We start from the raw sequence: 72,089 nt of genomic DNA, 5'->3' as shown, positions 1-72,089 counted from the left end.
CACTTCCCTAGACCTGCTGGCCATGCTGCTTCTTATACAAGCCAGGATGCTGTTGGCCTTCTTGGCCACCTGAGCACACTGCTGGCTCATATTCAGCCGACTATCAACCAGTACTCCCAGGTCCTTCTCAGCCAGGCAGCTTTCCAACCACTCATCTCCCAGCCTGTAGCGCTGCTCGGGGTTGTTGCGCCCCAGATGCAGGACCCGGCACTTGGCCTTGTTGAACTTCATACAGTTGGCCTCAGCCCATCGGTCCAGCCTATCCAAATCCTCCTGCAGAGCCTTCCTTCCCTCGAGCAGATCGACACACGCACCTAACTTGGTGTCATCTGCAAACTTACTGAGGGTGCACTCGATCCCCTCATCCAGGTCATCGATAAAGATATTAAAGAGGACCGGCCCCAGTACTGAGCCCTGAGGGACTCCACTAGTGACCGGCCTCCAACTGGATTTGACTCCATTCACCACAACTCTTTGGGCCTGGCTATCCAGCCAGTTTTTAACCCAACAAAGCATACGCCAGTCCAAGCCACGAGCAGCCAGTTTCTCGAGGAGAATGTTGTGGGAAACAGTGTCAAAAGCCTTACTGAAGTCAAGGTAGATCACATCCACAGCCTTCCCCTCATCCACCAAGTGCGTCACTTGGTCATAGAAGGAGATCAGGTTCATCAAGCAGGACCTGCCTTTCATAAACCCATGCTGACTGGGCCTGATCGCCTGCTTGCCCTTCAAGTGCCGCGTGATGACACTCAAGATAATCTGCTCCATGAGCTTCCCTGGCACTGACGTCAAACTAACAGGCCTATAGTTCCCCGGGTCTACCCTCCGGCCCTTCTTGTAGATGGGCGTCACATTTGCTAGCCGCCAGTCGACTGGGACCTCTCCTGATAGCCAGGACTGCCGATAAATGATGGAAAGCGGCTTGGCCAGCTCCTCCGCCAGTTCTCTCAGTACCCTCGGGTGGATCCCATCCGGCCCCATCGACTTGCGTACATCCAAGTGCTGTAGCAGGTCGCCAACCATTTCCTCATGGATAGTGAGGGCCACATCCTGTTCCCCATCCCCTTCCACCAGCTCAGGGTACGGGGTATCCAGAGAACAACTGGTCTTGCCGCTAAATACTGAGGCAAAGAAGGCATTTTCCTCATCTTTTGTAACTAAGTTTCCCCCCGCATCCAGTAAAGGATGGAGATTCTCCTTAGTCCTCCTTTTTGTGTTGATGTATTTGTAAAAACTTTTTTTGTTATCTTTAACGGCAGTAGCCAGATTGAGCTCCAGATGAGCTTTGGCCTTTCTAATTTTATCCCTGCACAGCCTCGCAACATCGTTATAGTCCTCCTGAGTAGCCCGCCCTCTTTTCCAAAGATTATAAACCCTCCTTTTTCTCCTAAGCTCGAGCCACAACTCTCTGTTCAGCCAGGCCGGCCGTCTTCCGCGCCGGCTCGTCTTTGGGCACGTGGGGACAGACCGCTCCTGAGCCATTAAGATTTCCTTCTTGAAGAGTGCCCAGCCTTCCTGGACTCCTCTGCCCTTCAGAACCTCCTCCCAAGGGACTCTGCCAACCAGTGTCCTGAACAGCTCAAAGTCAGCCCTCCGGAAGTCCAGGACAGCGGTTTTACTGGTCCCCTTCCTGACTTCGCCAAGAATAGAGAACTCTACCATTTCATGGTCACTCTGCCCAAGACAGCTCTCGACCACCACATCTCCCACCAGTCCGTCACTGTTTGTGAACAGAAGGTCTAGCGGTCTCCCCTGGTAGGCTCTCTAACCAGCTGCATCAGGAAGCTATCTTCCACGCTCTCCAGAAACCTCTTAGACTGCTTTCTCTGGGCTGTGTTGTGCTTCCAGGATATGTCTGGGAAGTTGAAGTCCCCCACGAGAACAAGCGCTGACGATTTCGCGGCTTCTGCCAGCTGCCTGTAAAACTCCTCATCTATCTCCTCATCCTGGTTCGGTGGTCTATAACAGACCCCCACCAGGATGCTTGCCTTGTTGGCCTTCCCTCTGATCCTAACTCATAGAGACTCAACCTTATCATTCCCAGCCTCAAGTTCCTCAACATCAAAACACTCTCTAATATAGAGAGCCACACCACCACCCCTTCTGTGCTGCCTGTCCCTTCTGAAGAGCCTATAGCCAGACATTGCAGCACTCCAGTCATGAGAGTGGTCCCACCACGTTTCTGTGATGGCAACCAAGTCATAGCCTTCCTGCTGCACGATGGCTTCCAGCTCCTCTTGTTTGTTACCCATGCTGCATGCATTAGAGTAGATGCACTTCAGTTGGGCCATTGCCTTCTTCCCCAGCTTTGCCATTGTCCCCCCTGGTACAGCTCCAACAAGCCTAATTTCAGCCCCATCCCCCTTCTTTCCTAGTTTAAAGCCCTCTCAATGAGCCCTGCCAGCTCCTGGGCTAGGATCCGTTTTCCCCTTAGAGATAGGGACCCGTCTGCGGTCACCAGGCCGGGTGCTGAGTAAAGCGCCCCATGGTCAAAAAACCCAAAATTTCTGTGTTGGCACCAGCCTCTGAGCCATGTGTTAATCAGGTGGGCTTTCTGTGTCCTCTCGGTACCCCTCCCAATTAGATCACTCAAGGAATTAGATCACTCAAGGAAATTAAAAGGCCAAATCTGCTCTGCATTTCCAAAACAACTGGTGGAAACAAAAGCAAGAATGATTCCAAATGGTATTTTCTTAGGTTTCTTCATTATCATAAAACTATTCATTTTCAGGCAGTGCTTTGTCACAAGATTAAAACAAAAGTAGAGTTATTTATAGAAAGTGTTTAAATATGCATGGTCATGAAGCATGGCACAGCCTCATTTTATGTTATTCAGTCTCATAAGACGTGAAATAAAATGATATTTCCCCCCAATTCAGCCTTCTTAGAAAGGAAATGCTGACTAAAACAAAAGAATCATGCAAAACAGATGATTAGAATAAAAGGATCATCTGAACTACGGATGCTAATTGCAAAGCTTTCTTTTTTTTTCCTCAAAAGCTATTATAAATTTTCATCTAGAGTTTTTGTGTTGTTTTGTGTTGGATTATTTTTTTCATAAATAAAAGTTTAAACAATGGGCAATACAAATTTATATGTGAATTTTTTTAGACGAGAGTTGTAAATAGTCTTAAGAATTCAAGATGGTCAAAAATTAAATAAAAATAAGCCACCTGCTCCAATTAACATACCTAATTTCTTCTCTGCCTTATGTACCCATTTTTCCTATGAGCATTTCACATGCAAAAGTTAAAACTCTAATATATTCCCTTTTACAATAATATTTAGTCTCTCTGAATCTTCACTTAATTCTTATTTAAACAAAAAATCCAAGAAAATGTTAAAGATTTTTAAGACTCACTAAATACTGAAGTTGTTTTTCCTTTTTTTTTTTTTTTTTTTAAACTGATGTACATCCCTGTTGTACCGAAAACTTTTACTTTAAAGCATTGATTGAATTGTTCCCTTTACATTTACAACTACTTGGCTTTGAAACACTCAAAGCTGCTTCTGCTACTAGAGGGCTATATAGTCACCTCTCCACAGAAACCGATGAGCTGCGGCTGTGTGTCGTTGGTGCCCTTTCATGCTTTTTTTTTTTTTTTTTTTTCTTTCTGCAGCTTTTGTTGGGGATTGTTTTATTGTGTCAGTGACTAACAGGCCTCCTTGGATTGTCATCTTTTATTGCCTATTCCTGCCAGCTGCAAAAATACTGGCTTCCTTTCTTAATCATGAAATGAATTGTTGCAGGAATGGGGAATGCTACAGTTTCCTCCACATAACATTCTCCAATCAGAAAATTATAATTTCTCAGATGCATTAGCACAATATACTAGGAAACAGCTGCATAATTTAACTTAATTGTTAAGCAATACCTCATTATAGCTAGACAGTAAATTCAGCAGTTCACATTTTTTGTATGCCTCTCTTTTCAGTGCTCACATCATGTTCTCTTTTTCATCTGTCTTTCTCCTCCCAAAGGTGCTGAAAGTCCCATATTCGTGATAAAAATGAGTTTAACCTTATAAAATTCAGCTTAAATTCACAGTAGATGATTTAGATGCAAATCTATAGAAAAATAGTCCTTTCTAGATATCTCTGTAAAGTCTGGTAGCAGATATTCACCAGATCAAAAAAGCAACCTCCAAAGCCCAATATCAAGTAAGCACTCATATTTGAAATATGTCTTAATTTCTAAAGGCCTGTGATAACAGTAAACATTGCGCAGCAGGGTAGCACTGCAAGAAAAGTGCAATTCAATGGTAATGTGTGGCTAGCAGCTAAGGTACACTTGGAAGCATAAGACACTATTAGAAAAGAAACCATTTGCATTCACTACTAGTTCATCTAAGTGAAAATGCAATTGTTTGTACAAACTAGAGCAGGCAATGTTGGCAGGCTAACACCATCTCTTCTCTAGGTATTCGGTGAATCTTATTTTCCTCTGCTTTTCTTTGACATGTCTCAATAAAGGTTTCATCCCAAAACAATTTATTTTGTCTAAAATTTTCTTCACTTCCTAGATTTTTTTAAAAAAAATTCAGTACTTTATGAATCAATTTGAATATATTTATGCATTTATATTTGAGTCCAGCAGCCAGACTCAGCTATTTGCATTGTGTATTCATATATGTGTCTATGTGCTGATTCCTAACTCCTGTGCAAGTTATTAATTTACTGGCTCCTCTGGGCTGAGGGAAGAAAAAATTCAACTCAGTTAGTTTCTATATTAGACATAATCCATGTTTCAAATAACGCTTCCAAACATGCATCACTTTTATTGCTGCCATTGACTAACAACACATTTAGGTTTCTCTAAAATATTTATATTGTATCATAAAATAAAAGTACAAAAACTTACTGGAGTTGCTAGTAACTTACAGATGCACTATCAGGTCTTTCTGCTGTTGCTGGTTTCCTCCTCTCTGAACCAGAAGTGTTCTGGGTGTGGATTGAGACTGACAATGCAACTAGGAATGGCACACCGTACTCTGGTTTTAGTAGTTGTTCATTCCTCTCCCGTATTCTTAACCAAGGGTTCATCTAGTATCTAGGAGAATGAAAAGATTTTACCAAAATGGTGATACTCACCCTCTAGCCTCCCAGAAGAGATCATCAGGAGTGTGGCCTCTCCAAGTGCTGAAAATAAGGGAGGGAGATAGATAGCATCTCAATTAGAAACTCTACTTTAAGTCATGCACAAAGCATACAAAACTCATTTTGGGTAAGGCCAGAAGAGTAAATATTAAGAAAAACTGTTTACATTTCCCTCTGTAAGTTAGGGCTATTATAGAGATGCACTCAAGAGAGAGTAGGAAAACTTCAATGACCTTTCTTCTTGCTGGTTCTATGTAGTATGAGCAATCAGTAATTAAAGCTTTTCTATAACTCTAGTCAAACACGAAAATAAAAGCTTTAAAGGTTGAGCCTCTGTAAGAAGGTTTTGGGGTTTTGTTCTTTTGTTCTTGCTCTGGTTTGTTTCCTTTTTTTGTTCAAGGAGATTCGAAGAAAATCACATACAAGAAACAGCAACACTAGGAATCTGAAAGCGTTTAGTCGGAACATGTAATTATTGATAACAATCAATCATCCCTGTAGCTTCTGCTCTGTATAATTCTCCACCCACTGAAATACAGCTAGTTTCTAATAAATGCGTCATTACAATAAATAAATAAATAAATAAATAATTGTAAAGTAACAGATTTTTAGCATATTTATAACAGTTTAATGATAACAGCATCCTAACCAAATGTGATGCTTTTTTTCCGATTGCTGCACATTTTCTTGCAGCCTAACTTCAATTAATAGATTTAAGAACTTCACACCACTGTAGACCATCTTTTCTGCTATGTGATATCTGATCATCATAATCTGATTCTGATTTCGTGATATCTGTGTATTAAAGGTGGAGTTACTGACCCAAAACTGATGTTGGTAGGGAATTGAAACAGTTCTGTGAAGTTTCTTTAACGCAGTTACTTGTTTTCCATATCATGGACTAATACACTAGTCTTCCTTTTTCTCCTTCATGAGGAAATCAAAGGGACCTCATCTCTACACCTGGACTGTGGTAACCAGGATCTGACAGTTCAGAGTCTGATGCACAATGATGAAAATAGCTACCTGTGTATTAATGTACAATTATACAGCAGTTTCTCTGTGGTGATCACTAAGGGGAGTGACTAATTATCTTTCTAACCTGGTCATCTAATTAAAGTAGGCAGAACTAGGCTCATTATATTCAGTTCTTAGGAGAGCTGACTACTTTCTGTTGATAATTACAGGAGAATAAAGAGAAACAGGCTTGACAGTTCTGGTGTAAGGGGAAAATATTTCACTTTTGTATTAAGCAAGGGAAAGGAAAAGATCATTACAAATATGTGGTAAAAATTAATTTTGAAATGTATGATTTCTCTTTCTTCACTTCTTCAAAAATGCACCGTTTTATTTAGAAAAGACACCCAATTGGAGGAAAGCTGCAAGAAACCAACACCTGCTATGAGGTATTGTTGAGATAGAACAGAACAGCAATACAGCAGCCATGTCCACAGCTCTATCATTAATGTTTTCAATGTGAGATTAACCTTTGTGCTAGAGCCAGTACTGGGCAAGAAGAGATGAGGAGGAGCAGAGCCCAGCCCAGGGCAGGCTATCCTATAAGAAGCAGGTTCTTCCAACCTGTTGAAAGAGGCTCCTTCAAATGCAGAATAACGTATCACATATTCTAATACGTATTTTATATATGTACACTAATTACATATTCTTAGTATATTTCATGTATAGCAAGTGCTCTGCTCATGCTATCGACAATTTTTGTTTCCCCGTTCCAAAAAGAACTGTATTTTTGACCACGTCAGGCCCCCATTGCTGTTATTTCTCAACATGATTCAGCTGGTCTAAACGTGATATAATTAATCTGACTCTGTGTTCACTGTTCCCAGTTAAAATTCAGGAGTAGCTCAGATGAAGAAATTGCACCTGTTTAGCCGGGAGATGAGTCAGGTCTGCCATTGAAAAAATGTCAGAGAAGGACAATAAATTAGCAAATGGAAAATGCTAAAAAGTGACAGCTATTGTTTTTTTTAAGCCAATTCCCCCCAGAAAACTGTTTGTCAATCAGCTATTGTAAAAATATTTACAAATGGTTCTAGTGAAATCTGTGCATCTTCTTACAACAGGAAAAAAAAATGCAATCCTTCTGTGGTCAGCGTAGCAACTCTGAAAATAACATCTAAAAACAGAAATAAATCTGAAATGCAAAAGCTAAAAATAATTATTCATACAGTGTAACCGATGCCTAATATACTAATGTAAACAATAACTCCTTTAGCATATTTTGTGGTTCCTTGATACCCAACCAGACTTATCAACAAGGAACTGAGTTTTTGTTCTGCATGAATTAACCTTCATCTTTATCTCTCAGAGTTTTTGAATGGCAAACACTATAACAATGGTTGAGATTAAAATGTTAGCCTGAAGTCAGATACCTGATACAATGGATGAATCTTTAATTCACTTTTAAATTGCTTAAATAATGTTACATTCAAATTTTTCTGCAAGGATGAACATTAATTCTTCCACGAAAGACATGTTGCCATGTTTAATTCAATAGTTTTAAAAATTTAGTTATTAAAAGATTCTAATTTAGCATTTCCTTTGGTATTTTATGTCTTGTTTAGTGAGAAGATGCATCAACAGGCCATGATAAAGAGATTAAACAAAGCTGTAAAAATTCTGCTAGAAACAAGTATTTGCTTTTATTACAATTGCTTTTAACACAGACGATGACAAAAAAGAGTGACATAATTCAATTGCAGGTTAATACAATCACAGTCTCTGTTTCTGCAACAGTTCACTGATGGGTAGGTAACCACTAATACAGAAGTCTCTTGAAGCATAGCAGGTTTAACTGTGTAATTTATCACTAATTTGACACGTAGACAAACAGATGCTTTTGCTTGAAAAATAAAAGGTTGACCCTTGATGAGAAAGGTGCTAATCAAAGGCCTTATAAATCAAAACCTAAAGGTCTCAATTCTGATCAATGATATTTTACAAAATAAGCGTATTTTCATATTTTGAAAGCACAGAGAATTTTAAAATTCCTTAAACTGTTTTAAACATATGTGGACTTGAATAATTGTGAAATGAATATTTCCATGAAATAACGTGAATCGGATTTAATATAATATTTATTAAGGAAAAAATGGGAATGTGTAGAAACTATAGGCATTGAATATTTTGATGGTTTAGCTGTGCTTCGTATACAAAATCTTACATGTTAAACATCCATGTTCTGTGAGGTATTGTGCAATTACTAGAAATGGATCGTTCTCTACAAATCGGGAAACTCAACATTTTTATTCCTTCTTGAATAATTTGCCTTCATAAATTTTTATATTCGTTATAATAGATAGCACTCTTTAGCTCATCACCTTCCTCCTGCTGCCTTAGAAGTCTTGAAGGGGGTCTAGGAGAAATCTAAATTGAGGTGGTTGGGTTGGGTTGGGTTGGGTTGGGTTGGGTTGCGTTGGGTTGCGTTGGGTTAGGTAGTTGTTTTTTCTTTTAAGAGAATAAGCTATCCTGAATGACTTGGGTAATAAGGAGGAAAAGATTTTTGAGAAAGTTCAAAAACTTTCTTTCTCAACCTCAAATAAAAATATGTGATTTTAATCACTGGTATATCCCTGCTGCTCGGCTAGTCCCAATAAAATATCCCAGCTCTCTAATGTCAGTTCTTAATTGAGCTTTAGGAATCTTCTACCAAAACCATTCTTTTTCAAGCTGGGAAATTATAAAGAGAAAGCTGTATCAAGTACAGGTCCTAGAGTTAGGTTTGTCTGAGACACATTTTTGGCCTGCAGAAATATGACATTCATCCAGCAATATTAGAAAGTTGTCTCTTGAACAGAGTACTCAAGGTCATGGAAAGCACTGGGTTGTTTCCTTTCTGGCCAGAGCTTTTTGAGTGTCATCTGTTAGAGCACTCTTCGTTTTAGTGTTGGCTGGCATTTAGCATCCACTGTTCATTTTCATACTTGGTTTGCTCATGGCACAAGAAGCAATCTGTGAGGGGATGAGGATTCATTGGAGGCATCCTTCAGCTTGCAGGTCCCTCCACTACTACCGGTTGCTGTGAGTCTGCTGGGATAAGACATCCAGTCCTAAGGCAGCTTTTGTGATAGATTTGCACAGATAATCAACAATATCAAATCAAAACTGAAGCTGTATAACTTTTCTGTAGCTAATCATTCATGTCCTGCCTTTATGTAGACTTTCAGGGTATTCCTGAGGAATCACAGCACTTAATGCACCAACAAGTAAATGCCTGTCTCACAGCCTGGGGGTAGGAAGCTAAGATAAAGATAAAGTAAATATGACCCTGCATATTACAAGGTGCTTTTGGGGTGCCATTTGTACATTAGAAATGCACAGTGAAATCCCAGATCAACTGTGAGGAAACAACAACCCCCCGGTGAGCAGTCTGAAAATATTATATACCCAATGCTCTGTTATGGAACTACAGAAGGGGGGGGGGGGGGGGGGGAAAAAGGAAACAAAACATTTTTCTTAGGATGTGTTCAGTAAAAACCTCTTTTGAAAATCTTTTGGTTAATAGGGCAAAAATTTAGGACAGAATGTGAAACTTTCTTTTGTTTGTTTTGGTGTGTGGGTTTTTGTTGTTGTTGTGGTGGTTTGTTTTTGTTTGTTTGTTTTTATTTTTAAGCCGGAGACAGCTCATATTGTTCAGCTTCTAGCAAAAGATTTAATTAAGACTAAAAACTGTCCAAAGATTATTTTTGCTTAAACTTACTTTTTTAGCCTACCATCAGCAACACAGAAAGTTTCAGCTATTGTTAACTTGTCTTCTCCTATAAAAAGGATACATTAAACTTCAAGTATACGTATAGGTGATGTTAAAAGCTTACAAAACATACTAAACTTTTCAAAAGAGTTGATATGAACTTGCTTCTTCATTGTGGTAGAGCTAAGAGTCAAAATGCAATAAGCCAGAGGTGTCTAGAATCCTAAATATTCAATACAGTTTTTTCCACTCTCAAGTTGTCCTACACATAATCAGAAAGCTCACCATAAAATAGCATCAGAAATGTTTCTTTGAGTGCATGTGTGCCCACAATTTAATCATGTAACCTCAAAAATATCATCATCATTATCTTCTTCCTAAATTGGTCAGAAAGCTTGAATTGTATCTATGTGATATTTAACCAAGCCATAGGTTCATGTCCATACAGCAATATCTGTATATCTAGCTCCCAGTAAGTGGAGCTTCTGTCCTTACCTCATTTTCAAGCAGGCGTTTTATTGCAGGTTTAGTGTAAAGCAGTGCACCTTTAAGACCCAAGCAATGGTTTGTGGTGCCATGTAAATAACTGTGCCCATTGCATGTTATATTGGACTTTTTATTCCACTGTCTGTTGTGGACTGTGTGGGTATATTTTTGAAATATTTCAGCTGACAGAATGACAGAAATTATCACTTTCCTAATTGCAAAGCCAGGTTAAGGAAATTCAGAGTCTTGCAAAACAAGGAAAAGAAATTCTGGGTGTTCCTAATACATATTTGTACTTCCTCTCAGCTTTCATTAAATGCAAGTAGTTAGCACACAGCTAGCAGAACATGAGCCAGGATGGAAGCAGCATCTGTACTGGCCTTGATGGGAGGAAGAGAGGAAACCTGCCTCATCTGCACCCACGTGTCCTCAGATGATGGGGTCAGGCTGCAGCAAATGAGGCAGTGCAGCTCTAGATCGGTGTGTCACAGCTGCCAACAGTCTGCACAGGGGGATCTGGTGAAGATTCTCAGGGGGTAGGTAGGGGACGTGCTCTAAACATCAACAGTTTGTCCATGAGGTTTTGGGGGTTATATTTATTTATTTGTTTTAAAGTTTTGGAACTCCTTTGGGAAAGATCTATTCATGGTTCTGCATTCATTACAGAAGATCTGCTTCAGGAAAAATAAGGAACAAACAGCAATACACACTTTTTTCTGTCTTTTCAACCCTCTTTAATTTTAAAATTTGGATAATACATGACATTTACTCATGCATTGCATCCCAGGATAACCATATCAGAAATATTTGAGGTATAAAACACAAAAGGATAGGTGCTGAACTTGGTTACTTCAATTTTGAAAATTTAGTTTAGCAAAATATTTCTAAATAATGCAAAGAAATATAAGGGAAGTACTGATTTATTTATTTATTTATTTATTTTTAATTAACAGCTGGGGTCCGCTGATTTTGTGACTGGACAAGGAGAATTAAAAAATTCCTGTATTAGCAACTTCCTGTAATACAGCAATTTAAAAGAGAAAAAGAACAGCCCAGGTGCAGGATGGAATTGTGTTTTGTAAAGACCCTCTAGAGGATCCGGCAGATCTCAGGAAACAATAGCTAAATTTAATATACTAATACATTAACATTAAAAAAAAAAAAAAAAAAAGTTTACTGACCTGAAATATTGCAGAAAATTAACCAGCAGAAGCAAAATCATCCTGTTGTGCTGTATACATAATTAACCTAGCTTGGCTGAAGTCTTGTAAGTTATAAATTAAACAAAAGAATGTGTTGGATACTTAGCCTGGTTTTCTATATGACTTGTCCGTGTAATTGCAGGTCCATTTTGCATGTCAGTGCACATTCACCCCAGGACCCTGCCTATGGCCATACAAAAGTATTCTTGGCTGTAATTTATGTATTACTTGCACAGAAAAGTTGTGATTCTCCAGGACAAAGGCTAGGAGTTTTGCATAAAGAAGGGAGGAAGAGGAAATAATTGACTGATATTATTTTACATCATAAGAATAATTTATTTTGAGTCAGAGAAGGTAGTCTCAAAAATACCCTCTGCTATACCTGCAATGCAGCCCTAGCAATTATATCTAAGTGATAATCTAACATTAAAAAACAAATTGCCTGTTTGAATATTGCATATTGACACTACAGGTGTCAGTCCTCAGGTCATCATCCTTCAAAGGTGTGGATGGAAGGGCACATAGGAGGAACAGCCCCAGATTCCCTTTCCAGCACAAGGGCTTTCCACTCCAGTGCAAATCCAGTGCATATCAAAGGTTCAGGCTGTGTCATGCACTTGAGTGCTGAATGCACCTCATATGAAGGCATCAGAGGGAGAAGTCTCTGACAGCAGCTATGATTTGTTTTTGGCAGGTAGATATCTCTTTATTCTTTGAAGGGTAGAAATATGTCACCATTTAAAATGGAACCATATTGTTTAAGTAGGGAAAAAAATCTTTCTGCATCTTTGTGTATACTAAACCTGTCACTTCTGAGATGAATTCTCTTCCAGAATATGGGTAATGACTTGTCACCTCTTCAGTTTGATCCTCTGCCCTTTCACCGAGGCTCGCAATGGGAATGCAGCACTCTCAGCAGTACAACCACTCAGGGAAAGCCCTAAAGAATGGAGAAGACATACGACAAAATTATTGAAAATTATTCTGACAAAAAAAAAATTATTCTGACAAACCTGCGCTTCAGACTCATTCATTTCTGCATCCCCTGCCTCCTTGCCAAAAATGCTTCCTCCTGCTGTGCTCCCTCTTTGCCTGTGTCCCTCACACGTTGCTGAGCGGCCTCTCGCTGTGCTCAGCTTCATTTAGGGTGCTGCTCCCAAGGTGAAACTTGCTCCTTGGAGGTGTTCAGTGCAGTTCAGATTTATCTGCATTTCTTGCCTGGGGACCCAACAAGTAAGAGGAGGACAGCTGGTGAAGGTGAAACACAGAGGGTTTTCTTCTACTGAACTGTGACTTTGGAACCAGGGAGAAGATACTAATCTCAGCACTCAAAAAAAAAAGTGAAATGTCCCTCCCTCTGACTTTTAATACGGTAACACAGAATAATCTAAAATGTCAACATACACTCCTTCCTTTCAAGGCTACAGAAGATCAAGAACAGTTGGATTACAGGGACCAGCTTGGTTTAGGATAATGCTTAAAGCACACAGTGATAAGCAGGATAAATAGGAAACTATTTCCATCAGGGTACCAACACAAGATGTTTACATAGAATGTAGAATACAGACTAGAATAATGCACCATCTCCCTTTTTACCTAAGATAATGCCCCTGCCACCAGGATTAACTCCTGGATTGTACCCTTGGAATTACAAAAATAGCTGTGATGAGTAAAAGTCATTTTAGGTACTTTTTGGGATCTCTCCTGCACTTCAGGTCAGGAAGAACCAAAGAGATTTCATTTTAATTTGCAAGGGCAAATGTTATAATGGAGACCATCCACAGTTCTCAGAAGATAAAAGCAGGGTCTCACTTTGTTCAACACCAGAATGTGTTTAGTTTGTTCTCTTATAAATATTCTGAGATGATCTATCAATCTGTGAGGCATCTCTATCATTCAGACATGTAACTCCAATAGGATTGATTCGCGTTCCGTAACTGCTCTGTAGCCCCAAAATGAAAAGGCTGGTGTTAACAAGAGCAGTTTATAATCAATCACCCAGTGAGCCTATATCTGCAACTTCTGTACAATGAATTTATTTCATCGTTTTAATCTAACACCATCTGATTAGGTAATTTACAACCAACAGTTACAAATTAGACAGCTGAACCTAAACTATGTGAAAGGTTTCTTTTTAGGTCTACCTTTTACTTTTGTGAAAGTTTTTGGCTTTTTTTTTTTTTTTCCTGCAAGAGAGATATTGGTCTTCAAAGAACTGTAATTAAGGATGCAAGTAATATTCAGACTGGGAATGATTTACAGCACATCAGCTTTGTTCTAAAGCAAAGGCAGAAAACAACGGCGTGTTGGTGAGAAATGAATTTCTCTAGGAAAATTAATTATTAGACCCTGCATGCCAATAACAGTGAAATAATTCATGTAAGAAAATACTTTTATAAATTGTTAGAAGATGGGGTAAAAAGCTGATTAAAATATAGTACATTATAAGCATGGCATGGTATGAAGGAAGGTCCTCTTCAGCGCTCTGCTGAAGGATATAACGCAGTCACTTTGGGTATTTGGCACATTGCTCTGGGGTTTGTTCAGGTGTTGATATGATAAAACTACTGAAAATGTTTACTAGGTGAGGAAAGTACCCATATACATCAGCTTTAATAAACTTTTGCGGTTTTCAGTCTCAACGCCTTCTCCATACACGGTCTGTCTTTTCAACAGCAATGAAAACAATAAGAACCTCCAAGACATGTTTACAAGATGTAAAGGATAAAAATGAACATTGCAGAAAATATGTAGAAAATATATGGGCTATAACCAACCACAGAATCGGGGCCCTGCTTGTATGGAAATTAAGAAATGGCATCGATCCAGGAGACATTTTGTTTCGGCTTCTCACTTTCTCTTATAAAATTAACAGTCAATAGGAGGAAATGGATCTTAATTATTGCTCTGTGCCTTTGAAAACAGGGCTGTTCAGCATGACAGATTGAAAAGCCAAACTTTGAGCATTCATTTCTTTTCTTAGACTTAAACATCGTCTCTTTCTGCTTTTTCCAAGGTGACTTTTACCACAGCTTCAGAGCCATGGCAATTCTAAATAGTAAAACTTAATGCATTGAGTTTTACATTTTGGGCAAAGCTACAGTTACCAAGAATCACTTGGTACATCCATTAAAGCAACATCATCTAGAACAAACCTAACTGCTGTTGTAGTCAAACAAAATGGAAACTTTCATAAACAGTTTTTTCTTTTTTTTTTTTTTTTCTTTTCCATTTTTCCACTGCTTTTCAAAATCAGCTTCTGGAAAAGGAAAAGGAAAAACAAACAAATAAACAAACAAACAAAAAAACAGAACTCAGGAAAGGAGATGGAGGAGCAAAACATAACTGGGGGGATTCTTTTTGAAATCACCATGGTAAACGGGGAAAGCTAAGTATTTTCTCATATATGTTGTTCAGAATAATGCCAGCTTTTTAGGTGCTACAAAATTGCTGCAATAAATGTGATATAAGTATAAAGAAAGACAGGCAGACTTAATTCAGATCATATTCAAGTATATTAAGTGCTTGAATGCTGCATAGTTGTTAAAACTTCCAAGCTTCAAACACATTAAACTTCCCCTATGCAGGAGCCATGTTATCTACTGCTCTTCATGTCTTTCCTTTGAATTCTTCCTTTGCTAAATAGGAGTTGGCCAGAGCAAAACTGAATGAGCTGAAGCTGAGCAAGAGAGTTTTAACATTAAAAAAAAAAAGATAAAATCCAAGTGAGAAATAAAAACAGTTGCTTCAGTGTACAGATAAAAATTATGGGCAGAAAATGTTTTTAGAAATGCAAATGGCAGCTCAGCACCCTACATTTCCATGTACCCTGCTGAGAGTTTTCTGAAGCCTGGGTCAATCTGAGAGACTTGTCCTAGATTCTCCAAAAGTTAACAGAGAAGCAAATTAATCCTAAGTAAAATTACACAGTAGCAAATATTCTTTTGCTGAAGGTATAGGGAAAATTTCAGAAGTACAAACCTTCTATCAACCTGAACACTTAACAGTGTAAACATAAATATATAATATATATATATATATAAACAGTTTCTGAAAAAGACAGAAAGTATGTGAAGTTCCTTCCCTTAGACTTATTTCAAATCTATGAAAAAGAAAGAGAAAGATAAAGAGAAAAAGAAAGAAAAGGAAAAGGAAAAGGAAAAGGAAAAGGAAAAGGAAAAGGAAAAGGAAAAGAAAGAAAAAGAAAAAGAAAAAGAAAAAGAAAAAGAAAAAGAAAAAGAAAAAGAAAAAGAAAAAGAAAAAGAAAAAGAAAAAGAAAAAGAAAAAGAAAAAGAAAAGGAAGAAAAAGAAAAAGAAAAGAAAAAAGAAAGATTAGATAGATTGATCTGGAGACATTTTCCTCTTAATTTATATAGCTCTTAAAACCCAGTTCAAGCAAAAAAAAACAGAAAAGATTCAGTAACTAAGAAAATTCGTATTTTTTTCTGCTCAGGATCTTTAATTTCCATTGGGACTTTCAAGCTCTGCACCCAAAATTAGAGGTTAGTTAAGTAAATATTATACATGTGAACTTACCTACCTGAGTCACATGTACTCTTCAAGGATTCAAATTGAGTTATTTGTTAGAAAGACTAAAATTAGCTGGAGCTGTTCAAAACATGCCTCCCAAAACTAAATCACTTTGGCAGCTTGCAGAGTTAAGTATTGTTCTCCAAAAGCAGCTTTTATAATTCTGAGATGAAGTCAAGCAGCAGACTTAGTTTTAAGCTACGCAAAGTGACCAAAAGTTTATACTTATTTAAATTTCAATCTCATATCAAATTTAAAAAATTGAATTCATTTGCCTGCTTTTCGCATACATTTTCATTTATAAGATTGTATCTAATGAAAGTCTTTTATTGATTTCCTAATTCATTTTAAAATCCATATTATCATGTATTCTCCCTGAAAGGCTTGTGATGCATACCATACTTGCACAAATCTAATGATATTTTTCTTTACCTATTTAGCTGAATGAGTTATGCTCTATCAAGATTTTCAACAGCCTACATTTCATATTGCTTTACATTTTCTATTCTTTTTTCTCTTGCAGTATTACTAGCTTAAATCTTCAATTTCTCAACCATCATCAATAGCAAAAGTACCTTTCTTCTAATCTTTTTATTTCAATAGTTTCCACAATTTATTTTCAGATTTTAAAATCCAAAGTATTGAAATAGTTTTAATAGACCTAAGTTTAATATCAATAACAGTGTTGAAAAATGGTAGGGTGCATAAATTTAAGTTGTGAGATTTTTAGAAAAGGTGAACCAATTAATTCTTGAAAATAACTCCCCTTTACAGGTAATGCCACCTGAATTTCTTACTACTTATGAAAATTTTGGCTAAGCAGTAGAGACTCTTTGACATTTATTCAGTTCCTGTATTGCACCATCTTTAAAATAATCATTTGAGTATTTAACTATCATTGCCCAAGTGTGGAGGAACAAATATTGAATCATCTACTGCACTACTCCCCCCACTGGTTTGTCATCTTCACTGCTGATTATTAGATGTAGTGGGTTTACATGGCAAGGTTTTGGTAGCAGGGGGCCATAGGAGTGGCTTCTATGAGAAGGATCTAGAAGCTGCCCCGTGTTTGTTAAGGGCCCCACTGCTGACCAGAGCTGAGCCAATAAGCCATGTTGTTTTGCGCCTCTGTGAGAGCATATTTAAGACAGGGACAAAAAAACAAACAAACAAAAAAAAACAACGCTGTGCCACACAGCAGCTGGGAGAGTGAGAAGAGTGAGGAACAGCCTTGCAGGCACCAAGGTCAGTGAAGAAGGAGGGGGAGAGGTGCTCCAGGCGCCAGAGCGTAAGTCCCCTGTGGCCTGTGGTGAGGACCATGGTGAAGCAGGCTGTCCCCCTGCAGCCCATGGAGTACCACGGTGGAGCAGGGTTCCACGCTGCAGCCTGTGGAGGAGACCACGGTGGAGCAGGTGGACCTGCACCGATGGACGCTGTGGCCTGTGGAAGACCCCTGCTGGAGCAGGTTCTGGGCTGGAGCTGCAGCCCGTGGAGAGGAGCCCACGCAGGAGCAGGTGACCTGGCAGGAGCTGCTGCCTGTGGGGGATCCAGGTTGGAGCAGTTTGCTCCTGAGGGATGGACCCCGTGGTACGGACCCATATCTGGAGCAGTTCTTGAAGAGCTGCTGCCTGTGGGAAGCCCACGCCGGATCAGTTCAGCAAGGACTGCATCCCGTGGGAGGGACCCCACAGCACAGGGGACAAGAATGACTGAGAAGGAGCAGTGGAGAAGTGCTATAGACTGACCATAACCCCCCATTCCCCCATTCGCCTGCGCAGCTCGGGGGGAGGAGGTGAAAGAGGGTGGATGGAGGGGAAGGTGCTTTTGGTTTCTTTCCTTTGTTTCTCACTTCTCTAGCTTGTTAGTAATAGGTAATAAATCTTGTTCGGGGCTTGGGGAGAAAAGGAGGAGAGGAGATATAATAAGGAAGGGGTAATAGTTTTGCATTAATATCTCAAATTAGTTAATGACAATACATTTGGTCTGTGTGGTAAGATAATCACCATAATCTAACACAGTAGTTGAACATCTTTAAACATATATATATATATATATATAAGTGATGGTTATTCTTTATACCTTTTTTTTTTCTTCTTTTTTATGGTCTTTCTAGTTTTGTAAGTTAATTTGAATGTATTTTTTTAAAGATAAACATCAGCATGGGTTTTTACGAGAAACTGCCATATTGCAAAGTTCTTTCTGGCAATTTACTTCAGAGTCTCTATCCTTTGCAGCCTAGATTCTGTCTCTACTTTAACATTTTCAAATTTATATGCTAACAGGAACACATGACTTGATAAAGACTTTCCGATGTCCAGTCTGCCAACTCTGACATCCTAATTCCACTCTTAGCCTAACATCTCAAATGGAGGCAAAAGCTGCCCAATAGCACGTTCACCCAGTTGCAAGTAACCAGGGAATAGGGATGACCAAAATATCAAATAACTGAGCATCGAAAAGGTCAAAATGGTCTGATTTACAGTACCGCCGTGTTGTGCAGAATGTGGGAGGCATTTTAATCCTCATTTCACATTCTGCAATGACAATGCCTTTAATGAATAGGAAATGACATATTATGAATTCATTCTTGTGATGATAATTGTAATGAAACTAGTGAATGGTACAACAAAACTAATCCATCTTCATGACAATTTAAAAACTGTAATCTGATTGCAATCCTGGGGTATTTTTCAGACACTTTGCAGAAGAAAACTAAATGCAATTAACTAGCAAACAAAAATATTGCATTTCCCAGATAAGTTAAACCTGTATTTATTGGAAAGTGTTGAGATCTGAGTAAGTCTTATACAAAAAATCTTCCTTTAATTACATGGAATCTTTGATTTCCCTTCTAATTAGTTTAGTATATTGTAACCGTGTTAAGAGAACTTTAAAGGTCATCAACTCAAAATCATGCATTAACAGGGGATAAAGAAAAGAATTGGAAAAAAAATAAGTTATTCCAATAATAATCAGATGTTCTGTATGTAATAGAACACAGTGATGTATTGCATTTAATAAACCTAAATGTTTAGAAAATCAAACTCTCCACTACAAAAACAAAACTACAAAACAAAACAAAACACTTAGTGGCTTTGCACAGATCTCACAATTTTTTTATTTTGAGCATGGGGGAAGCAGGCTTTGTTGAGTAAAATATACAGTGGTACACTCCCTGCAAATTTTCAAATGCAATAATTTCAGCATGGGAAAGAAAAATAAAAATAAAAAATAAATTAAAAAAAAAAAACAGGTTCTCTAAAACTGTAAATATTGATGTGAAAACTGGCAAATGGCAGACCTGTCAGTTAGATCTCCATCTATTCTTTGTAACTAGTAAATTGCTGTAGTCCATAAATAGTTGAGGGGTTTTTTTTGGTTGGTTGGTTGTGTGTTTTTTGTTTGTTTGTTTGTTTGTTGTTGTTGGTTGGTTGGTTGGTTGGTTGTTTTTTAATTAGTGTTTCTACCAAAAAAATATTGTTTTCCTCCCAAATAGTACCCTATTCTCTCTGAGATACCCTCCCTTTGCTTCACCGTAACTTCAGTGCTATTTTATGTTTTAATTCTATTGCTTCCTTCTCACTGTGTAATTGAATGAAGTCTGTTATATAGCGCTGCTCCAAACCTTGGCTTGAAATCATGTATAGGAGGGCTCATTTAATGGATCATTGCTTGCTAAGTTTATGTAGTATTGCTTGGCTTGCAATCCGGTTCTGTATGTATCTTGTTACTCAGCTGATGTTCTTGTAACTGTGCTGCTGCATCAACTGAAATTTATGTTTCTGCTTAAGATTTACTTTGGGGATGATTTATTTTGTTTTCAAGAGTAATTTGTATTCTAACAGGGCCTGTTCTAGCAAATGCAGAAAGCATTCTCTGAAAGGTTTACATAAGCAAAAATAAAAATTATAATGACAGTTTGTAATTTTCACAGATGAACTTTTAATGCTAGTGCTCTAGTAAGCAGTGACAATTTGCCTTCACTCGAAGAATTAAAATCACTCGATAGGTTGATTGTATTGAATTAGTCACCTGTATAAGTCATGGGTGTTGACTATTGAATTTTTTTAAAAGGTCTTTATTGATTTTCTAAAGGAGAAAATGTATTTAAAAGGTGGCCCACTAGTGTAATTCTGCTCATTATAAAGTGCTAAATAGCTATAGGGGACTAAAAAAGTATTTGGAAAAAGAGAATCTATTTTTAACTAATTAGCTTTGAATCATTTGTCTGGCTAATCCATGCTTTCAATCTATGGCAGTATTTGGAAGGTAATTGAAAACCAGCCTTCTAATAAATGTACAGATTATTCTAGTGCTGCCCTAACCGGGAAAGATTACTGTACTTAGGAAAGGGGACAGAGATGACTACAAATGGGTACTGGGAGATTTGGGGAATGATCAACATCCAAGTGGTCACTGCGGTGCCCTCAATGTGTGCTAATGTGAGTTAGTACTCACACTGTGACACAGCCACTGATCTCCTAAAATCATAGAGCACCATCAACAGGAGCACAGTTATTAAATATTGGAACCTTATGCTGCTGGAGAACCTTTTTTTGTTTTAGTTAAACTGCGTAACACTGTGACTGCGCTGGCTTTTTATATATAGTCAGTAAAGATGAATGAACGTTGAGAACAAAAATACAAAAATATTTGGAGTAACAATTAATCCTATTAAACCTTAATAATTTCAGAATTTCTGTAAAGTTCTAAGTGTTATTGGAGTTTCAATTTTAAGTCCCTACTTTTGGGTTTGCCTAAATAATTGAGCAGTAAAAGAGAAAAGAGCACACTTCCTGGTTAAAATAAATAAATAAATAAATAAATAAATAAATAAATACTGCAGTCCAGGAAGGGGATAAATGAGGTATGGCTCTTTAAAATGGGGTGGTAGAAAGAAGATTTTGAACAAACTAGCACCAAACAAATACTGTAAACAAAAAACTGAAAGGAAAAAAAAAAAAGGCCTTATATTAAGATAAAACAATTAAATAGACAATGCTCTAGAAATGGAAAAGTATTACTTAGCATAAAGCCAAGAAGTGGCTAGAGATTTAGAAAACTTCCATGCTCTGCCAAACTTCACTTGGGTCAAGGCAGAAAGAGAGCCAAAGCTAATGAGAGCAGGTCCAGCTGCATTCTCTCATATATCTTCCTGCAAATATGACTCTGAAAGTATCCAGAATGCTTATTAGTTTCTTTGAAATTTCATAGCATCAAAGTACTTCTGCAATGCGTGAACTCTTCCTCTGTCATTCCTCTGTTCCTTGAAAATTATTTAAAATTTCTTATTATACTAGAAAAGTCCATGTTTTAAAAACCTGTTAAGTTAATTGCTTGTTAACATGGCTTTTATCCCAAAACAAATGTACTTGAAAATTGGTACTGTTTTAAACTGTAATGTATAATTTACTGGGGGATGATGCGATTGCTATAGTTATATATCACTTCCTTTTAGACTTCTATTGTCTGAGAAACTCTCTTGTTGAAACCACTCAGTATGGAAGGTTTGTGAAGACCAGAGCTGAACTATGGCTCTTCTTCAGCATCAGGATGCAGACATCAAACCCAGATAGTATCCCAAACCCATCAGGTCCACTTCATGTAGAAAAGTGGCCTTTAATCTCAATGTTGCTCCGTGTTCCTTTGTTCCAATACAATGCAGTGTATGCACTTAGGTTTTTTATCCTTTAAAAAGAGGCAGAAGCATCAGTGTGAATGGCTTTGGAGCTTTGGATCTAGTAATTGTTGTTGTACTCGCCATAAAACTGCTGTGCTACTTCCTGACTTTGAAGCACTTTATAAAAGATATTTATTGTTGCTTTCTTAAAAAAAAAATAAATAAATAGAAATACTTTTAATTATCTGCTATGATAAAGCAAATGTTTTTGAGAAAGTATCAGACAACTCTACATTAACATGAGAAGAGAAAAAACAAACAAGTAAATTACTGATTTTATTTCTATTTGTAGACATCCTGCAGAAGAATAGCCAGTCATATATTTTAAGTAACCTCACTTAACTTAAAAATACAGTGCCAGTAAATAATACCCTAGGTGCAACAAGTGCATTAAGATATAAATGAACATCACTATACTAGACAATGTAAACACTCCAATACTTTCTTTCTACCTCTAATTCTCTATTACAATTTCCACCTCAATTTTCAAGTAGGAGAACTTCAATGTTGACAGATCCATTACTTTTATCTGCTGTTTCATTACTTCTCCGTGAAAGAACTGTGTCTTTATTATACCATTGAATTGAATAGAAGTCTGGACCACAAAGGAAACAAGTAGAAATATTGAAATGCTGCTCTGTCTCCTTCCTACAACTTTCCCCCAACACATACTTGTCTTTCTTATCCACTGAAAGTTGCTGATGCTTGGAAAATTAGCTGCTACAACCCCAGCCCCTATGAAGAAGCCTGAAAAGTCCTGAATACAGAAACCCACGCTGTACCTGATCTATTTTGGATAAACTCCACAGAAGTTAATGGAACTAGGCTTGTTAGGATATTTCAGTGAAAATAATAATAATAATAAATATTCTGAAATATTCTGAAAGCCAAACTACTTTTTCAGAGTATTACTGTTGATAAATATTTAACCAAGACATTTTCTTCCTTCCCAGGGGGAAGGGACTCATATTACAGAATTTTGTATATTCCGCTGGGGCGCAAAAATTTTCTGTTCCAGTCCTATGGGATCCATTTGTGTATAAAAAATAAGCAGCCCTGGGGATTTAAATTTAATTCTAAAGCACATGGGTTGTGAGCACAACCTGGCAAGCGGAGGCTGTGGGGAACCTTTCTTCTCTGGGCATGCTCTTGCATGCTACCACAGCTCTGGCTTCCTCCTGGGAGCTATTCCTGCTCCCACACCTGCAAGGACGCAGCAGGACAGGGCAATGCTGCCGTGCATCTGAAGACCCAAAGCTATGTGGAGCTGCTCCGGTTAGAAGTTCACTGAATCTTTGGGAACCTAAAGTGAGACATTTTACCCTCTTAGGAACGTCCACAGCAGGGTTATGCACAGCTCCTGCTCCACAGTGAAGCTGGCATGAGTAACTTCCCCTTTGCTTTCAGCCTCCCTTCTGAAATCATTCACAGTGGGAGCTTTGTTTCTGTTTTTGGTTTGTTTTTCAGAAGCAAGTGTCAATCATCCCATTAGCCCTCCATTGGCAGGAGCCACTTGAAACTGCAGTTTCCCTGTAGTAAGAGCCTCTATTGCTTTGTCGCTCTTATTGAATGAGATCTCTGAGCATGGACAGGTAGTTTAGTGTCACTGGACATCACTTAACTACACATGCCTTCTTTGGTTCCTTCCCTGGAGTTGTAGAAAGGATATTAGTTTTTAAGTATTAATTTTTCATAATTGGACAGCAAGATAGATGATTTGGGGTTTTTTGTACCTTGAAATAAGAAAAAAGTAAAAAATAATTTATCTTGACGTGACATAGCCTGACCGGGCAGAGAGAACTTCCTGATAATTTGCTTAGGGAAAGAGCTCGCCATTATCAGCAGCTGAAAGATGTGGATGCTGAATCTCAAAGCCCTCTCTCCATCTTTCTCTGCTTCTAAATTCTCTTTGGTGTACCCTGATTCAAAAGGATTAAAAGGTGATTGAGTCCGATAGTATTTTTGAAGGAGCCAGAGAAACGTCAGCTATTTCTCTCCAGTTTATTTGGCTCATCCTTTGCATTATGAAGAGGACTCAAATCCACTCAGATGCTCCCCTTTATTTAACAAAATACAAACCAACACTAAAAGCCCTCTCAGCCAGAAACACTAGATCTGTATTTTGCCATGCTCAACCACAGCACCTTGTGCAATGGAAGGATTCACTCTTCATCTCCCCTCTCACATCTTGTGTTCAAATGTGGCTGGCTTCTCCATTTGGATTTTTTTCCCCTCTTCCATAACAATTTGCCTGAAGGATGATATGAATGAGTCTGGCTTTGCAGGATGAGTCACAATGCACTACCAACATTTTAATGATTTCAATGATTTACTAGACAATAGTAGAACTGGAAAAAAAAATTGACAGCCTGTCACAGACAATGCGAGCTAAGTTGTTTAAATCATCTCTAGGCATGTTCTAATTTAGCTCATTATTAATTTCCTGCCAGGAAATCACTGCCCTAAACCTCTCTTTAATTCAAGACATAAGTCATTCTAAACTCTTGCACAGACAGCTGATTGAACTCAAGACTTTTGTCTCATTACAAAGCCCAGATGCTTTCAGGCAGAAGACTGTTCTAGGCATTTAATATTTTGAAACAAAATGTACTGTATAATTAATTGAGTATGAAATGCGTTGTTCATCACAGAATTAGTTTATCTTTTCAAGAGTTTGCTAGCTGTATGCAATCAATCATTCATATTTCACAAACTGTTGTAGGTTTATGAATTTTCACTTTTGATACAATTGAGTTCTAACTGTGTTGCAAAATGAATACAAAACACTATCTGGAGGCAAACTGAGTGAAACCCCTCTTGTTTTATCTGGTAAAATAAAATGTTAGGTCATTAATCACCTTCTTCTTCGTCACTTTTCATTTTTTCTGGCAAATGATTTTTATTCCAGCCACGTGGGGGATACTAGCAGAGAACAAATAAATCTGAACTGACAAAGCAGGAAATATTTCCTAATTACCAAGGCTGCTGAAGAGGGCTAGAAAGCAGAGACAAAGAAAACCCAATAAAAGATTGCTTTGTGAATCATTCTGTTTGCTAGGCATGAGATGTGCCTGTCGTGTTAACTTTGCTTGCTAACTTTCTTCAAAAGGCACTTCAAAATTGTGTGCTGGGGTGCCACCAAGGAGGGGGTACCTGAATACCTGTGCATTGTACGGCAGAAGAAACTGCCTCGGCTTGTACATGGCAGGACAGTTGTTTGGACCTTATTTGAAGTGAGAGCAAAGGGGTGAAATTCTTACCAGTTCCCCACTTTCTTGTATGGACTGAGTAATAGACTGAGAAAATGTTTTGTTTCACCCTTCTTTTAAAAGCAAAAATAAATTAATTGATCACAGTGACAAATGGATTGTGCTTTCTGGCCTTCATCCTCTCTGACCAGGACGTGTGGAAGCTTCAGACATTTAGACATCATTATTTTCCTTCCTTGATATCCCTTTTACCATAAGATGGAAACCAGTGTCCCCCACGTTCAATGCTGTATGGGGAGATCATACCCAGTACTAATAACAAATAACAGTCCTGTCAGGATGATTGTGTTCCTGTACCAGCACTTGATATCATACGTGTACGAAAAAGTATGGTGCAAGCTAATGAAGTATTATGGTAGCATCAATCTCTGTCTCCACAGTTACTTTGCACAAGAAATACTGAAGAACTTTCTTCCAGCAGGACTCACATGCCCATATCCTGGAGAAAGAACATGTGTTTCCTTTAGACAGAGCCTTTCCTACAAAGGGACTGATGGCTGTAAGAAAAATGTCTGCAGAATAAATAACATGTTATACTCGACTAGGTGCTATAATAACACCCCATAGTCTTTTAGGAGATCTTGGTGGTGGATTTGTGCTATTTTGATGATAGCTGTCGATTCACAGCTCCTCAGTCCATTTGACAATAGGGCTCCTACTGTGTTATATAAAACATGCACTTTAGCTTTAAAAGCTCAAACCTTTAATCAAATTCAAAATGCCAGAGTGGAAAATTTGAATCACTGTCAGTATGACTTCACTCATGTCTTCAAGTCTGACAGTCTCAAAAAATACTTTCCTAGCTATACTGTATCTAATGGAATTAGCTTAAATATAGTGGTAAGAATTTATAATAAGGAACCATTTTTATTTCTTTGTTTCCCTACTTACATGAAGAGCAGTATGCTGAGCCACATTTTCAATATTCCTGTTTTTTTTCAGTAAAACCCAGAACTGCTTTCAATCTTCACCATGTTGGTCTTCAATGACAGGACAAACATTTCTAGGTGCTGTTTTTATAAAATAGAATGACTGATAACAAATCAATATAAAAAGCTCCCCAAAACAGCTTTATGACATTCAGCTTTTGACATTTAAGATGATTCAGTTACTCACGACCAGACACATAAAAATTATGCAGCACTGTACCGCTATAATTTTAATGGCCTGCCTTTAACAGTCTTCCCAAATACAGACATGTAAAATAGAATTAATCAATAACAACAACAACAAAAATGATTATTTCAAAATAATTTGAAATAATCCACATTTTTATTTCCCATTCTATTTTCCATTTGGAAACCAAGCCCTGTGAGAGAGTTAAAGTTCCTGTCATCATTGTCATTCAGAGAGAGGAATCTGACTAGGATTAAGAGATGCATCAGAAAGCCTGCTATTTTCCTGAATTGCTTAAGTCTTTCCTGAGCTGTTGTCCATCAACAGAGTTCTCTCTTTGATGGAGATGGCTGCTTAGAGGTGATTTTCTTTGCACTGATCCTGCAGTATCCTTCTGCAAGAGCAGAGGCTGACTTAACTCAGAGCAGTCAATAAATTCTCTAAACATTGCCAATTTCTGAGTAATTTATGTGAAAACCAATGGAAGCACTGGCAAATGCAGGGGGTTCCTGATGAGATGGAAGAGCTTTAAAGTGCTGTTCAGATCTGCCACCTTCATCTTGAAGTCCAGGTGGAGGGCTTGAAGGACTCTAGCCTTCTCATATCTCATGCAGTAAACCCATGAGATATGTCTTCATTAGCCTGAGAATGTGATGTCACCACCACGGCCACAGGCATGGAATAATTGGGTTTGTATTTCTGCCTGATTCCAGCAGTGGTCAAGTCTTTATCAAGCCTCTTGCATATTTTTTTCCAGTAATCTCTCTCTCTCTACAAAATCAGGAACTTCAGAGAGCTTTAACAAGATCAGTTAAAGGGGGCAACCGCTTTAGGGTACAACTGTCACCTCAGAGACTTTCTGTTGGCATGGTCATTCATCTCTGTTCCCTGATCTGCTAAAACTGAGTCATCCTGTGCCTTACATTCCTGAAAAAGATGAGTTCCCAGGCTCAAACTCCACACCTAGACAGATTCAGTACTTGACTTTTATAGTCAGGATAGGATGTTATATTACAACTGCCAGAGTCCACCTATATTGACTCCACTGAAATATAGTTTCAAGCAAAAACTTAAATCCACTAGTCACAGAAAGTACAAACCTCTCATAACAGCATTATATAACAAGCATAAACCTCTCGGTGTGCTAATGAAATTCACAGGTGATATTAAATTCAAAATTCTGTACACCACAAGAGTAAAGAGATGATACAAAGGGTACAAGAGAATAAAAATTTCCAAATAATAATAATTGCTAAAGGAAAAGTGCTGAAAAAAAGCATATAAAGAAACAATGGGAAGACAAAAAAAAATATGAGAGATCAAAACCCAGGATGTACTATCGAAAGATGGAAAGAAATAATATAAGCAGACATGAATTCATGATATAGTCAGAAAACTAAAGGGTATTATAGATACCTTTTAGGTGTAGAAGAGACATAGCAAGGATATGAAGATGACATGGTATAACATTTGTTTATTTTAGAACAATGCATTTCCTGAAAGAAAGTAACAAAATTGAGATGCTAAAAAAAATCAAAACGAAGGAAAAATAGTGAAAGAACCAAAACACGTGATTCACCAAACAAAAGAATAGATAAAGCCATTACTGAGTGAAAGCATGACAACAGCTTACAAAATAATAATAATAATAAAAATGTTAATGCAGTGAATAATAATTATTTAATGTGGTACATGACAAATAATGAGATAAAATCAGAATAGAGAAGACTAAATTTTAAGAAACCACTCTGAAAATTAGTTTACTAGAATGCAGAGCAGTCATGCAGAGGAAGCAATGAAAACAGCCCATTGACTGGGAATTAAATATGGCATATGCATGTGTGTAAATGGCATCTCTAATAGATTTCTTAATCAATCTATTTTGACCAAATGATGTGTGTAAATACCTGGTAAATAAGTGAGTCCTTATCCCATTTGATGAATTTTATCTTTAAGTGAATAGTCAGGCAAACAATAGTTATTTTTTATTTATTTCTAGGTAAAGATAACGAATGTTCGTGTAAGTAATGGCAAATACCTTGATCAATATGCAACACACACAAAGAGTTCACAAGTATTTCCTGAAAACTTCTAATTAGGAACTCATCCAATCAAAGAACAGAATTATCACTTAGAAACGTTCACAAAATGAATGTCACATTGCAGATCTTGAACACAAAATGCAATAATCCCTGTACTCTTTCTGTAGGCTAAAACAAATAATTCAAGTAACAAAGTAACACCAAATTATTAAGAACATTTACAGATAACTCTAGAATAGAATGGATTGTCAGTTTAAAAAATAATAACAATTGAAATACAATATTTTTGAAATTAATTTTGTTATTGTATGTGGCAAAAAATAAATAAATATCATTTTCCTTTATATCAAAGCTACTTAATATTTACTGCGCCTAAGTAGATAGTTATACTGAGATCCCCCATGAGAAAGTCATGCACTGGCTCAAACTTGTCTGATGGAGATGGGCATTGCCTTGCATTTCTTCCTGAGACACCAGAAAACATTGGTCCAAAGGTCTTCTCCACCAGCACTCAGGAGACAGCACGTATACGGGGTCTCGGGAAGGCCCTGCTCTGACTGCCACTTGAGTAAATTTGAGACAGATAATGTCAGTTGGTCTGTTATTGAATAGTACATTTGAGTTAAAACTTTTATTTCAGGGGACAAACTAATAAATCACAGTAGCTTCAGATGACCATTAAGCTTGTCAAGATTTCACTTTCCTACTCACATTTCTTGTGACTTGACTCAATATGAGAATTTTAATGGCGGCCATGTAACGTAATGCCAGGATGACCTTCCCGGTCAGAAAGGGCCCGTGGGTAAGCATTGAGATGACCTAACCTCTAGAGAGGACTTCAAAAATAAAATGAATATGAGCTTAGACTGTGTGACTGATGCTGTGGAACAGGATCCAGGTAGTACTGTACACACTGTACATGCTGGGAATCTGAATGAAAACTCCATCTGCAGCTTACTGCCATTTTACATAAAATTACATGGCTTATGTATATATCATGGCTGACATCGGTTCAGAGGGCTGAGCAGAAATTACAAAGATAACCTTTTAATGAGCAATGCAAATATAATGAAAAAGTATGATAGACATAAACTGAGTTTTTTATAATTGTTAGTTTAATGGTGTATAAGATATTAAACATGAAATCAGAAGCAAACAGCAACCTTTCTGTAAACCATAGTATTGATTAGAGTAACAAACTCACAAAACCTCTGAAAAATTAAGCTCTACCCCCGTCACCCCTCACCCCCCCAGCTTTGACTGAACATTTTCACAGAAGTTGGACTTGTGCATGATCTACTAAACCACTTATGCCTTTGTTTTAACAGGAAGAAAGCAGAAACGATTAAATGTTTCCGACAAGGGAACCAGAGCAACTGCCTCCTCAAAAGTTCTCGGTGTGACCTATTACCTTCCAAAAAGTTATTTCCTTTTTCCTAATAATAACCCAATCAAAGCTTTTGGGGTTAAGTCCATTTCTGACTATCTTATTCTGACATGATTATTTCCCCTCCTTCACTGGTAATCTTTTAGCGATTGGAAAATTAGGAAGGGGCAAAGTTCAGTACTGTGTTCCAGCTAGCTAATTAAGAAGGGACAACTAAAGCACACTTTAGAGCAGAAAAGTCTGGGAGGTATTTGTATTCTTTAGATCTATCATGCAATAGATATACTGAGTTGAGTATATTCAGCAGCTGTTACAGCATCTCAAAAATACACTTGTAGTTTTCTTTCTGAAGAGGTATTCATCATATTTGCAATGTCAGTGCAAAGCCCATCTATGTATTTTTGAAATTATTGCATTGTCCAAGAAAGTCTTTCTCTGAATTAGCTAATGCACTATCCCACAAGTTGAGGGCTTATCAAGTTAAAAGATATCAGCTAGATATGTTCTAGGAAGCTTTAAATTGGTCATTTGTCAGAGATTTCTTGTCTGAATAGGTAAATTGCAATGAAATTCACTGTATGACAATGATGTGTGAGGAAAGAATACCATGTTCTTCCTAAGTGAGAATTGAAAGTCAATCCTTGTATGCTGTGATCAGTAATATGTGCTAGTGAGGCTAATAAAAGAAGAGGAAAAATGAAGTCTTACAATGACTGAAGCCAGGCTATGGCATGCACGTTCTGCTTGCTTCTTCCCTCCCTCCTTCCATCTGCTGACCTGGGGAAGATAGCACAAAGGCACCAAAATCATTGAACAGGACTTGCAAACCTAATTTTCCTCATGAACCCCAGGCCTTCCTGTGGCTTACCTACAACAGCAATAAATCAGTGATGTTATTTTCACTCTTATATAGAGAAAGAGTTCTCTTAATCATTATTGTCATTGTGCTGTGCTCTTATAATGTATCTATCGTGTATGATCACTTAATGATCTTCCTGTTGCCTAAAAAAATCTTGAGTGATTGTGTTTGTTTTTTGTTGTTGTTACTATTTAAGTACTATTGAAGCAGTTGCCAAGCAGGACATAATAAATCTAAATTCTAACAAAATAAATAGATAATGTGTTGTAATTGGATTATTTGTAGACTGTCTCACTCAGCATAAATTTGTGTAACAGTCAGAGAGAACACTGCAAATACTGAAAATAAGCAATAGAGCTAATTACAGGTTTTGTTTACATGTATCTTCCTGAAAACACAGTTAAATTAAAAGTATACCCTCTCCTTAGTTTTCTTAGTAAGGCTTACTTTAAACATTGTTTTAAAATGGCCACTTCTTCCCTGATTATGATATACATGATAGATGATGGAAAGTAGAAGATACCTAGTGTCTGATCTAGGAACCACACAGGGTTATAGAATCAACGGCTCTCACAACCAGTCAAAAATAAAATAAAACTCCATCACCAGCACAAAAAAGGATAACATAGCCAATTCCAGCAACATGTACTATTTAATTTTTATTTAATTTTTAGTTTTTTTAAATAGATAGATGTATAGAAGCCAACAGAACACATATCTGCGTTCATGCAGATGATCACTGAATTAAAACAGAGGAGTCTATTCACTTGTTGTCTGGTCACATACAGGAGGAGGTTTGGCCTTTGTGCCTAAAAGTGCTCACAGGCTGTAACCAAAACTGGGATTTCTGAAGAAGGAAATAACAATTTTTCTGTTTTGCAGAAACAGTGCATTTTTAAAGTTCTTAAGAAAGACCAGCAGCTAGAGCCAGGCTGCATGCCCTAAGTAGTGGCACAGCGACGCCACTCAGAGACAGCAGGTACCCCCCCTAACCTCCTGCTGCCTGACAGGGGGTGTGAATCCCTCCCAGGATCCTTCAAATGGCCAACGCATTGCTTCGTGCCTGCTTGAATGGCATCATAAATTTACGTTTCAGAAATGCCAGCCATTCCATGGTCTTCTTCTGTTCATCTTTTTTAAAAGGAGAATAACTCAGGAAAAAGTAAAAACAAATATTTTAGCATCTCTCATCCAAATTGTGTCCCACAAGAATCCCAAGTTTCAGTATAGTCTCAAGAGGGAAGAACTGTGTTAAATAGTATTAGAAGTTAATGAAATACTTTATGATGGTGTTTTACCATAGCAACTGGAAGTCAGATCTGAGGATTGCATAAATATTAATATTACTCCCCTCATCTCAATCAGTAAAAGACTTGGGGAAGGCGTACGGAGGGGTAAGAATCTCATTTTTATGGTTCTAAAATTCAAATGTGAAAGAGGAAGAGAGATTAGGTTATAAAAATAAGGTACTACGTAACTTGCCTAACGGCCTATAATCTTCGGGAAGTACAGCTGCAGTGAGCTTTTAAACAGGTGCTCTGATTATAGAGCATAGCAAACATGTTAGGCTTTGTAGTGCATTTAATAACTTATAAACAGCTAGGCTAATTTGGGTAAGGCTAATGGATTAGTTCAAATGGTACTCATGTAAAAGGTCTGCGATTATATCTCTGTGCATTAAAGCTAAAAGACTATGTTTTTGGTGCGCTGAGCTCCCCAACCCGTGCATCCCAGAGCAGAGGCACAGGCAATGCCTGGAGGCTGCCAGGTGCTCACAGCATGATGGGGAGATGGAGATGCTCCAGCATCCCACCACCAGCTTCATTTGTTGATTCTATATCTGTATAGCCTTTCTTTACAGGGGAGTGGGGGAAAATGAGCTCAAGGTACTCCATCTGCTGTCATTTAGATTTGCCTCTTCTTCAGAAATCTATGACTATGTTGCTGGTTTTTTTTTTAAGTGAAAATATATCAAGTACTGATAGCTCATCTGACCGTATGTTTTGTATTTTCTGAGGTTCACTTTATCAGGATACTACAAGAAACAGAGTGAAGAACAGTGCAATGCTGTATCCTCAACTACACTGATCTTGTTTGGTACAGCAGCTCTTCAGGTTGGTAACACGTTGAACGCTGCCTGCAGGTGTTCAGTCTTGAGCATTAGTACTGATCTATGCCAGTTTTTTTTTTTTTTTTTTTTTTTTTTTTTTTTAAATCTGTAGGGGACAGGACAGAAGAAATGCATGTTTGATAGGAAATAGTGGGGGTGCCTTGGAGACCCAAGCTGGATCTGGAGCCCCACACGGGGCTGTGGTGCCTGCACGTACCTGCTCAGGACACAGCCAGAGCCTTAGGACTAGTAAAGAACAGAATGTTCCCAGATGCGTAGAGAAAGTCAACTCTTTTAAGACTTTTTATTTATTTATTTTATTTACAGTTTTTTTTTTTGTCAGAATGGTTCTGCATACCCAAGATTAAATTCAACTCAAATTTAATAATTTTTATGCATACTGTAGTTTATTGCATAGTCATAAATAGTTAGGTGACTCAGAAATTTTTGCAAGTTCTGGGATTTTTTTTTTCCAGCAGCTGACATGTTTAACTTTTAATATTTATGCTCAGTTGAGTTTTGACACCTAAAATATCAGAAAGTGATGTGACCTTTTAAGATTTCTATTTGGTTTTTATTTGAATCGCTGCTGTTCTTTCAAGCATCTGTTTGGTGACATACCATGCAGGAACACTTATTATTAGATTGTTTATTTTAAGAGCAATGATATAATAGATATGTCATTGTTAGTTGAAATATAAAATGTAAAAAATAGGATGCAAAGCTGGCAACTCGAATACATGTTTCAGGGAGGCATATTAGATGGTGAATCCATTTCTTATTCCACTTGTTCCACAAAAGAAGAAAAGTGGATTCTTTCATAGCTGCATTAATACCACATGAGCCATTCTGAATCAAAAATACAGGGTTTCAGCTCCAGTGCTGTAATCCAAGAGAACAATGAGATGGAAAGTATGCCCCATCTTCAAAGTGGCGTTTCCCATTTAAGGAAGAATATTGGAAGAGAAAGAGATTAACCTGCTCATGCTGTAAAAATTCAAAGGTTAAAACCAAAAGATTTAGAGCAAGCACGCATGGCGGCTTAAGCCAGAAAACAGGTTCTCGTGGTGAATCCCAGAATTGCGAAGACATTTATCTCAGTCCAGTCAAGTTCCTTGATCTCTAGATGTCTCTAAATTGGTGTATATAAATGTCCCCAAAAACCTACAGTAAACCAACAGCAAAATCTGCTGGTTTATCTGCTATTCTACTGACCAAATGACTTAAATCACACTCCTTTCTACAACCAGATATAGCAGTGGCATAACACTCGAGCCTCATTTTTTTAACATATTGCATCAGAAATCGCACATACACTATTCAAGATCACTTTAGACTTTATGTGTGCTTCATTATGTGATCTTAAAAGCCTAAAATGTGATATAATGGAACATTTAGCTCAAAGATAAGGAAAACAGCACACTGCACTTTGCAGCCATTTGATATCCTGACAGGAAAGGGAACTGACACATGATAAAGAAATAAATAGCACTAGAAGTGAATTATGGCTAGCATGGATCCATTCATGCATTATTTAGCCAGTATCACGACACAGTACACTTTAGAATTGGCCAGGCCACCATTTTGCATTCCTTCAAATAGACTTGTTTCCTGTGTAAAGAACTGACAGGAGCAAATAAAATTAAAATATACATGCAAATGGTAGGTAGAAGTATGAAATAACAAACCCAAGGGCAAATGTGCACATCCTGTCAATTCCTAAGCCATGAGGGAAATAAAGTATTCAAACATTACAGTGATTCATAATGTATAAAGGGCAGATAATGTAAAGCAGTTGTGATGATCCTCTACAGCACAGGACATAGAACTTCACTGAATTATGTTTTCCTTCTTTCAGGTGAAGAGTTTTATGGAAAACATTTTTTAAAAAATTGCATCAATAGAAAGTCCAAAGCTGCCTATGTTAGTTCATGGTTAGTTATCCTCACTGTCAAAGATCATATTTCTGTAGCAGTCTCTTTGATTAGCAAAACAACACAAGCACTTGATTCTTCCTGTTAAACATATTTTCTATTCCCTCCATTGTTCCTGTAGCTGAAGAACTGTCTTCAATTTATTAACACCCAAAAGAAGAGAAAGCAATAAGCTGACTAATGATGTATAAAGGGGAAATTCAAGAACATAAATCCAGGAGGAACTTCCCAGTGCAAAAAAAAAAATGCTCTTCCACAGGCTCAGGGCTTCAGAGCTAAAAATTGGGGTGGGGGGGGGGAATAAAAATTAAAAAAAAATAAAATTCTGTGTGCCATTTTCTGTTGACTGGCTTAGGTGGCCCTGCAGGCACCATGTTGCTTATCCTGAAAGGGTGAACACCTTGGCACCCCCACGTCGTGAGTCAGCCCATCCTGGTGCTCACTGGGCAGAGAACTTGCCCTTTGACATGATTCTTGGGATCCTGTTTTACGGATGTACCTTTGCAAAGATGTTCATTCTGTTGTTTTTTTCCTTTTTTTTTTTTTTTTTTCTTCAGTGCCGTTAATTTTGAGGTGCCCTGCATTATTTTTTAAATTGCTATTTCCAAGGAGTTTGACACAAATTCTAATTCAATTATTTCCTGCTTTCTGGATGATTTTAGCAATTGAAATAAATTTTGTGACTTTATCTTTTGGCGCTTCGTTTCAGATATGTAAATACAAAGTACGTTTAGCTAATGTCTGTTCAAAATGCAGAACACTAATAACATAAAACTATTTTTCTTGATTAATTTGTCAAGCACTGGATCTTTGCACAGAGTACCTCAGTTTTTGTAGTATTAATCTGAGTTGCTGCTGATAAAATGAGAATATGTGAGGTTTCACAGCAAGAATATAAATTCCAATTAACAACCAAACAGAAGAAAGAATTAATTCAGTAGACTATGTATGCTGAGAGCATGTTGAAGTAATAAATATTATAAATATTTCTTACATTTTCATAGTCTCCACATGCCAGTAGCTAAACATGTTGAGAAAAAAATCAATAATAAATTGCACTCTTTGCAAACATTAATAAATATTCCCGTTACTTCTATAGCCCCTATGCACAGATCCAAAACAATAAATCATAAGGCTTGTTTCATTTTTACATTTGGCCACCACCCAGAAGAAAGCAGGTGGACAGATTAAAAAGGGTTGTTGGATAATTTTTTTCATTCAGTTATCTGTCTGTCTCTTCATTGTTTCCTTGATAGCAGTGCTATTTTTGTTTTCATATACAACACAGTTTTTTTGTGTCCAATTAGAGTTCTGTAATTTATGGAATACTAGCTTTGGCAACAGAATGTGATTATATACACTACAGTAACTCCTTTGGATAAATAAATGCATCATCATAGTACTCCTAGCTATAGGACTTTATCCAGAGCAGAAATTGCATCTGTGAAATAATACATGCAATTAACTCCAGACCAGTCTGCAGTTCATTATATTCTTTAGGACACACGAGGGAAGGAGAAAAGGGATTGGAAAGGAAGTGAAAAGAATTCTCAAATTTGATTGTATTATACAGGGAAGGTTTCTTGGAGGGGAAAAAGGAAAGGAAATTATACAGCTGAAAATGAACATTAATACTACAGCTCTCTTCAAAAACACTTTCAGCGTAGCTCCTTTTTAGTGTGAAGAATGTAAAAAATCAGTTGGACAGCTCATGTGAATTGGTATGGAGATTAGTTTTGTCCAAAATATTTGAAACTTCATCCAAATTATGGACATGTTTCTTAAAGGCAAATAAATAAATAAATAAATAAATGTTGCTTTAAATTGAAGGATTTTTATTGAAGTAAATTTATTTAAATTTTCCAAGGGTCTCAGCCCAAATACTGCAGGCTGAAGAGGACGGACTGCAAGCCTGATTTGGGATTCCTGGGCAGAGCAGACACAGCATTGAACCAAATAGTTCCTTCAACTCAAAGCAGACAGCCCAACCACCTTTGCAATGCTTTACCCTATTTTGCATGTGCAAGGGCTGTCAGGTCTGCAGTCAGCACAATAAACTTGTATCTGAATTTTTAATTTGAAAATTAAGGATTAATTAATGTGATTTCCTCCCTACTTATTTTCTGGCACCTTCCCCTCTCTATGAAAGGAGACAGTGAGTAGGAAAAGGATGAGTAGAAAGAGACTATCTCTGTTCCTTTGTTAATTATTTTGAATTTCTAGATGGAAATCTGGCAAGAAAAAAATATTTCTACAATATCCAATGAATTTTTCATCCATTCTGTTGGAACTTGTTGTAGCAGGAAAGAATCTTTAGCTTTAATGGTTAAACAGGAACATCATTCACTTAAATGGCTGAATGATGCTAATGAAAAAAAAAATCTTTTAAGCCATACCTGCTACGGTAACTGGCCATAATGTTTTGCATAGCTTTTGTTCTCCAGCATAATGGGACAAACATTAGTGCTCATATTCCACCATAACAGCAAGCCTTTTCTTATGTTACATCCTGTTTGTTTTCATATAATTCTTACTGGGGAGAGAAAAAAAAAAAAAAAAAAAGGTAAAAAGATTTAAAGAAATAAAACTTGGAATCTGAAAGTGTTCTGCAGAACATAAGCATTATGTTGGACATCTGAATCTGTGAAGAGATGGTTAATATTGTGGTTCTTTGCAACAAATATTGTGCTTAAAAGTCATTTGTGACAGGGTCTTTGAGAGCATCTGTTGCTAGGAACACACAGGCTGAATCTTATTATTGAAAACTATTTGAGTGACAATCAGCACTATCTTTCACTATTCATTATCTTTTCTGCTTGGCGAGAGATCTGTACCCTCCTTCCATCATTCCTGCTACCCAACAAATACATCAGACATTTTTTAGTTTGACAATTGTGACCTCAAAATCACCTATTTCAGGTTTTATTTTATTTCTGTTCTACACTACATAGTAGAATTATTTGTTTTCCTGAAGCAAATGATTGAGGAGACATTACCCCATAGATACTCTAGCCACTGAGCCATGATATATGGGCAAATACAGTTCAAGCAGTGCAACTATTTAGTTCATCTGAGCAAACTAAGGTTTGAATGTTTCCTAAATGACTAAAGAATAATAGCTTAATGCTATTCATATTTGAATCTTCATTTGAAGTTCACTCCTCATGCTCTTTAGAAACCAACCTTGTGGTACAGAATGGAAATACTGGTTGTGGGAGGAAAGCTGTACCAGCTCTTTCAAAGGTCTATATTATTTTCATTTGCAGGGAGAAGGAATTTAGTATCTACAAGATTCTCTACAACAAACAAACAAAACCACATAGAAGTCAGGGATTATTGGCAGGTAGAACATGATACAGTATCATCAAAATGCATTTTTACTGGTTTGAAAGATTTTGCCAGTTCTGCTACTATTCCTCCAGTAAAAACACTAAAAACACCAGATATGTCATCTATTCATCTAATAATGAAAGCACCTTTGCTGGTTAAAAATGTTCATCTCTGACTCCAATGTGAAAGCCTAGGGATCAATTAATTCTGCTTGAATTAGCATGGAGATATTTAAGTCCTGGAACCACTGTATTGAACACTCAGCTAGACATAAGAAAAAGCAGTGCCTGTGAAGTCTTGTTTCTGCAATGCTACTAGCCTGGAAAGCTGACCTTGCGGAGCACTTTGCAATATCTGAACACCATCCAACAACAACCTGAACTGCAGCAGCTCCATTTCCTTCTGAAACAACCTAGATGGGTGTCAGCATCTCTGACCTTCCTTGCGTTCTCCTGCTGGACACTGTAGCTTGGAGGACATGGAGAAAGACATTTGCTGAACAATCAACCTTTGTTGTGCCATTTCCTAAGCTGCATTGGACTGGATGCCACCATCCCTCCCACCAAAATCCTACAACTGCTGCCCAACAAAATGGTAGCTTTATGTTCTTGCATTCCTGTTTGCAGAGGCTTTGTGCACACTTGAGGATGCCCAGAAAAACTTGCCCAGGAGAGGGGGGCAGCACTACATGGCCAATAGGAGCATACGAATTTGCAAGCAGGATTTAAAAGTTGTCTCATCTCATAGCAACTGGCAACCCTCTTGGAGTACAAAGGCACCAAGGGTATTGAATCATAACAAACCACAATGATCCCTTGAAATGTAAAATGCCTTTAAATTCCAGTGTCTTACAATCTGGTTTACAGTGTGACTCACAGTTACAAGTGAAACACACAGGTATACCTCAAAACAGATTACCAACAGACTACACAAATCCTATTTGACGCTCACATGTCTGTCATATTTTGTTTTGTGTACTGATACAGGGATGACATTTAATAACTTAAATATGCAGCAGCTGAAATGGAAATACAAGTTTCTAACAGCTAACATACAAGCAGTATTTGGAGTTTGCACATTCTGGTGTTTGTTATAGAATGACGGAATGGTATAGTTAATACAGATTTTTCCTCCCAGACAAACTTAAGTTATACGTTCATATATAATGCTTTTGAAAAATTCAGGATAAGCATCCAGTGGGGTCAGTAATACTATATACTTATCTATTAATCTACTGACTCTACCATATAATATACAACACAAAACTGTTATCTCAGTGTTCAAAATTCTGTTTAGTTTCCTGCCACATTGCCTGTACACATCAGTGAAAATTTCATTTATTGAATTTTACTGACAATGGCAGAAAACACAGATTTCCTATTTTGTATATTATGTGTATATATCGGAACAGGATAGCCATCCTAAACTATTTAGTTTCCAGTACATAACATAGTTTTGCAAACAAGAATCAGCACATGCCAACACAGAACTGTTAAATAATGTATTGGTTTTCTTTACACTGTGCATAAAGTGCTTTACCTTACCATCATGCTGTCCAAAGAGAAAACCAGGAGTGCTGTAAAAACAAATGCATAACAGTACAAATATAAATTCCTATGGGCATAGTTCCCATTGTCTTCCTCCTTATGTCATCCTTCATCTTTTTGTTACGTGGGCATATAATACAATCAGAACTGAAAAGCAGCTGATTTATTACTCTTTTCACAATGGTAAATGAAGACACAAGATGTAGAACAGCAAGAAATTTGATCCTTGGTCTTCCATAAGCCTTTCTTGTTTGCTCTGAAGTACCAGCTGTGTTTCAGGTCAGTAGAGATTAAAGTGTATTGGAACAGCTCTAGTAGCTGCCATAAAACGGCTTTCATTTCCCAGCAGTCACTAAAGCGATCATCTATTATCAAAAAATAAAAATAAAATTGTGCTATACTTAGGAAATATCTAACAGCTATAACAAAATAGCTTGCAAATATTTATTCTATAGTTTGGGAAAATGACACATGCACGCTACTTTCCTACTTCTGTATAACTCTTTTCAGTACTGTTAAAAGGTACATTCTTTGAGCTGGTCACTACTAGATTTCAAAATGCATAAAATTGATAATTAGGCCTCAATCTTCAAGAAAACTTCGTGTACGCCCAGTCCTCGAGAAAACACAGTTCTTATTCAGGTGAGATACATTACATCTGCCAGAAGCAAACTTAACAGGACTACCAATATCTAGTGAAAAGAAAATCTAACAAACTAGTCTTCCATTTGTTTAATTTTCAGACAGTGAAGATTTTACCTGTTTGCATTCCAAGTAGTTATATGATAATCTTAATTTACTATGAAATGATTATGAAAAGTGCTGCTTTGCAGAAAATGTCATCTGAATACATGTTGATTTATGTTTATTATATTTATTTTTTTTATTTTTATTTTTAAGGTGGTAATGGTGTCAGAGCTGCTTACAGCCTATGGCCCACACAACACTGGGTCCATGGCTGTTACCCAAACTACATATAATTTATGATTTCTTCAAACAGAATTATTTGTTTAAATAATCAGTAAGGGTTATGTAATACTGACACACACATACCCCTCCCATTGTCACTTTTCACAAATATCTTTCATGGAATATCAATTCATTTAAAATGTAAATACTTTTAGTTGGCTTCAATTTCTTCTGGCTTCTAAATGAGTAGTGTAGGGTAGAAAGGGAAAATAATTTAAAAAAAAAAAAAAAAGTTCTTACCTTCCATTCACTAAATCATTCAAAACTCAAATACAAATATTTTGGTTGTCATTGCTTCTACTTTGAACTGCATAAATCAGAAAGTTTTGAGTTGGGATATTATTCACCTGAGGTCTACAAAATCATGAAGGCCGTGGATATTGTTCTTTCAGAACTGTTACTCACTAAATTCCACAATACAAGAAAGAGATGGCACTCAAACAAACCAGCAGAAACTGTTTTAAAACACATATGGGGAAGCAGAGTAGATAGAAAACTTCTGGATTTCTTTGCTACATACATTTGCTGTGGAGGTAGACAGATATCATCAGAGACAAAAAAGGAATTAGAGAAACTCATGTGTTCAGCTTCATAAACGGACCCTGCAACGTATCAGAACTATTTTTGCTGTGAGATTACAAGGGGAACAAACCATTGCAAGTGGCTAGGCTTGAATACTCTTCAGCTCCTCTAAAGAGCATCTCCCTTCGCCTCCATCAGAAGCTGACTACTGGGCTGGGATGAGCCTTTTCTGACCCAGTATAGGATTCTGCCTCTCCTGACGACTTGAACTGGGAACACTAAATGTGACCACGCCTCATGGCATCTTTCCAGGTGCAGTTGTTTTTGGCCAGTTACAAAACACAGAGTAAAAGAAGCTGCTCCTTGAGAAAACAAGGATTGCACCTTCCTGGTAGCCCTGGCACAGCACCAGGCATGCAGGTGACACCTCTCACCACTTCCAAACCCCTCGGTTCTCCCAGCTCTGATGGAGGAGCCTTCCCTCAGACGTGGGAACTTGTATGAGAAACATGCAGACATTTTAGTCAAGTATTGTAGCATATTTTCTAAAATTGGATTTCTTTTTACAGTATTTAATATTGTCTTCTGCTTGTACACAGCACATGTTTAACAAACATTCCCTGGGTAGGAGTTTAACATATGCTTAAAGATCGCAAAATGAGTTTTGCATCCGATTTTAGTGATAAAATCTCATTTCAGCAATATTCAGGAGAAAGAACTTCAGTTTACACTTTAAGCACATCTTGTTCCCTGAGTACATTCTTCCTATAGGTACATTTGCTTGTTTTTCTTATTACACACAATTTGATACCTTTCAGTTCAAATGTCAAGTTAGACATTGTGTATGGAGTTGGAATAGGTAAGTGATTTCTCACTGATACTGACGTATGAAAAGACAGACTTTTGCCAGACTATTCTTGGAAATAAGTTTGAATGATCATTCCCTATGAAATTAAGGTAAGAGTTTGTGATTCTAGAACATTACAACAGAGGGTTCTTTGAAAAATGCCTCATTCTTAACAAATTGCCTGGCACAGACAGAGAAATCATATTACTGATTAAAAGCAACAAATATGAGAATCCGGTTTTCTTAAAAAATAATCCAAGCTGTGAGAACCAAAAGAAGTAGACCTTTTTTTTTTTTTTTTGACTGTAGCTACATGCTAGAATATGAAATATGAATATGAACTATAATAGTTATCATATTTTACATTTTGCCTAGATTTTTGCCACTTCAGTCTAATTCAAATAAATACCAATGAGATGCATTCAAAATAAATCCTTAACAAATCGAAAAGCATGTACCGTTTTCTTTGGATTTAGGTGACTTAAATAGATTACTTTTATTTGCACGTTCTTTTTTTTTTTTCTGCAAATAATGTCATTGTTAAGCAGTCACAGATACAATCAAAAATATCTGAACTGGCGTAGAAAATATAAAATAGCAGATTTTATACAGAGAAAAGTAAAGCATTCTTTTGTTGCTTGGCACATAAGGATGACAGATTAGACTCCCAGAAAATGAGTTGGAAAAGAGAATTCACTGTATCCAATGTTTTTGCATTCCTACATTTAGCCGTTTCTTGTACTCACTTTACTGCTGAACTCTTGGGTGAAATTCTGCACTTGTGAAAAGGCAAAGGCCTTGAGAAATGGCTTAGCTTGATTCGAGGTGAGATTTGCCAGTAGTGGCAGGAGCGGGGTATCCTGTCTGCATCACTTCACCTCTGCATAGAAATCCCAGCGGGGCCGAGCTGATGAGCTGTTGCAATGGAATCAGTGTTAATTGCATACAAGAAAGTGTTCCCACATCAGAAAGAAAGTCTTCTAGGCTGATTTCTGCTTTAGATATGAGTCACAGCTCACTATTATTATTTCTTACTGGATGGAGAAGTCCCAGATGATGTGCAAAGAAGCAGAAGCTGTCGAAATACCAATGAGCACTTGTGGTCTCATGAACTGCACCTCTGCTGTCTTATATCCAAGCATGGACCAGTGATTTTCATGGACAAAGTTGCAATATTTGACAGCACCTTGGAATATGACACAAAGAAGAAAATATTTCATCCACCATTTATTGTTCATTTCAATTTTTCTCTATATCCTGCTACTTTATTTCTGCAACTGTATTACCTTATTCTGCAAAGTATTTTAGGGATGCAAAGTGTCAGGAAAGAGGAAGAATACATCTCTTGATTTAGATGGATTTTAGAAAGCTAGAAGATGCTTCAGATACTTAACATCACCTGTTATTTTGAAACAATGGAAAGTCTGGATCACAGAGAATGAATTAGTTACAGGAAATTAAAGCTCATTAAATAATCTTGTTCACAAAGGAATCAGTAATCAGCAGTAATCCTTCAATTAAAAAACCTATCTTCTTAATGGCCAATGTAATGCTCGCTTCAAGTTAAAAGAACACGTGTTTCTCGTTTGCCTGTCACAGCAGAAGATGACAATACATCTGCAGTATGCTGACACTCCTTATCTGCCTGCACTACTCTACTTGGAGAAAATCACTAGAAGTTGCGATAAGCAGGTACCTGAACCAAGAGCCGACAGATGGTTGCCTTTTACAAGGTGAATCATTTTTTTTAAATGTACAGCACAGAAATTTTACCATCTGAAAAATAAAATTACATTTAAGGAAATGCTTCTTAGTGTTAGAAAGCCAGGTATTTGCACTGACCAAAACCACAACTTCTGTGTGAATCCTCTGGGAATGTTTCCAATTTATGGCAGGAACTTGTAAATCAAGAACCAAATGTACCAGTAAAGCAAAATTAATTTCTACACACACTTTCATTTCCTATCTTCTCTTTCCTCCTTTATAGTCAGTAGTTGCCTTTCTAGGGACTTGACACTTTCAGTTTTCCCTTTGTCTGTAAGAATATGCTTGTACATGTGCATGAGCGTACATATGCATGTACATATGTATAAATAACCCACTTATGGAGCAGCTATGTAATGACTGGACTGCAATTAAGAAGTACAAGTGTGCTACAGCAAAAAGTCACAGACATAGACAGAAGAGCTTGGTTTTCCTTCAGGACTCTTCTGCTTAAACAAATAGAATCACAGCAAAGGTAGCACCTAGTGTATTGGTGTACCCATGGTAGCTACCAGTGCAATGGCACTGTGCATACAATGATTAAATCTAGCTATGGTATAGATATTGAAGGTCACCAAATGCATCTCCAGGAGCCACTTTGAATTCTTCAGAAATGGGTAAGAGGAGGTAGAATGACGGCATCTATTCTAGGATACCTTAACAAGGCTGAATATTGAGCATAATGAATACAGTTGGAAATTTATCACTTTGAACATGCAAAAGATGGGACTTCAGATCATTAATATAAAAACTGAAAGTCTGATCAAGTAATTGCAGTAAATAGAAAGCACTAACCATATTGAAAATAAGTCATAATGATATAAAAAATAGGCATTGTGACTGACTCTGCTGCATCAGCTGTTGAATAAGAATTACTGCTCATATTGCAGCTGTGAACAAGATAAAAATAAAGAAATGCCACTTTCTTTATGGATGGAGGAATAGACAATAGAGAGCCTATAAAGAAAGAATAAAAGCACACCTGTATAATGAATCTAAGTTCTTCAATGGCTATTTGTACAGGACTGCTAGTATGGGGAGAAACCTGCACTGCTGAGCAGTATATTTTATTTCTCCCTATACCCTGTAGTTCCTGTGGCTCGGATTTACACCAGCTGTGACAAGATGCAGCAGAAGTCTCCATTTAGCTCTATTTTCTGACCAAACAGTCCATTTACTCCAGCTGTGCGTTCTTTATCAGGATTTGGCCCTTTGTGTAAAGGTGAATGCTTCTTTGGCTGTGGTCCCAGTGGGGTGTTTGATAACTTTGTCAGAAAGAATCAAGAGAATGTAATATGACTGAACAAATAATAGGCTGTCAAGGAGACTTGAGTTACAGGAGCTGAAAGATAGTCCAAAATGCTTTGCTCTACAAAGAAACCTAAAAAACTTTGTCTTAATTTGGCCTTGAGAACTTTGACATCAGCCTCTGCTTGTCTGCAAGCATCAGCTCAAACACAGGAGTTTATACGGATAGTTAGTCCTCATGAGAGATTTCTGGCAGGCTGCTTTCCCTCAGGTCAGTTACATATGGCACAGGCAACTGTTTTTTCACCTCCATTTCTTTATGAAAAGCTTCACAGACTGTACTAGAAAAGAATTCCTCTTTTTTAAAAAACGCTCAAACAAGGAATTATCCCTATTATAGAAAATTGGTGTTTTTTTTTACCTATTTCTATATTTTGTAGTAACTCGTAAACCATATTTCAAATATCAGATTCATCTTCATTAAAGTCAATAGATATTCCTGATCTATACTTTTTTTTCTTTTGCTTTGCAAGCTGATATATTGTAAGAGGCAAATAGAACAAAGTTCAAAGATCAACATGTGTAGCCAATATCAGTTTTTTACTTTGAAAAGGGCTTTTAAAGGGGAAATTCTTCAACGAAGGCCACGAAAGAAAAATCTTCCACATTGCTCCCCACTCCATCCTTTATTCCCACACGTTAGCTGTGCTTATTTTTGAAGCAGGGTGTCAGTTCACCTTTAAGCAGCTCACCTTTTCGCATTGTTGGTTCCCTGCTATGGAAATTATTTCCTCTCCCTTCATATCATCATTCAGTTCAGCTAGAATAGTTAGATGTGCAAAGACATGACACAGACATATCTCCCATTTCTGCATTCAACATAATAAACAAATGAGGAACAGGAAGAACGTGCAATACAAAGATTAAGAAATTGCATTTCTGTGCATGTCTTTTTCCTTACCACTTAATGCAATAAATCATTTCAATTAGGCATAATTAAAACAGTTTGCCGTTGAAATGTAAATTAAAATTGAAATCAGCATTATCCAGTCTCCCCCTTCCACATTTGTCTCAACTGTCAGGAGAATACTGCATATCTATCTACTCTTGGTATAGATTAAGTCATAACTTGCATTTTTTGTATACAATCTCTGCTTGTAATCAAGCACTGGTATATGGACTTTTATAATCAATTCCACAGTTACACAATCTTTCCTAAGTTCCCATCCAGATACCTCTGGGTTTTAAATCGTTTATTACCTTTTATAATTTTTTCTTTTCATCTAAAATTAATTACAGCACAGACTCCATTGTCTTTTTCTTATTCCATTCAGTTTTTAGGGTGCTTTTGTTCTCCACATGAACAGCAGTCCTGTGAAGCTTTATTTAATACACTGCTCTCCTGCCTACAAGTGTAAACTCAACAAGAAGAGTGTCATGGCAGATACAGGGCAAAAACTATATAATGAAAAATAAGGAAACCTTTCATCTTCCACTATACAAAAATACAATGTTATGATATTAGAGTGCACGGCAGTGGACTGATTAATTAAGATAATAAAAGTGATGTAATTAAGCATGACATAGATTCCTTTTATTAGCCCTTCTGTTGTCAAATAAACCTTTCAAACCCTGTAAATAAGCAAGCCAAATGATGGTTTCAATTGATATGCAGGGGATTTGAGTTACTTAATGTTGTAATTTTTTCCCTGATTTTCACTCCTTTAGAGCATCAGCACTAACACTTGAAATAAACACATTGATTTCGCTGTATTGTCAGTGGGTCACTAATCAGAGAAATCATTGATTAGACAGTAATCTGACAATTAAGTCTGACATTGTCTCTGGTGCCTTGGCAATAGGAGGCTACATTTTTCTTTAAACTCAGACCTTGACCTTGTTGTCTTCAGCATCTGGAGACAGAAATCAGGATTCATGTTAAGGACGCTCATCCTTGTTTGTTTTCCCCTTAGTTCTTTTGAGATTGTCATGTGTTTTTCTGTATTTCTCTTCTTCTGAAAAAGCCACACCATTCCTGCACATAATTGACATTTTGACAGGTTAAGACACTTTAACCATTTCCTCCCTCACTTCCTGAAAATTGATTTTTAGGATTCATTCATCTAAATTACATGGTGGTGTTAGCTTATAAACCTTCATTCACACATGTATATGTGTCGCACTTGTTTGGCTCTTGAGGGGCTCAGGATTTCACTCAATGGCTGTTCCAATTGCAAGCATTTCCAAGCTCCTTGAGCACAATGGCTCAGCCCAACCGATGTGCATCTGCAGCGTTCATGGAGAAAGGGAAATGAAATGTGATGTTAATCTCCCTGGATAGTATAAGAATGAGTAATTCTTCCAATCTAGTAATAAGACGCAATGTTAGTCTTGAAATTAGACACTTGGGCTCCAGTCCATCATTAATCAGAAAAGCACTTGAGGATGTCTATACCTTTAGGCATGTACTCAAGTGTTTTGCTGCAGTGGAGCAGGCTAAAGTAAATGCTTAAATGATTCATCGAACTTGTGTTTCAACATGTTATTGTTAGTATTTGTATATAGCAGCGGGAGTGCATATTGTTTTCTACACAGAGACAGAACTCTGTTATCACTGTGAATTCAGTGAATTAAATCAACATCACTGAGTGAACTCAGTCACATGAAGTTGTTTGTGCTGTCATACAAGAAATCCATTGTCATTCTGTGATGCAGGGCAAGTCAGTGATACCCCATCAACTCACCCAAAAACAAGATTTCACTTATTACCATAAAATGCTCTTCATCACTTATTTTCAGACCCAGCTATATTTTCCTATAATTTAGAAACATGATCAGAAAGCAGAATTTAGTATTTAGATATTAGGAGGCATTCACCTGTATTTAGAAGAGACTCACATTTTCTACTGTTGACAAAAAAATTAAATCAACACTTAATTACTGCTTTTAATTTATCTCATGTCCCTCCATGAAATATAAATCAGTATATAATGAGGTACTGCTATATCTGAAACCCAGAAGTAGAAGAATATAAGGTTAAGTTAATATTTAAAGATATATTTCAAGGTTTTTAGCTTTTATCTTAAGTTTTCCCCATAAAATGGGCCTAAGAAGCATAATAAATTTTAGGGAAAAAGTTTTGAAGCATGCAGTAAATAGTCAACCTACATGGACCAGTGATTAACTCAAAGTCTTCTGATATTAGTAGAGTGAAAATTTAATAAAACAGTACTTATCTCCTAAGAAGCCTATACAAGCATTAATCAGACTGCATGACGCATGGCTCCCACATGAATTGTTTGCTCTTAGTTCACATGTTCTGTTCCTTAAAAAATTTGAAGGACTAGAAGAGGAGATGGCTTTCTTTTTGGAGAAACTAAACACAGAAGAGCTGCCAGAGGCTTCAGACTAAAGTAAGAGAGGAGGCAGTCACAGCAGGACTGTGTCCTCAAACAACCGAGTGTCCTCTAATTAGAGATAGGGAGCTCTAGTTCATTTGCTAATAAAAATAGGCCATTGAGTCAGTGTTTCATGGCTGCTTTGGGGAGTTCACTTTTGGATGGAGGTTTACGCAGATCCACCTCAATCCGATAGATCTGGTTTTCTGCAACAGCCGGTATACACAATGCTGCAAAAATGCCAACTCCCCTCCGAACCAGAAAATATACTACATTCAGGAATCTGTTCCAAGTTTATGAAAATCTAGGGCACATTTCCACACACTAAGTTACTTTATTGGTCTTTTTTATTAATGGAAAACTATAGACCTGTCATCACCTGCTAAAATATTTGTATTCACAAGGAATAGGTATGCTTATTCTTTATTAGAAAAAATCAAGCTTTCTTAAAAAATTCCTCCAAAATATTCTACCCTGCCCCCACACAGTTCTTCCACCTCATCAAACCAGCATACTACTGAAATTGTTTACAGCATTCTGCTTACTTCACCTCCCTTTTAATCAGCTGTTTCTCAATAGAAAGCCATCAGATTTCTGTTTTTTTCTTCAGTGATGTAGTAGTAGCCTTCACGATGTTTCTGTTTTCTACAATGAATATCCAATAGAAGAACAGTAGCACATTCAACACGATCATTTTCAAACAATACACAAGAGTAACAGATGTTAAAAATTGCCTCGGCCACATAGTATATTGTCAAAAAAAAAAAAAAAAAGATTTCTTAGAGCAAACACTGATTTAAATAAAAGGTGACATTGTTAATGAATATCGTCAGCATAATAAAGTAATAGACCCTTAGCCATTTCTCTATAGACCTACCTGAACGGATAAGCTTTATAAAAGAAAAGGATATTTTCCAAGAAAAAATTGGTAGAAACTGAAGTTTTATAACACCTTTTGCCTTTCCTCCAGCTCCTGTCTATCATAGCATTTGTATAACTTTTTTTTTTGGTTTAATTTTGAAGTACATAGTGATAAAAGGTATAAGCACAGCTTAGAAAATTTTCCCTCCCTCATATTCATTTCACCTAATATTGCCCAGTACCTAGCACTGAAATGTGAAAAATTAATCACAGTAATTAGAAAGCAATATTACCCTAGGTGTCTTCATATAGAAGAAAACATGAGCAACAACAACAACAAAATGATTCCCCTCCAAACTAATCCTTGGAATGAAGTAAAGTTGTCATGCAGAAAGACATCTGCCAGAAAAGCATTTAAAATACAATAATTTAAGTGATTAGTCTAATATACGTCTTATGTCAAATCCCAGTTACCAGAATGAGAAAAAAGAGTGAGGTATTTAATTCACTGCAATCTTACACAAATTCCCACCCTACTGCATGCAATACTGAGGACAGAACAATAATCACTACTCAAAAAAAAAAAAAAAAAGCTGGTAAGCTGGTGGTACTCAAGTCATCCTTCCTGTAGCAGTGCTGAAGTTAACATATACTTTTGTCTGGATACTATAGTCTCATCTGGCTATTTCTGACTACCTAAGGTCAGTAACATTAAGGTCCTATTTATATATATAAATAGGAAAGAAGAACAGTCATTTCTTGAGCTGTCCAAGAACAGAATCCATAGAGCAGTTCCTCTCAGAGAGCTGCAGAGCATGCTAGTAAAGGCACTAGTTTCATTACTGGTTTTGCCTATGTTATATATTCAAACTGAAGTGTTATTTACAGAAATACAGAAACTAATAACTCATCTGTAATATCACCAATAAGCAGCACTGGCAAAATACCCAGTTATTTGCAACAAGTAATCATTTTGATATCATTTGCTCTTCTGATCACAAGCCAAAATGCTTAACATTCCAGACATGACAGGTCTTTGTCATTATTATTCATTATGCTTTGTTAAAGCCATTTAATCATGTGCAGGACCCTACAAAGGATTTCTTCCCCTTCTCTTTTAACAAACATGCTTTTTGAAGGTAAGCTTGCATAGCAAATAACTTATCAGATAGAAATAATACAGACAGCAAGAAGGGGAAAAAAAACTAATCTGCTGGGAATTGTTCTTTGCTTTCATTGTCCTGCAGCACCATTTTACCAGAAAGTGCTCTGAATAATTTAGGCACTGCTAATATAATTGCAATGTCTTCTGATGTTCACCACAATTCTTGAGGTCGCCATGCTATCTGGTTATATTTGATGCCCATGAAAAAGGAAGCTCTAAAACTGAAAGCAGTCTATCAAGTAAGAAAGATCATTCCAGTTGAATTTCGAGAGATTTTATAGGCCACTAAGGTGTACAGTAAGGACAGAAAAATTCAGATGACATTCAGGAAAATGATGGTTTCAGAGGTTTATTTTAGTAAAAACACAAAAAGAGGAAATTGATTATTACTTTTGCATTTTCCCTGCCTATGCTTCAGAGTCATAGAATGAACTAACCTGTTACTTAAGGCAGTAAACATAAGCTGTTAAAAACATAAAGTTGGAAAGCCATCTTCTCCTTGCTTTAACAGATTAGCACTCTGGGGTACGGTGCTGTACTCTACCCTATTCAGCCATCACATGGATAGCTGAACCATGAGCTTTCAAATCTTTGTTCCCTCCAAGAAAGCGTTTAAATTGAAAGATTAGTCACTTTCAAAATTACAAATAGCAGAGGATGCTATATAAAAGCTTTTCATTTTCTTCTAGATATATGAAGAAATGCACAAAGGGGCATCCAGCCATAGTCTTAGAAAAATACTGTATTGTGAGCTGCAACATTACTAATAACCAAATCGTGTGCCAATCAAGCAAATAAGAACACATATGTGAAATACTTGTTCTGAGATTCTTCCTCAGTTTATTAGCTTACAATTAGACAAAGATTGACTTAGGATAACGCAGGAGTTTCATCTAGCACTGCTTTCCTATGGGAGCTAAGGTAAGCCAAATGAAGTTAAGACCCATAGAAGGCATAAAATACGTATGTTTTTGACACAGTATTTTACACTTAATTAGTATTGATAGTTTCCACTCAAAGAGAAATCTGGTTCTCATTGCCTTTGAATAATCCATGGTTGAAGTGGCAGGTAATAAAAGATAGAAGACTTGTTGACTGCTGTTACTGAAGAAAATAAATACGTTGGATTTCCACACATTTTCAAGCTTGCTCCTTCACAAAGCAGCTTACCCTATATGTTAAGATTATGATAACAGAACAATCTTTAGGGCCTTCAGTAGCTGAAGAGGTATGATTTCCCTATTTCATACTTAAGAAATAGTCAGTTATCCCTATACAGCCAGATATAGTGCCTTCAAGTTAGAAGAAACCACTGGCGGAAATATCTTCTCCACCACACACGCCCTAACCCCAAGACGTACAACAGTCAGGGAGGAGAGTGGAAAAAAAAACAAACAAAAAAAAACAACCACACAACTAAAGTAAAGCAGCAGAAACACATTTTCTCTGAGGAATCTGCTTGCTACGTTGAGTACCACCTTACTTCACCTCTATCTAAAGGTGTACTGAAGACCACCCACTCAGGTCAATGACTTTCCAGCTTTCCTAAATCAGCTTCCTCAAATACTATTGAAACATTCATGATAACTCTTTACGTTTGTGTGAGGAATAGCAAGCCCTCCAGAACCAACGTTGCTCAGGCAGAAGAGCTTCCCTCTTCTGCCATCTTACATCTCCACCCTTGAGCACCTCCAACCTATAAATGACCTGCTCTACCCCCTCTTAATCCCCACTACAACTCCTATCATCCAACATTCATACCCACCTACCTTTGGTGCCCATTAAATAAGGCCTTTAATTGCTCCCGGGTGTGTCATTACTGGTAATACTTGCTTGGTTTATTTTAAAAGCTTCTAATACCCAGCATTGTATAGCAATTCTCTTTCAAATATGAGCTCATTCCTACAATTGTTTCCTCAGGAATTTTTATTTTCTTGTTTTTACATAAGGATAAGGTGTTGTACTAACTAGTCTCAGGCGTCTATGCTCTATTTGATGCCTAGATTATTGAAAGGAAAAGGATTTTGCATCAGGCATTTGTGGTAAATCTCCAGTAGCAGGGCTGGTCTGTGAGGGGCCTAGTCAGTGGTCAGGTTCCACAGGGTACAGCTGAGCCTATCAGCCCCAAGTGTGGACCCTCAGTGGAAAATATTTAAGGAAGGGAAAAATCTTCACTGACAGTGAAGGGAAAAGTGTGAGGGGATAGTCCTATGAGCACTGAGCTAGGAGAAGGCAGTAGGGTGCTGCAGGTGGTAGGGCAACCATTTCCCTGCGCCTGAGGAGAAGCCACCAAGAGCAGGCTTCTGACAGGAGCTGTGGTCTGAGGAGAGGAGCCTGTACTGGAGCAGAGTTCTCCTGGAGGAGCTGCAGGCTGAGGAGAGCAGCCATGCTGGAGCAGGGGACAAGTGTGAGGAAGACAGAGTGACAGAGAGGTACTGCTGTGTGGTGACCCAGCCCTCAGCTCCTCAGGGAGGCAGGAGGAAGAGGGTTGAGATTGGGGGGCAGGTTTAGTTTTTGTCTTTACTTCTTACTGTCCTATACCATTTTAATTAGTGGTAAGCTAACATAAATTTCAATTATTACATCTGTATTACCTGTGGTGGGTAGTGTAAGTGATCTTGTCCTTATCTTGCCTCATGGATTCTCTGTCATGGGTTCTCTATCCTGCTTTCTCTCGCTGGGAAGGGGATAGGGTGTTACAGCGGCTGGGGCACTCGGGTGACCAGCCAAGGCCAATCTCCTGCAGGTTCTAAACTAGTCAACTTGAAATCTTGCTCTTTAGGCACATCTTTGCACAACCAAGCTCTGTTTTAATATATTCAAAACATAATTGCCCAAACTGGAATCCAATTAGAAAGCCTGTTTTTGCTATTCCTTTTTCCCTGGAGCCGAGAGTATCTGTGGACTTAATGTTACTTATCTACACAGAAGTAAGGTGTTTGGAGGGATTTTCTCAAAGTAAGCACCCTCCTACTGTTAGAGTTGTAGTGGAGTAGTTTCAGTAGCTCATGCCAGCTACAACTAAAGACTAGCTGAGATGAGAATTGTCACAGCTGCTGCAAGGTGTTGTGCGTTCACCTGCATGCTGGTGAAATCCTGGGGAGGCCAATGTAAGCATGGGCTATGAATGGGATAGTTGCATTCTTAGGTGTTGTAACCTGTATGTGGATTAATTCCTGAGTTCATTCACTTAATTACTATGTGCAATGAATAAATCTGAAGGGTGATAGGGTGGAACTTGTAAATGCAAAAAAAGGTAAAACTTGCAATTAAATTGTTCACTCTGAATCATTTGCTTCGACTGAAGGGTGTGCTGGTGGGTGGTTGGACCTGTAAGTGTAGTTAAAGATTGGTATTTTGTTATTAGCATGATGTGTTCAGAGCTAATGATTAGTATTAAATACTGGATGTTGGGCACTCTGGAGCTGTTCAAGAGTGGAAAGCAAATCTTTCTGCTAGACCTCTTGCTAAAGACTGTTTTTTGTTGTGTTAGATTTGGGGAAAGAAAAGGTTCCTTTAAGAAGACCATTGCTTTCTGTGATGAATTGTCTGACTATCAACGGCTCACTTTTCTTTTTAATTTGATGGTGTGATCTAGAATGTTACAGTAGGAACCTCAAGTCATCCAAACCACTAAGGTGTCTGTGAACAAACACTGGGCCACTATTTCAACACGTTCTTTTAGATAATTAATCCACATTGTATTTATCCCTGACAGTTTTTTTTGGCTTTCTTTTTTATGTAAAAAAGAAAGGTGGGAGAGGAAGGTGTTTGTAGCAAAAGTTCTGGAAGGAAAGCTGCGAGAGATATGTGTGGTCCCAAGAGCAAAACACTGAACCTTACCAGTATCTTGTGATGCACTATTTAACACTGCCATCAAATGGCCAAATATATTTATTATTGTACAATGGTATTTCAGCTGACCATCTGTAACACTTGTAATTCTAGGCAACCCAACTGAATCACGCAGGCTAAAAGGCAAAAAAAAACAATTGCTTTCCACTTTCAGGGTTTGATGGAAATACAGGCCTGATCCTGCAGCTAGCTACAGAGTGAGGAGAGTTTGTATACTAGAAGATGTCTCACTGGTGCCTACAGGACTCTATGCAGATACAGGTGTTCATTCAAGTGGATTCATTCATAGGATCCAGACTTGTTCCTTCTATGGTGTAAATATACATCTTAGAATTCAGAAAATTACTGAATTTTGTTGTTCTTTGGCATGTCAGTTGTTTGCAACTTCAATGCTTCTCTCCCTAAGAGGCAATATTACTGAATGTTTGCATTGTCCCCCAAATTGTTTACTAAACATGCAAAGCAGATATAGAATGAAGTAATATAAGTTAAACAGCAGAGGCAGATGAGCAAGTGTAGAAGAAGCCACATACCAGTGTGCAACATAATAAGGAAATAGACCAAGTTTAATTGTTCTGTCACAGGCAGGTTTTGACCAAAAGCTTTGTGGGGCCTCTGGATGAGCTAGGCAACTCAAATGTCCAGCAGTGAGCCCAGGTGGAAACCATGCCTGTCTGCCTTCCTGTACTCCTAGCTACTGCTGAATAGCACCTTGCTGGCATTTTTCTACTTTGCTGACTCTTGGATCTGCTCCAAGAATAGAATTACCATACACAACCATTTTGCATTCTCATTACAGACCTGTGTAAGTAGTGTATCTAAATACTATACGCGTCTAATGTAAGCTGTCCAACTGCCAAACTTGTAGTTCAGTAATCTCTCAATGCCAAGAAGTATCAAAGGTATCTTTTCTGCTCTGTATTAGCTCTGGTAATTAGTGTTTTGCCATAACACTCTGAGGGTGGTAACATCAGTTTTAATTCTAGTTACTTTAAGAGCATCTTGGAAAACCTCACAAAGCTACAGCAGACTATGCTTTTCTCTCTGGGTGTTTGTAACGTTGTTCCCTAATGCAAGATTTCGAAAAATTCTGTGGTGTCCAGGGTATTTGTGAGGTGTGGTTGAAACATCCCTACTATAGCTTTGTCTAAGTCCATTACATCTGTTTGTGTCAACAAAAGCAGCCTTTTGTAGCTGTTCTGTCCAAGACCTACAGGCTTCATGGATGCTGTACGTGTTCACCTGGCACTGGTGCAAAACCTGTCATGGTATGGCAGCTCCCTGCCATGGTCTGACAGTTTGTCTTGGGGAGATGCATGATATTTTTAAAAATGTTTGGCCTGTTGTCTTAGGGTTTGTTTTTACTTTTTCTTTGTACAGCTTCAGACCTCAGAAATGATGAGGCAAGCATTAGCTTTAGGTTGTAAAAATACCACCAATCTACAACATGGATCATTGGCACTGTTTTGGCACTTAACAGAATTGTCTTGATGAGACTCGGGGTCTGTGTTGCCTTTCAAAATGTTGCCTTTTTTAAAAAAAAGTTTTCTATATTAAGGGGCAAATGAGATGAGTATAGTTAAGGACAACGTATCTAATCTGTACTGAACTTCAAAAGTTCTACCCTAGATTATAAACACTTGTTGATTGTCAGTTATTACTGATGGGTATAGCATGTCACTTAAAATCTACTTGATGAGCATGATGACATTGCTTGTTGATAGTATCTGCTAGCAAAGATATTTCAACAAAATAATGTATTAGAAGTACATTTTTTTCTGTTTGTACTTAATGCTTTATGCAAGAGATCTTTTGTGGAACCAGCATGAACTTGTTCAAGTTATAGGTCTATCTTTATCAATACAAAGAGCCTTAGCAATTCCTCAATGTTACTGTTCATTTGAGTTCAATATAAAGTGTCTTTGAACTTCTTGTGGATGATGGGGAATGCAGGAGATCACATCTTCTGTAACACTTTAGAAATAATCATCTTGCAGTCTTAAAATAAAAATGAATTTAATCTCAAAATTCTCATTTGCATTTCTAATGGTTTACTCCTTGCTTCTGTAATTCATTCTAAAGGGCCTCATCCTGGGCAGATGCTCTGACAATTGCAGTCCCCATTTTCTGTTCTTGGTGAATACTTTTCAGGACAAATTGATATGGATATAGTATAGTTGTAGACTTTTCTTCCACAGCACTTCTCTCAGCTGCTGTAGAGAATTTCCTCAAACACTGTCTTTCCTAATCTCAATTTACGATATACAATATTAAGACTTGAGGAAAAAAAATCAGATCTGTCTGCCACATGGGTTTTAAGAGGCAATTAATGGTTTATAGTCAGCTTTAGTGACTACTCCCACCTTTTATATGTAACTGTTTATTCTCAGGAAGATGGTTATTTTCTTTTTATTGCCCATATTCCATTCCATCCTCTTACCAGTCTGAAAGAAATGGACATCTCCCCAGTGCTTTTTTTGATGGCATTTATTGCTTATTTACTATTAGTTTTATACTTATTAATGTAGCATCTCATCTCCTAATTCTTTTCAGTTAATTGCTTGAACTGGAAGGGACTGCTATCCAACATCTGTGCGTCTGTGGACATCTTTGTGTGGTTGCACACATACAGTATGGTTTTCCTGCGTTGTTCACAATTTAAAGTGGTCAAAGGCTCTTTGTGGTCTGGAGAAAGCATGTTGATAAGTATGAGGATTAAGAACAGTTTTTTGCGGGTCACTTTTATCCCAACCACATTATGGTAAACAAACTGTGTTTTAAGCAAGCTGTAACCTTACAGATTTAGCTCCTCTGGTGCTTTGCGGCGTTGGCCTTGCTCCTTTGACAGATCAAAATGTCACCTGTGTAAGGGGGATGCCTTGAAATTAATCAAAATGGCATTGTAGGAAAGCAACTGTCTTGCATGTTTAGTCCCCATAGTGAGATTCCTTTATTAGTATAAGCTATGAATTTAGCAGTTTGCCTCTGCCCTACAGCTAACCTTTCAGTGCCAGTTTCACCTAACAAAAGGTGAACTTTGGGCTGGGTGCCCCTACTTGGCCCATCCCTCCTGATCTTAAAAATAGGGGAAAAATATTAATGCATTGTGTTGTTTCTATACTACCTAATCAAAATAAATTCCAAATTTCGTGAAAAAGTTCCTAACAATTCCTTTTTTTTTTTTTTCAGATTTTAAAATGGTCCTGTCAATTTCTTATGTCTTTTTAAATGGTGTTAGGCATATTGACAAAAAAATGATAATGAACATCTATAATTCTGTTCATGACCAATTTGTATAATGTCAACCACCTCTTTTATTGATTGCCAGAGATTGCTTAAATATTTATTTAGGAAAAAAATATTTTAAAAGTGAAGCTAATAACAAATAGGCAATGAACACAACCTCCCTGCTAACCTGCTAAAAATGAATTCTCCAGTTGAAAATGGGTAACCTTTTGCCGCTGTCAGTGTGATGCTGCCTAATGCTTCACTGTAGATAAGAAATCACATCAACCCACTTAAACTGCTATATATCTCAAGCTGCTGGGGCTTGCTTTCAAGTCATCACCTTGTACATTGCACAAAGCTCATGAGAAAACTAAGTTAATTGACTTTGTCCATCTTTGTCCTTGTCATATATTTATGAAAATGATGGCAGGTCCTCTGCAGAGTTGGGAAAGGAGTGTAGATAAATCTGTGGGCTGAAACTGCCCAGTATATCACACTTCTGTCTTTAAGGTCTCTCCATTCCTGATTTACAATTATAAAACACCAAAAGTCACAGGAAAGTCTTCCTAATATTCCTTAAAGGAGTGGTTAACTGGTTTTATCTTCACGATTTATATGCTTTTGAGTGAGTAACCTTTCCCTGCACGTTCTGAATTTCTCTTTTGACCAGAGTGCCCTCTGTGTCCACAGAGTGACCATTCAGGTAATTCATTTTTACTTTGCTCTGAGCTGAATACTGACAAGTGACATGATCTTCAGGGATAATTACAATGGATAGCCCAATCTAATCCACGTTAGATAGAAAATGCAATGTCTTCAGAGCTACCACAGACAAATCCCGTAAATGAATTCCTCTGAAAAGGTGCTATATACATGTCAAGAGGCTGTGGAAAGCTCAGTGTAATGCTAACAGACTTGTTGGGTCGTTCAGTTAGAGAGAAGGGAACTAGATCTTCAGCTAATGCAAAGTAGCCTAATTCTGTGAAAATCAATAGTGCTCCTCTTTCGTCAGCAGAGGATCTTTTACTTTCCTTTATGGGTTTGGCAGGCATCAGTCTGACTCCTTCCCAAGCTAAGCATGTGAGTAGAGGCACTGTCCCACCTCTGAGGGAGCAGAGACCTTCCCCAAGGCCTTCAGCTGCCTTTCAGAAGATGGGCCTCCAAACACAGTGGCACCTGAGCCCCAGCTCAGCACCCAGGGGGCTTGTGCGCTGATAATGGCACTCCATCAGGTTAGTGGCATTAGGGTAGCTGAATGAGGCCTGTTCACACCCACATCAAGTGACAGAAGAAACTGCAGCTATAACTCAAATTTCCCCTTTATCCTGAAGCCATTCTAAGTGCTAAACTGACTTGGCTTCCCAACGTTGCCCAGTTTGTTATAAGTTGAGCAGCACATAGCGGTGCGATGCTATTTTCTTCATAAATTAGAAGTACAGTTTGGGTCTATAAGGGGAGTATGTATTACATATCCAAGCGTACGGAAACATAACAGAGCACCCGTGAGAGCTAAGAATGGCTTCAGAAAACAATCTATAAATCTCTGGTGTTATCTTTCTGACAGCCTCCTAATCTCTGCAGGTTGTTAAGAGCTGCATTAAACTAGCCTGTCATTGATCCCAGCTCTCACATCTTCTCAAAGAGATGCGCTTCCTGTGATCAATTAGAAAAAGAGGCAACAGCTTCTTAAAAGCATCTTTACAACAGTGCCCTGCAATAACATATCTTCCCAAAATGTGTATTTCTGACATCTACATCATACCTTGTCAAAGTACAGCCAGCATTTGCACCAACAACATAATTCAGTCTTCTGAAACAAGTAAAAAAAAAAAAAAAAAAAGCTTGGGTTCCTCACATAGCATCACCATTCTCAGCTCCAAATTCAGCCCCAAGAGAAACAGCTATGTTAAAATAGTGGTTGCAGTTTCTTGCCATTTATTTAATTTTGAGTGTTAAAGAAACTCTGAATGGGAAGTAGCTTCCTATCAGCAACTTAGGGGCGTAAACATAACATGAACCTTCTATCTCTGTTAAATCTTTGTGAAAGGAGTCTGTCTTGCTGTCCAATTCCTCATTGTTCCACACATTATTTAGTATGAAAATACTTCCTCTATGAAGTCCTGTGTATTATTTCCAAAGTTATTTATGTATGATGGACTAATTACACTGCTATTATGGGATTTATGTTCCTATTGCATTCTCTTGTAGTACCTGGAGAAGGTGAAGTTCCTCTTTACTCCACTTCCAGCCACGTTAAAGTCTCACTGTGTTGACGAACTGCAAAATCTGCTGTAAAAGAAGGAGCCTGACCCAAAGCGGTTACAGTGCAAGTACAGGAAGATGACCAGCTGCCTGGTTTCACTACAGGAACACGAATGTGATTGGGGGGAAAAGAATGTGCAGAGGGAAGAGAAGTGATACTATTCTGTTGCTTGATACAAGATATTCTGGAATGAAAGTATAAAGTAACATTCACTGTATCACAAGAATAAAGGCTTGACTTTTATGTTCTAGCCCTTCTTTCTTTTTCATCTTTTTTTTGTTTAAAAATTAGAGATCGACCTTTCAACTACTATGCTTTTTAGTACTTGGAATAGTCTGTCTCCTTAACAGGGAAATAAAGGAAGGGAAAGATAATGATCTTCTGAACTTAAAATATATATTCTCAACATTTGTTGAACCGTGGCAAGTTAAAGTAACACAAATTCTCCTGGACTGGTTTTCCATTTCACATCTTTGTAGCCACTGACACTGACAAAGAAAGCCAATTTGTGTGCCTCAGCTTTTAGAAATTTTAGGACAAGACTTTCTAAAATTGCAGCAAAAGGATGGCTCTGTTTCAGTGTGCACTTGCAATACTCCGTATAATTAGCAAGCTAAGCGGTAGTGCTGTATTTAGCTCACTAGCTCTTAAATGGAGTTACTTTCATTTGTTTACTGAATGTCTCTACCCACTAAAGGCTAATGAACTAGTAATGGATCTGTCAGAAAATGGAAAAGACAAATACCTCTAAATGTTGCTATTATAGCCTACGAATGTGACTATTATTGTTCCCCTAACTCATGATCTTCATAAGAAGGAAGGCGGCGAGATATTTGGTATTCAATGGGTGTAAGGAACCACAGGCATAATTTATGTACTGATGGAGTGGAAGGGAGGAGAGTAGCAACCCTCAGGAAACTATACAATAAGCCAGCATATTCTTCCTGCATATTTTTGCTACTGCTTTTCCATCTTGAGTTCCATGCTTCTGTGTGAAGTATATTCATCTTCCCAAATCTTGTATGCTATGTAAAGCCTGAAAGTCTTAATCAAAAGCAGTGTCCTGCTGTATTAGATACTGCAGATACACAAAGATGTTCAGGACTGGAAAAGCTTTCAGCAGAGTGAATCTCCCTGGTCTTTATAGGCGGGGAAGAGACAAAGAAGGGAGCTTTGAGTCTCCCTTTTCTAATGTGAAGACTTGTACTGAAAAAAAGCTACAGCCTGAGTTATGGGACTTGAAAAAGAGCAGAGCCTGGGCAGCTTTTGCTGGCTCCAAATGTCATCAGCTAGATGGACTGGGCACAAAAGATCTGGATATACTTGCATTTCATTCTCCAATAAATGTAGCAGGAGATTCAAACCCTGCACAGAAAAAAACCACTTTGGGTTCACTGTAGCAACTAATGGAAGGATGTTTCTTCAGCATGTTGAATATTGTTACAGAGGGTAAATTAAAGTTGATACCATGGAAGGAAATTGCATGGATGATAGGATTTACAGGTCTTTTCTTGACTCTGCCTTTTACACACAATAGTCAAGTCTGAGGTTGCTTTACATGTTTGTGATATGTTCTTCAAAAAGCATCTGTTTTTCCAACTTAAATTCATGGTCCTGTTAAACCAGATGGGATACTACCCCCCATTCATCTCCTTCCTTCCTAGGACTATCCTCTCTAGCGTTGTGACCCTAACATCAGTGCAGGCTGAATAGAAGAGAAATCTGCAAAAAAGTCAGGTCCGTGGCTGTACCCTGAAACACAAATAGTTCCCAGACTGTTGCAGGATGAACAGTATAGCTTGGAAGTATTTGGGATATAGGGTTATTTTTCCCTTGCTAGGCAACTGTGAATAATCACACTATTTGCAGCTAATTTTCTAATCAATCCTCACCTTTGCTTATATCAACACAGTCTCTTGTACAAATTTCCATGGGTGGTCCTTGCTTACATAAAGCCAGAATTCATCTATGGGCTACATTTACACTTTTCTGTGAGTCAGAAAACAGATCAAATGTCAAAGTAAATTACTTTTCACCCGCTTGAAATTCAACAGTTGAAGCAAAGGGGCAGGCAGGTGCTTGAGCCAGTCAGATTGTAAACAGAGGGTGTAAAGGGGAAATGCAGCATTTGGAGCAACAGCCAAGTGATAGAACTTCTATCACTAATTTAACAGAAACTTTGACCTGAGGAATGTGAAAATAGCACAGGCCACCTGCTGCCTGGGAGTTATACTTGCTAAATTTTGGGAGTTTGAGCGTTTTTGTGAACTAATATTCTGTGCCTATGGATCTACATCACTAGATTTGGCCCCAAATGGGAAAACAACCAAGAAAACCTGACTGGGCAGACTGTCTTTAGTTGAGCAGGTTAATATGAAGTATAATCATTCAGTTCAAAGCTTATATGCAGATTTGCCACAGCAGTGCAAGCACACCCACAACTGCATTTTGAATAACAGCACTACTAATGTTTTAATGAATTAAATTAAATCATTCCTGCCTTTAAAAATAGTGATTAAATTCCATAATATTCATGCATTGGAAAGGTTCTTCTGTCTGGCTCATACCACCTCGGTCCTTTAGAGACTAATGTTCCTGTAGATATGTAAAATTTTCTATTATGTGGTACAATCTTAGTATTTTTCTGTAGTTTTATTCCTTCCCTATATACCTTAATTTCTCTACTCCAGTCCCCCCTGTTAGTGTTATTCTGTACTTCTTAATTTTTTTTTTATCGGGGATTATATTTATGACCTTTGTTTTTTCACGGTCGATGTGGTACTATTTCATTTCTTTGCATCTGAAGGCTGGGACTGGGTTAGACAGTCACCTGTGTCTGAGTTCAGATCTAGACAAGCACAGAGGAAGCAGAAGAGCCTCTTGGCTTTCGGCTGTCAGACCTTTCCCTGTTTGAGACATCAGAGCTGCCACTTCATGCTCAAGCTTGCACAAACTGTTTGAAGTTCAAAATATGTGGCTACAGGAGTGGATCAGTTCCTTACCTGATACCATTTGCCACAGTGAGGACCCAGGCGTTGAACATTTCTCTTAAGTCTTTACTCTGATGGGAGATGTTTGTGCTGACCACCTGAAGATAGTTCCCAGTTTCCTCAGCTGCCTTCAAGGCATGGAGAGTCTGGGTATGGTTACAGGATCTAGCTCACCACTGCAGTTTTCTGGGACAGAGGTAGATGTGACCTAATTTTAATAAAGTAGAAGCTAAAGAACCTAATCAGACCCTTAGCTTCTCTTTGAAGTGTGGCATGACTGTTAAGAAAAAGTTCCAGTCATTATTTAAAGTCTGATAATGAGGAGACTTACTTTCCTTTTGGAGAAAATAAAAAAGAAAAAGTTACTTTTCTCTTGAAATCAGGTTGCTGAGAGTCCCTCTTGCAGAAGAACATAAGATTGAGGAGAAAAAAGTATGTTTCTTTATCCCCAGAAGACAATAATACATCCCTTACAGCTGCAATTGCTTTCCACCCAAGTATGTGCATAGCTGATGTTTAAAAAATCAGCATGGTATTTAGGGGCTGTTATGAAAATGGGCTTTAGTTACTCAGCAGACCATCATGACTAATTCCAAACTTAGTCCAGTATTTCCTGTAAAACAAACAAAGAAACAAACAAACAAACAAAAAAAAGTAGTATAGCAATAGTAGTCCTTTCTGAAGCACTCTTTGGTTTTAACTCGATAGGTATAGATCTGACAAGAATTAAGTTATGTCATGCATCGCTGTGAGCTCTGTCTTCCAAGAACTGAGCTCTGGTCCTGTTAAGGTGTGTAACCTTCAGCTTGTAAAAATGTTTTAACACAGCTATTTGCAAATACTGACACATCGTTATGAAGAAATTTTTGTGATTCCCTTCCTTTCACCCATACAACTTTGACACCTCTAGGCTCCATTCTTGTGCAGTAACTCGCCTCCCTTAGTGTCTCACCTTCTTTTGGATTCATGATCCCAAATCATTCCTATAGCAATGAAGCACAGTTGCTAATTAGGAAGAACAATGTTAGGAAATAATGCATTTGACAGTCACTATGCTCCTTTTGGAAAGACAGCTTACTTCCACTGTGCCCCACTTCATTTCTTTTTCCCTCCCATCTGTTCCTGATGAAAACAAGGTGGATGGTGTGGTGAGTCAAATGCAATCCACACCCAGTTGGGACAGTGTTCAGCAGACCCTCATCCTGTACCAAGTCAAATCATGATCAGTCCCAGCCGTAGCCTCACTCGTAACCAATCTGTTTTGATGTTAAATTTGAAAGTAGTATGGAAAAAGCTGTTTGTTTCCTGTAAGTTGGAAGATCCTGTCCTCTCTGGTCCACAGTGTGGTGACTTCTGTTTTGCTCAAGCTCTAGTAGAATATTTTTTCATTGGTTATGAGGGACCCAAGCTGTTAGAAAGCAGACATGTATTTTATTCAGTATACAGTAAAGACCAGTGGTGACTATTTATATCATTGGCAATTAGGTGACCAAAGTCAGACTAATGTAGGTAGAATTTGTCAAAAGATGTCATTCTTTTTGTTTCACTAATGTCTGCAAAATAATTAAACATTTAAAGTAACATTTAATTTTATATGCATGCACATTTCTTCTTATATTTTGCATATTTTGTTCATTTAGCATATAGAATTACATTTTTAAAACGAATGCAAATGTTCTGCCATGCTTTTAGCTCTAATGTCCAAAATAACATCTATTCTCTAACTAGATAAATATTGATTTTATCTTGGAGCAGCTTCATGATATCTTTACTGTCTCCTAAATTTTTCAAAAGTCATAAAAATGAAAACACTATGGAAGCTATAGTTTCTGGAAAATCCCCCACAATTTCAGTTTTAAAGTAAATAGGCTGTTTTCATGGCATGTTCGGAAGTATTGTTAATAGTAGGTTTCCACCATAAGGCTTGAGTGAAGAGTTTATAGAGAAAATTCACAGGCAAAATCTGTCCTTTACAGCCTATGGATGTATTTATTTTGTGTCTCACTGAACAGTGCTGGAACGGATGTGTTCGTGTTTCTGTCAGGGATTATTTTGGGAGGAAATGGTAGCCCAGGTGCTCATGTGCCTACATGTTTCACATACAATGCATAAGAGCAGCTAGATCAGACAGGTTAGAGCAGCACTTTGGAAGGATTCTGATCTTAAATTTACCTCTGCTCCTACTGCCTAGACCTGCCTTCTGGGGTCCCTGAGTCTTACTCAATGAAACCTGGGTAGCTGCAGAAAGTCATAGGTATTTGGTAACCCTTAGGAAGCCCGGTGACCACCTGTGACAGGCTGTAGGGTTCCTTTTATTGTGTGACATTTTTCATTGGACTGTGGGCTGTGGTCAGTATTCATGCAGAGTTCTTTAGCCTTATTTCTAAGTGATAATGTTGCTTGCATGGTCTTTGTCTTTTGAGCAGCAATGGTGCGATTTTTTTTATGAAGATGGTAGAATAATTGAAAATATGTAATATTTCAAGCATGCTTGGAAGTGAGCATCTGTAGCTTTAATAGTTGATTTATTGTTCTTGGAGCTTGTATTTTCATACTTTACATTTTTCATGAGTAAATATATTTTGTAACTGAATTTGCAAAAGTGTCTTATACAATCTGCATACACTATCGTAATAAAAAAAACCTGCTTGTGTCGACTACAGAGGGCTTTAAGATACTCAAATCTTGAGGCAGAAGGTATACATTATGTGCTTTGTCAAAGCCTAAGATGCTTCAGAATGCAAACACTATAGATATTTTCTATTGTCAAAATGGAGGGTTTCATTACTTAGTGCTTTTTGATTAGGGATCTGTTTTGTCACGTTCTAGTAGTTTTTCTTGTTTTCTTGGCTGTGAAAGTTTCAGTTTTATGAACTAGGAAGAAAAGTTCTATGGCTTCTAGTAACTCACAAAATGTCTGTCTGAAATCTGAAGTCAGATCTTGCCGTTTGTCTTGTCTGCTTGTTGGTATTAGCTTTCTTTGTGAGTTAAAAGTTGCACTGTCTTCTAACAGAAATTTTAAAGGCCAGTTTCAAGTAAGGGAATTTAGGTAATGCTGATAAAACAAAGCAAAGTGCCTCCAGAATATCATAGTTTAAAATGCTGCCCTTTTGAAAATTTAATGCAAGAATAGGGGAAGATTTGATGTGCTAGCTCGAGTACTCAGATACTGCTGGGAACTTTCTAGGTGTCAGTGCAGGACTTCCCCTCTGGCTGCACGGGGGGCAGTGCTGGCCTAAGTCAGACATCAAAGTATCGTGATGAGTTACAGCAAGATCAATAACGCTCTGCAAGCACACAGACTGGGAAGGCATGTTTTCGCTCAGATTTTAGGCCGCACCGGTCTTCCACACAGCATGGGTTCACGATAGCTCTGCAAGAAACTAACACATCCAACGTGCAAGAGAGGTACCTGTTTCTATCTTTACCTGAACCAAGGTGGCTAAAATGGTGAAAACAAATGTCACTGTGCTTCCAAGGCTTTAGTGTGGTGTTAGTGTTCTTGTGTGCAAAAGGTGCGAAATTTCCATGTTAATGTGGCCAATGCAGTCAATCAGAAGCTGGCATTGCACATGATCTCACCATGGTCATACAGATTAGTTGAAGGATACATAATGCCAGAAACCTCAGCCACAGGTTGCACACAGCATGGAATGACTCCCAAACCAAAACTAGGAAAAAACGTGGAAGCAAAAAAGCATTCTAGAAACAGATGTCAATTAAGCATTTAGCTTATATCTCCAGGGCAGTATAGACTGTGACAGTGAATAACTATATTAACAGAAGAAATTAACAGCTCCCCAAGTCCTCTGGTTGCAATGCAAAGACTACAGTTCTTCACCAGGGTGCTTAGATTAAATAGCTCTGGTAAAAAACAGAAATCTCTGCTTTCTGTGTCTGTTTCCTCTTCTCATTATGATATTACATCAGCAGCACTTGACAATTTAATGAATTAGGTTCAGCGGAAACACATTTTCCACCCACGTTTGATGTGATGGGAATCAGAGCTAGCAGATCTGATGTGAGATGGTGTTGCAACGGCAACTCAAAGGTATCTGAGCAGTGACGAGCTCTAAAATGTGATAAGGAATTTCTCTCAAAGATGGTATGAGTGAGTATTCAGAGTATAAGTGTGGAACTATCCATGGTCCTTGGAATAAGACTGAAAGCTTGAAACAGAAATTAAGTACAGAGTTGTTCTCTTGACAGCACTAGGGACAGAGCTCAGAATCTAGAGGGGCAGGGATTTCTCAATACATCTGGAATATAAATCCTTAGTATGATCACGTTCTCAACACTCATCTTGTCGTGGGTCTAGACCTAATAATCACAAAATATATAATTTAATCCTAACAACATTTTTAAAGCTGTGTACTTCAACTAGAGTGGCCAGAATAGCAAACCTAAGAACAGCTAAATAGTAAAGGCTGAATAGGGGAGCTCATCAGTGAATAAATGGCAAACTTGGAAATATATGCCACTTACTCAAAACAATGAACTCATCTCTTAAATTTGGCCAGCATAGCTCCCTTTTCCTGAATATCTGATGGCATTTTAGGTTGTGCTTGTTTTTAGACACTGTCAGTTCTTGCCACTCATTTCCTGGAAAAAGAGGTTCTGTAGAAATCCTTGTCTTAACACCTTCTCTCAAACTTTGTAAATGTAGGGTAAGGGGTAGCAAAGAGGGAAAACACCTAGTTGTCTTCCTTGTAAATAAAATAAACCAACAGCAACAAGAAAAACAAAACAACCCTTGGCTTGGATGTTTCTAGTCTGCCATAACAACCCATTGTAGAGGACTGGAATGGGGTATGGGTGGGAGCTGCCCAGAGATTACCCCATTTTGTGCCAAGGGCTAAACAGTCCTCATTAGCTCCTGGATTAACTGGAGACTCATAATGGCATTGAGCAACTGTCCTTCCTCCCTGCCTGAGCTCTGCATGAGAGCTTTGCAGCCAGAGCCAAGGATCTTACAAGGAGAGAGAATACTGTGATTAAAACCTGTTTCTTGCAAATAATAGACAGACAGCAATTTCTATCAAACTGCTCTGTACATGAAAATCTGTCTTGCCAAAGCCAGTCAGCCAATAACATGATGCTAGTTAATAAAAAAAACATGTCCCAAACTTGCCTCAGACAACTACTAATCTCTCTTCAGAAAAGAGGAATGTCAGTTTCTTTCAGAAATACAGTTTTTCTGTATAATTCTGATACTGGGGCTCAAGTGCCCATATTTTATCAGCATATGTAGCGATAATAAACAGCTATGTTGTCTCCTCTTTTAGAGCTTGATTGCAAAGAACCATTTTCTTTCAGGCACTGGGAGTTTGTTTAAATATTGTACTCTGCATCATAGCATCTTCCCAAGAAGCAGTTTAATTTTGTCTAAACATTTTAATTGTGATCCTAAGGGAAGGGAAGTCATTGCCCATATTAAACATGAATCCCATTATACTAAAACGTTTATGTTCCTCAAAGGCTATTTATAGATGCTTCACTACTGTATGAAAACGTAAAATGCCAGAGCTGAACAATAATCTCCTGGCTCTGCTTGCCAGCCTGAACCTCGGCTTGTTTATTCAAATGGTCAGGCAAGGCACAGACATAGCATTACTTTCGGCATTACTGTGATTTCCTATAAACATTTATGACTGGCTTGTTGAGTCAGGGCAGATGCCAGCGGAGAGGGCTATGCCCAGCAAGGAGAAGAGTCGTTAGCATTGCAGACGTACCAGAGAACAGTGAGCAAATCGAAGACGCGGGGACAAAACCAAGCTGCCATCGAATACAGTGGTTCTGCCACAAAATGGTAGCGAAGAGGAATGCAGATGCTTACTGCTGTATTCCTATCTCATAAATGTGGTGCATGTTCTTGAACTTTGAATGAGTTTCTTTATATCTGCTTGATGCCAAATACATTCGAATGATGTTTAACAGGCCTGAACCAATGGCAGACAAATGCCAACCCATGTTGGTAGGACTCTGCAGACTTAAATGGCTTTTCACATATGGCAGCAATGATCTCCTCCAAAAAATGGCCTTAAAAATGGGTACCAGGCTCTCCAGACTGCTGTAGAACTTACTAGAAGGTAACTGATTTGGCTGATACAAATAAAGTATCTTTGTATTACAAAAACTATACATACTGTACACTGTGTGACTATAGGTTTGGATCTTTTATAACCTCTCACTTTTCAAAGTTATCAAAGCAAGTGAAAGCCTTATTTTGTCTACTGAACTGGAATAAAAACTTGAAATTGGGAAAGTGGCAACACAGTGTGTGACACCATAATCAAGGAAATGTGGGGATTTAACACTAATACAATTTCAACTACTTTACAGATATGCCATCAAAAGAAATAGATTTTCCTCCAGATTATTAGTGAATCACATGCTCAATGAGAATGAACCTAATTTTGGACATTTAATATAAAGTATCAGCAATAACAAAATAGCACTCCCAGTAATAAATACAACAACAAGGCCATTACTTACATGGAAATCACTGAAGGTACTGCTTAACTTCTGTCAAACACAAAATACCTAAGGAAGAGAAAGCAATTATGTATTTCTTAGTGCTCAGTGTAGTCTTATCTGTTTTGTTCTGTTACTGATAAAAATGAGTTTTCCTTCCAAAAAGATCTTCAATAAACAAAAGAACATTTATGGAAAGTCAAAACGTGATTTTTATATAAAAAGTAGGATTCAAAGGCTCTATTGTTGCAATCTGAAAAAATAAATAGAAAATATTTAACATTCTTTGCTCTTTTTTATTCCAGATAATTTGTAAAGCTACTAAAGTCTTTGAATTTCATAGTGAATAATAATCACAGGAAATTATCTTTCCCTAAAATAATATTTTTGTTCCTGGTATGTTGAGATTAGCTTTAACATCTCACTGAACTAGCCTGACAACGGACAGAGCAGAATTTCTTCCTGTACATACATCATTACTGAAGAATAAACTATAATAAAAATTAGAGCAGTGGAAAGTGCTGCTGCAAACCAAGATATTTTACCGAAGACTTGCCTTTTTTTCTTTCTCTCCTACATGACACTGCTTAATAGATCACATGGCCCTACTGACAACGAAAACTGTGAAACTGCATTTTCTAATATCCATAGCATCACAGGGAGCATCCATTTCTAGGAACCCCTGAGTGCTGAGTTAATATTGCAGGCTTATTTGGTCTTACATAATTAGTTATAATGACAAAAAGGACTACCAGAACATAAAGTCTTTTCAGCAGGCACTGTCATTTCTGTGTGGTGTTTTATATAGTCTAGACTGTGGTTCCAGCTCCAGCGGAATTTCAATTAATGTGCAACATAAAAGAGGGTAAAACACTTTGATTACTTTGCGCATGGAGACAAGAAATGATGCTCAGCAATATATTTTAACATAATATTTTAGCCTTTTTTTAAAGTAGTTTTGTGATCATGTTTGTTCTTGATGTTAAGGGGAAACCAGTGCATTACAAAACTTATACTGCAAATTAAACAGGAAGAAGTCAGCCATGTATCTTTTTTTAAGATGTTTGTAGCCAAGGCAGCTACATGTGTATTACGTATTTGTGCATGTTCATGCATGAATTAATAATTTAGCGAGTTAAATAGTAGTAGGATGTAAAGTTAAAATTATGAATTATTACAAAGAACATGTAACTTTTGAAACGTAATAATTACTAAACACCATATCAATGTAGCATCATAATTGACAACTGACAACTTAGTGGGAAATTTTTAGTTTGAGTGGTGTTCTTGTCCAGTTTTTGTATATTTTAACTAAAAGTTGTAGGCAACTTTGTATTTATCAACACGTTTATATTTTATCACTTTGGGCCCATCCAAAGTCATTCATTTGCAAAGTTCCTAGGGATGAGAAGGATGAATCATTTAATGACACTCGGGTATTGACACTCAAGTATCTGCAGGAATGCTTTTTGCATTGGCAGTTAGCTGTATTTTGTTTAATATTGTAGATATTTTACTTCTCATGCTCAAAGTTAGCCTGCCTGCCTGCCAGAAAGGAGCTTTAGAGAAAGGCAGGCAATAGAAGTGTGACTAAGGTGATGCTTCGTTAGTTATTACATGAGGAAAGAGTTGTGGAGGAATTTGTGGGGGACTGCGGGTTTCTCTGCAGCTCTGCTTGCCAGTGGTGGTACTGCATAGCCAAAGCTCTGCTGGATACATCTTCACCTCAGCCTTGGGGAAAAAAGGAGGGCAATAATGATCTAAATTTAGCCAGTGTTTATTCTAAAGCATCAAGTGTGTTAATAATAATAAAAAAAAGCCATGTTTCTAGGATTTAAGTACTTTGCTGCTTTACTTCTTACAGTTCATTTCAGCTGAAAAAATATTTTAATAAGATTATTTTCAGTAGTTAATAGTCAGCCAATGTAGATGTCAAGACATTTTCTTGCAACTCACAAGTCAGCATTAGGTCTTGTGTTAATGTTTGGAGAACAAATGAGTTGAGAGGCAGATGAAGGACACTTGAATGTGTCCTACCTGGGAGAGACTATCTAACTATAGGATTTAAGCAGAGTGGTAAAGCTGGCCATCTGCTAACACAATGGCATTTTGCACCTTCTATATTAACACTAATAATGAAGTTAGAAATATTGCTTGGTAATAAAATAGAACTGTGACTTTACTTTTTTTTTTTTTTTTAACATACAAGAAAAGTTAGTGCCTTTCCTGAGGAGAGTCTGTGTAGGATGTCCTATATGAAGAGGAACTGAGTGATGCTGTGCAGTACTTGTGTGTATGATGAGCTGGGTGGAAGGGTATGTTTACACTGCTGAATTACTATTCTGTGCATCTTTTGTGGTTGTTTCTTAATTTAGATCTTTAGAAGCTCATTGTGGTATCTTATAATAAAGCAAACAAAATTGAAACACTAATCAAAGGAGGGAAAATCATTAGATGCTGCTTTTTGTGAAGTTTTATATTAGCAACCTGTGACCTTCCTGTAGGTTAAGTCTAACTCAGACCACACATTCTTACAGGCCGAGTGCAAAACTCAAAATATATCTTCCTAATCTAAAGAAAGGATATATCATATTGTAAATATCTATTGGCAAGCAGTCAATACAGCGTATTTGAATGTAATTTAATTACATTGTTTATAATGACATGTAATTGCTTATGGAATCCCTCAGCTGTGTAACTCAGCTGTACCTGGTCTGTGCACATGGCTCAAATTGCTTTCTGTGCTATCTGCCTACAGCTAGCATTGAATTATCAGTTTCAAACATAGACTATTGGCCAGGAAGCACATGTCTTTGCTTGTGGAAAAGACTTTGAGGTTGTGAAGTTGTGATTTATGTTGTGATTAATGAGGCTGTGAGGCTTTTCATTTCTCAATCTAGATTCCAGCTGAGACTGAGAAGTAACAGCAGAACCCCCCACTAAATGTTTTATTTGATTAGCTTCCTAATGATAGATTCACTAAGAATTTTACACTGAATTTGTCTCTTTCCACATATTAATGTTAAAAATAGTAAGAATAGCCTTATGCTCTCTGTAGATATTTGATGAACTCATGCTATAATCCTCTATCTGTATCGAGTGATTACATTCGTGTGTCTTCATTGCAAGTTGCAAGTTAATACTTTCTCCTTTAGAAACTTCTTATAAAGATAAGGAAAAGGAATCTTCTTTCTAAACCTCTGCAAAT

The sequence above is a fragment of the Cygnus atratus genome, chromosome 6 (genome assembly GCF_013377495.2).
Source record: "Cygnus atratus isolate AKBS03 ecotype Queensland, Australia chromosome 6, CAtr_DNAZoo_HiC_assembly, whole genome shotgun sequence".
Taxonomy (NCBI): Eukaryota; Metazoa; Chordata; class Aves; order Anseriformes; family Anatidae; genus Cygnus; species Cygnus atratus.
The sequence above is the reverse complement of the archived record's forward strand: the minus strand, read 5'-3'. Positions refer to the sequence as shown.